This window comes from Mustela nigripes, chromosome 6, assembly GCF_022355385.1.
Source record: "Mustela nigripes isolate SB6536 chromosome 6, MUSNIG.SB6536, whole genome shotgun sequence".
Taxonomy (NCBI): domain Eukaryota; kingdom Metazoa; phylum Chordata; class Mammalia; order Carnivora; family Mustelidae; genus Mustela; species Mustela nigripes.
In genome coordinates, this window is record NC_081562.1 from 60529135 (window position 1) to 60601223 (window position 72089).

A 72089-nucleotide genomic window follows, 5' to 3' on the forward strand; every position below is an offset into this window, starting at 1 on the left:
TTTCCTCCATTGAATTGCTTTTGCATCTTTGTCAAAACCCAATTGGACATATTATATGGGCCTCTTCTGAGCTCTCTGTTGGAATGCATTGACCTCTATGTCTTTCTCTGCCAATAGCACATTGTCTTCATCACTCTAGCTATCTAGGGAGCCTCAACTCCAGGGAGAGTCACTCTTCCCACTTTATTCCTCTTTCTCAAAATTGTTTTGGCTATTATAGAGCCTCTCTTTCAATATAAATTTACAAAAAACCTTCCTGTGACTACCAAAAAAAAAAAAAACAAAAACCAAAAAACTTGCTTAAGTTTTGATAGAAGCTTTTAGGCTATCAACCAATAAAAGAGCATGGACATCTTACCTATGTTCAGTCTTCCATGCACAATCACTTCTCAGCCTTTTGGCTAAGATCAAGTGTAGTCTTTCAATGCATAAACATATCATTTACTACCTTTAATACTTTTTTCCACAGACATAAATTTAATCTATCAAATAAACATCATCATTGAAATGCATTGTAGTTCAGTCATATAGATCTTCAATCCATTTGTTACCTTGCCAAAGAAAATCTTCAGAAATACCAACCTACCATTTTAGCATCTTGTTTAAAACCTATAAATGCATCTCTACTTTTGTCTCCATGAAAGAGTTCAAAAATCCTTAAAAATCTATGAATCCCTACCTGTATCAATAAATACATTAATTGCTTTATCTTGGTACATTATAATTTTTATGAGCATTTTCTTGCCATACACAAATAGTGCTGAATACTGGAATTTTCCCTGAAGGTAATTTCTACTTTTTTTTTAATCAAAAACATTTCTTACAAGCAAGATGCTATGGGAAAAATATACAGGATTACCTCTCATAATATTTCATCGTATTATTTTATTTCTATCTCGAATGCTCTACTGATATTCAGAAATCATATATCTTTGGTATAATTTAATAACATATTTATATATATATATATATATATAAAAAACCATATAATGGAAGTGCTAATTGTAATTTGTTACAGAGGACATAACAAAATTTTACACTATTCTAACACATTTTTTAAAAGTTATTACAAAAAGATAAAAGTACTTTAGAAAAAAATCTTACATATCCTTGAATATAATTTTTAATTTGTTTATGTGAAAATGTATTAATAGCTATTGTATGTATTCATTAGTGATATACATAGAGAAACTTAATGAAATGTGAGAAAAAGGCAAAAAATAACATAAGATTTGTAAAATAGATTTACATGGTTAGCTCTAGTGGTTCTTAAGGAGAGGATGTAGATGAAAAACATTTCATTGTTATTAAACTTTTTTACACATGCTTAGAATATTTTATTAGGTTCAAGTTTAGTATGGTAGGTTAACAACAGTTGAAGTATATGTTTTGATTAAAGCAAAGAACATTATTCATCATAGTTTTAAAAGTCCAGTATTTTTCACATTATTCCAAAAAGATAAAGAACTACATTAAAGGCTGCTTTTACATATAGATTATTTACAATTAGATTTCAGATGAAAAAATGCTTTCTACTGCTGAATACACACACACACACACACACACACACGTGTGTATACTTTAAGTCTTCTAGTATATACTGTGTTAAGACATTCCATTGAAAAGGAATAAGGAACAGGATGGTTCAGGATGAAAATTCTTTAAAAGTTTTTTATTAAATTTTGTATAAAGTCTGTTGTGAACACTGGCAGAAGAAAACATTGCCTCATGTTTCAAGACCAACTACTGAGAAATGCAATGAGGCTAATATTAAATAGTTTGAAATTCACAAGCATCATCATCCATCATGCTGGAGTAAATAGGTTTCAGATCTAAACTTGAATTATGATTTGATTAAGGTAATTGGGTTGCCCTCCTCTTAAAATGGCGGGTTTTTTCCACAGAAATGAGGAATGATCTGTGCATCAGAAAGAGATGTTCATATCCATATCCATACATGTACATGTACACGTACACATACACATATACATGTACCAAGAGTTAGGATCAAAAGAAACAATTTCTTTTTATGGAGAATAATTACACAAAATAAGTGTGCGATCATCTTTCCTTTTATGCCTTTACAATACGAAATTAGCCTCTAAATCTGATGTATTTGGATTTTACCACTCTATTCCCTCAGAATTTTTATTTTATGTTATTTTAAATAAACTTAATTTAAAAGAAATGGAAAGGGTATACAGTGTAAAAAGCATACAGCTTGATGAATTTGCAGAAATGAAACCATAATGTTACCAGCATCAAGATAAAAAAAAGAACTGATGATCTACACCCCCAAAGCTCCTTCTATTGTCTTCCAGCTACATCACCCAAGTGCACACACTCTCTGCACCCACAACAGCATATAATGTGTGTAATGTATGTGCACACTCTTGTGCTATGTTTTGTCCATTCAAGTTCTGTTTGTGAGATTCTTCCATGACACCACTTCATGTCATTGTGGGTAAATGTGGTTTATTTGTCATTATTATGTTACACTATTCCATTGAGTGAACAGACCAGAAGTTATACATTCTAGTTCATTTGAACATTGCAAATGTTTCCAGGTTTGTGGCTTTGGAGAATACTGCTGCTCTGAGCATTCGTCTTCATGACTATTTGGGCATGGACATGATTCAAATCAATATTCAGTAATGGCAAGAGGAGGGGCCATTCCGGGACGCCTGGGTGGCTCAGTTGGTTAAGCAGCTGCCTTCGGCTCAGGTCATGATCCCAGCGTCCTGGGATCGAGTCCCACATCGGGCTCCTTGCTCCACAGGGAGCCTGCTTCTCCCTCTGACTCTTCCTTCCACTCTGTCTACCTGTGCTCGCTCTCACTCACTCTCTCTCTGACAAATAAATAAATAAAATCTTAAAAAAAAAAAAAAAAAAAAAAAGGAGGGGCCATTCCTTTCATGAAGTCTTCATCAAATATATGTTTCTGTTTTGCAGGAGCTGTTGGTAGGAATTTCCTTTCAGGTTAAGGGAGTACCTTGCTACACCTGATTTGTTAAAAGGTTTTTTTGTGGGTGATTTTTGGGGACAGTACACTGTGGAAAGTACACTGAATTTTGTCAACTATCTCTTCTGTAACTATCAAGTTGATTGAATGAGTTTTGTCCCTTTTAAAATGTGGTGAGTTGTATGGATTATTTTTTTCTAATTTTAAACCAACCTTTCAACCCTAAAATAAACTTTAGTTTGTTAGATTTTCATATGTGTATGTGTATGTATGTACATATACATACTAAATTTTAAGTAAGTATTTATATAGTGTTCATAAATACACACTTATAGACTTCGAATATATGCATATATATTTTTAAATTCTATTGGTATTCTTTGTTGAGATTTTTTTTTTTTCCATTTACGTTGCTCAGTAACTTTTGTCAGTAATTTTCTCCCTTTAAATTCCTTTGTCAGGCTTAATTAAACCCAGAAACTTAGAAAGTGTTCCTGTTTGTGTGACTAAGTTACTTCAAGAGTCATATCATTATTCCATTTGATTCGACTTTTTTCCAATTTCTACCACATTTCTTTCATTGATCTCTCAGTTATTTATTGGCACTTTGTTTCATTTCTGAGAAATAGAGAATTTTCTGATTATCATTTAGATGAATTTCACTATAATCAGAAACCATGCCCTCAGTAATTAAATCATTTAATTTTAATAACAGTGCATGGTTAACTTGAGGAAGTACTATATATGCTATGGAAAAGAATCCATATACTATCTATATGCCTAACAGGTTAAATTTCTTAATTATAATAAAATCTGTACATTTTCTCTCTCTCTCTCTCTTTTTTTTTTTTTTTGCTTAATGTGGTCTTCCATTAGGATTATGCATTTGTCTGTCTCTTTGTTTTCTGTCAACTTTTGACAGATTCTTCATATTTTGAAACATATCTTGAAATACAACAATTTAAGTCCTTCTTGCCTTGAGTCCATTTTTTGGGCTGTTTGGCTTTCTTCTGATTAGTGTTTGCATGCTTTGTTGCTTTCCATCTTCTAAGAATGTCTTACATTTAAAAATATTTCTTGTAACCAAGCTATAGTTTTCTTTTGTTTAGGAAGTCTGGCAATCTATGTCTTCTATCTTTGGTTCAGTTACATAAAAACATACATATTGATGTATTTGGGTTTTTAAATATATCAAAATTTTTGTGGCATTTAATTCATTTGTCTTGTGATTTTATCTCCCTTTTCTTCCCTTCTATGTATAAATCAAAAATTGTTATTATTTAGGGGTTCCCAGGGACTCAGTCAGTTAAACATCTGCCTTTGGTTCAGGTCATGATCTCAGGGTCCTGGGATGGAGCCCACATTGGGTTCCCTGCTCAGCAAGGAGCCTGCTTCTCCCTCTCCCTCTGCCTGCCACTCCCCCTGTTTGCGCTCTCTCTTTCACTGTCAAATAAATAAATAAAATCTTTTAAAATTTTTTATTATTTAGATTTACCTTGCTAGTTTTCTAAATTATCTTGTACTCCCTATTTAGTAGTCATTACATATTTTTAAAATATTTTGTATTTGACACTTCATAGTCTAATATAATTATTTTATTTCATTTTTTTCTTTTTTTAAGATTTTGATTATGTATTTGAGAGAGAGTTAGGGAGCGAGTGAGAAAACATGAGCGAGGGAGCAGCAGGCAGAGGGAGAACCAGGCTCCCCTCTGAGCGGGGAGCCTGGTGTAGCGTTCAATCCCAGGACCCTGGGATCATGACTTGAGCCCAAGGCAGCTGCTTAACCGACTGAGCCATCCAGGCACCATTTTTTCCACTATCTCAGTAATACTAGACCCTAGGAAACTTCAACTTTATTTACCATTTTTTATCATATTTCATGGAGATTTAAAATTTGTAAGACCTTACATTGTTTTGTAAATCGGTATTCAATCAATATTCATTTGTATTTGCCCTTATATGTGCCCTTTCTGGGGGTTCTCATTCCTTCTTGCATAGCTGTGTTTTCTGCTAGAAAGTCCTTTTGCCTGAACAACTTCACTTCCTATTTCTTTTGTTACAGATTATCTAGTGACAATTTGTCTCAATTTTTGTTTTTCTAAACTTGTGAACTATTCCTCAGTTTTTAATTGTTCAAAAACGATTTCATCTTTGCTTTTGAAAAATATTTTCACTGGATATATGTGATTGCTAAGGTGAGAGTTAATTGCTTCCAGCACTTTGGAGATTTAATTCAATTTCTTCCAGCTCCCATCACACCCATGGAAAGGTCAGCCATCAGCTTCCTTGTTGCTTTGAAGGAAATGTGATTTTGTTTCTCTGCCTGCTTTTATTTTTTGTTATTTTTGATTTTCAGTACTCAAACTGGGATGTACCTAGGTAGAGTTACCATTATATTCATACTGAAAGAGTATTTTGGTACTTCTTGAATATGTTTTAACTAATTTTTCCAATAATGTATTGTTCTAATTTTGTTTGAATTCTAACGGTTCCGGTTGATTTTTTCCTTGTATTCTATGCCCTCTACTTCTGGACTTCATCAACAGTAATGCTTTTAAGTCTATTTCTACAACACTTTTTTTTTTCAATGTTCATGATTTTTCTGTAATACAAATGTTCAAATATTTTCTATTGTCATATCATTTAGTTCTCTAATCTTATACTGTATCTAATTTAGTATTAGATGTTTCTAGCCACTTTGGTTAAATCTGTCTAGCTATTATCTATCTATATATGTCTATCAGCATTTACATAGATGTCCATTTATATTTTCTGTTTCCTTTGGCTTTTGTTCTTATGATCCTGGTTTTTGACGTTTTTTAACCTCTGACCAAATTCCAGACACTTTGTTTCTAAAATAGTCTAGAGGCTTGTATGCTATTTTCATGCCTTATTTTCTGTATCTTGGAAAGTTCTCTCCTTCATTTCACAGATCAGATAGAGAAGAGGCTGATCATCTTACTCTTACCAGAGATTATGTCAAATCAAGGCTGGGCTGAAGTTTAGTAAGGCTGAGTCCACCTCTGATTTATACCGCTTCCCAGGTTTCTGTTTTGTTTTTGCTTTCACTTTTAAATAAAAATAGTATGTATTCTGTGGGGTTTTCCTGTATCAGTGAAAACCTCTAATCTCTATCCTCATGAGAACAGTAACAGTCTCGTACATTCTTCAAAATTCTTCTGCAAAACTTTAGACCTGTGCTCCATGCAACCTCAGCATTTGGTAAATGTACTGAAGAAAATTAACTATGGCTATGTATATGAGCCTGTAAATTTCCATTCGTAATTCTTCTGTTTTCCCCATCCTTTCTCAGTAACCCTCCTCTGAGCTTTGCGGTAGACTTCCAGCTGCCCCAAATGCCTTGCCTAGTAGATGCCCTGGGGGTTTCGGGTGTTCAGGAAGCCATCCTTTATCTTTGAGTTTTTCTCCATTCAGAATTCTCTCTGGTTCCTTTTGTCCAGAAACTGTCTACTGTTTAGTTGTGTTTTGAACTTTAATCTGTTCAATTAATAGAATATCGTTATTGTCTTACCTAGTCACTATTTGTCTAGACTCAACCACATTTACAAAATATCTGAGGCATGACTGTACCTCTTGGACTTCCATTCTGGGAAGATTTTTCTTTTTTCTTTTTTTTTTTAAGATTTTATTTATTTATTTGACAGACAGAGATCACAAGCAGGGAGAAAGGCAGGCAGAGAGGGGGAAGCAGGTTCCCTGCTGAGCAGAGAGCCCGATGTGGGGCTCCATCCCAGGACCTGAGTCAAAGACAGAGGCTTAACCAGCTGAGCCACGCAGGCGCCCCTAGGGGGGACGATTTTTCTTTGGATGATAAATATTAATTATAACTTAGTAGGTTTTCTGCTGTGTAACTGCAGAGTTTCTAGGTGTTACTCTGTTCAAATTTGAAATCTAAATAAGAAGTAGACAATTGTAAAGATGATTAATGAATACAAATTCCCAAAGTTAGTTTGGAACAAAAATAAGTTGTGTTCAAAATGAAGTACAACATGAATTGTGTCTTTGGTCCGAGAGATCTGGTGTTAGTTTGTAACTCTGAGACCCCGTGAATTTAAAAGTCTACTTTCTTCTCATCTCTTTGTGAAACCAAAGCTAATGATGCTGCTCTTTAAAGTACAGCCAAATCCATGTTAATAGAGTGCAGATTATTATGGAAGCTATAATAATCACAGAAAAATTGATAATGACTTGAACCAGTGTCTGGCTTGTTAATTGTAAAAGCTTTTACTATAAAAAGAAATTACTTAACAACTACACTTAACTAGTTATGAAGTTTTATTAGAAATAGAGATTAATGGTTCCTATGGTATCTAGCGCAAGATATAAAACATCATTGTGTTTAAAGTAAAACTGTGATATTCAGATGTTGATAATCTACAACCAGGTAAAGATTTGGAAACCATAATGTTTCACTTTTCTTTCGTGTTTCATATATTTAAATGATTTTATTAACAAGAATATAGTGAAAGAAGCTTTCTGACTAATAAAACTGAATATTCAAACATTATCCTCTCCAGCAGATAAGATTTACTGAAAGAAATTCTATCTCAATTCTACCAGCTCAAACATTTTAGAATCCCCTTCAATATAGAATAAATTTGATACTTTTTTATTACATATAAAGCTTAAAATTGAAGTCTTTCAGGACAACCAATTCAGTGACAAAACTTCTCCTTTTAGTTTAGCTTTCTGATAGTAGACCCTTTCAGGAAAATATATTCCAGTAAAGAAAGGTAAGTGAGGACATAAGAAACATGTGTGGACTGGTTTTTGTTTGCTTTATATTACATGAAGTCCTTCAGATATACTCTCTGATTTAATGCCTCCAATTCGATGAAATAGACATTGTTATTTTTATTTTCAAGGTGTGACAACCGACAAAGAAAGGTATTGAGCAGCCGGTAAGGGTGAAGGTCTAATTTGAAAAGAGGTGTGTCTAAATTTTTCCACCCGCAAAGCATTAAATGTAAACGTAACAGAGACAAATAGAAGGGGAGCAGTTTCAAAGAACACAACGAGAATGAGGGCCTCAAAACTGCTTCATTACCTTCACAACTCTCTGGTGAGGCACATCCCTAGATTCCAGAAATCCAATGATCCAATGATCGTTTGTTTGTTTTTCACCTTTTTTCTTTCACCATATATGTATATGTATATAATTTTACTTAGCAGTAACCATCAGGAATGAACTAAGAGATCTGGAATGGAGACAGAAAGAGAAAAACAGACAGAAAGAGAAAGAAGAGGGAGTGTGTGTGCTTTGGGTATATTTGGTGAAGTTTACATGACTGTGACTGTCACCCCAGTTAATACCAAGACTTAACTTTAATCCTTCTCGGGGACTTTGCATCCTGTAATTAGATAAGCTCCAGCAGGTTGACACAGGAAGGCAATACAGAAAGCATTTCAGGCTGTGGTAAGGATTATTGACTTTAAGTGATGGCTAATTTACATTTTGCTTTTGAGAAAACTTTTGTGATCTACACAAGGAAAAAACAATAAAGAGAAGAAAAGAGGACATAAAGAAAACGGATAAAGGAGAAGGGGGGAAAGAATAAGAAATTACAGGAAAAAAGAAAGAAAACCAAAAGAAGAGAAAATTTACAATCCCAAGGCATTTTTATACCGCTGGTATGTCAGGGACAAAGAGCAAACTTCTCCACCTCACTGTTTTATATGGAAGTTTCTAGCTGAAACTATGGAGTCATTCATAATAATGGATGATGAAGAGTTTGCTTCATCAGAGCAGGATTAAATCAGTCTCCAATGTAATATAAAAGAAACAGGAGATAATATTATAAAGCTGGAATTCATGTTTTGAGAGAGAAAAACGTTTTGGATGAAATCAGAAAGGTTATTCAGGAATGGGGACTTCTGCAATATTTAGAACTTCATGGAGATGAGCAAAGGTAGGTGGATTTTTAACATATTTGACTCTGTGACATGCTATATACATTCTTTTATTTCAGAATGTATTCACCAACTCATTTGAGAAATTTTAGTAAATTCAGTGTTTACTAAATTTAGAAATTTAGTGTTTCGTAGACTCCAAATCAATGACTCTTTTGAATGTTACTTGATGCTGAAATGAATCCCAAGACCACGTATCTCTACCCCAGCAGCAGAAATATTACATCAGCTTCCGTTGTATGTGCCCCGCTGACCGCGAATTCTTTGGTAACGGGTATCAGATGTTGTGGTACTCATTTTCTCAGTCCTTCCTCCTCTCTGCTATAGGTGACATGATTCCTTCTTGCATGGATATACCCAGGTATATCCATGGGTAGCCCCAACTGTGACCTCAGTCAATAGGAATTTAAGAGACAGCCAAGGTTTCTTATTACCATGTGAGAGAACCACACATGCATGCAATCTGTTCTTTATCTAAAATGTGCAGTTGCTTATGTAACTCACTATGTCTTCCTCCTTGTGCAGCTAAGGACTTTTATGTCAAGATACTCTTCTAAGGAACTAGGGAAACTGTTAGGTCCTAGTATGTGTGAAACCATAAACTAGAAAACATCCATACAATGGCTACCACAGAAGTACTTTTTGCAAATAGTATGTATAAAAGATTTTAATTATAACCTAGTGGATGTATAGATTAAATTACTTCTAGGGCATCTGTTCTATTTTTAATTCCAAGCTCTCAATTCGTCAAGAAATATATATTCCACTAATAATAAAAACACTCTTATTTCAAGACTACAGTTAAATTATCGGTTGATAAAGTTTATTTTGTGGGAACCACACTAGGTGTTCATCTCTTTTATGGTTGTGTTCAGTGAGTACTTCTATAAAAGTATTTCAATTGATCTAAGAGTCTTACATCTTTAATTGTACTATATAAGTATGTGGTCCCTGTTTCAGTTTGAAAGAGTGAAAGAACATTTTGGTGTTCTTTGGTGCCTAGGAAAGGAAAAGTTTTACTCTAAATACCAGAGAATTATTCTTCCGAGTGGAGACAGCCACCCATGTGCCCATAGCTTGTCATCCTCACTTGTCATACTGGTGAGGCCTTTCTCCTATGTGCTTCCTAATCTCCATATAAGATTATGGAGGATTCTTGTATATATATATATATGCATATATTTTCTCAGTCCATGTATATATATATGCATATATATATATATACACACACATATATATAATATTTATATATTTATATATATAAATATATATAATCCTCCCAGGATAGATATAGATAGATATAGATAATCTGGGAAGATTCTAATAGCAGCAGCTAACACATTCTATGTATTTCCTGTTAATTCAACAGTAGCAAAGAAGAAACCTGGAATTGTTCATTCGTCCTTGATATATCTGTATGGATATATCAAAATGAAACTATCTTTACAAGGAGCTTTCTTGCAAACACCATCACCTTTAACTACATATAATACAATTGTATGTTCACCATTATGGCATTATACTACTACAGAGTGAGGTAAAAAAGTATTTTATCAACATTTAAAACTGCTGAAAAACAGCTGACTCTGGTGCACCAACAGAAAGCCAAGAATAAAGAGTATGACAACCCAAATACTAAAATTCCTTACTCTCGTACAGCTGGTTCTGCCATGCAAAACATACTCTCGTTATTGTCCTCCTTAATCCCCAGAACTCCTGTGAGATATAGGGGGAAATAATGTCATTAAAAAAAGGTGAATTTCCCAACATGAAAAATTGTAAAGGCCAGCTATCCAGTATTGTGCTTTCAGTTAATAATACTGTACCATACACTTAAATACTTGTTAAAAGATTGGGCTCCTGGGCGGCTCAGTTCATTAAGCATCCCACTCTTGATTTCAGCTCAGGTCGTGATCTCAGGGGTGTGAGATCCAGCCCAGCATGGGGCTCCACACTGGGCATGGAGCTTAAGATTCTCTCCCTCCCCCTCTGCCTCTCTTTACCCCACCCCCACCTGTCACTCACACACTCTCTCAAAACAAAGCAAAAACAAAAACGGAAAAAACCCAACCCCCTACAAATGTTTAAAATGTATGAAAAGTACTTAAATGTACAGTTGCAAAGGTAAGAAAGTGTCATGCAGAAAATTATCTTCACACAAAAGTAACCTCCAAGTACAAGTACGCTACCAGACAAACTACCCTAGAGATGAGGGACCAGAAAGGCTCACAGAACAAAATGAATGACTTGAGCTAATTTAGAGCACACAGCACAAAGCAAAGCAAAAGAGATGGGTGCTTAACTGGCCAAGGATATAATGCAATTAAATTGAAAGGACAATACCTGATTCTTGGGGTTTGCAGTGTTCGTGGTGTGAGGATGGTATGAACAGGAGGACAAAAACAGGTCTGAATGTGCCTTGCAAGGGCAGAGGGCTCACGGGGCCATGATGGCAGTCATCAAATGTTGGCTGAATTTAGATTGCAAGAATATTGAATGTCTCATGTATATTCAGTATGTCATGAATATTTAGTGTCCCTTGTGCCTCATGTATATTTAGTGCCTTGTGAATATTAGTTAGGTATTTCTGCTTTCTCCCATCCCTTTCCATAGTCAGATATATGATCCACTTTATCTTTCTAACATGCACCACAGTTTAACATGTAGGTTACTCTATTCATTCTCCTTTCCTCTGTAGCAGAATGAATTTTCTGAAATATAGAAAATGAATTTCACCATAAGAAAAAAAATCTCCTAAGGACCAAATGTAGAAGATGCTGAAAAGCAAAGAAATAATGGATAAGCAAAGGTACTATCATACCTTTGATAGTCCTGGAGATGGTATAAGTTGGAAAGTAATTTGGCAAGAGGTATCAAACATCTTAAACCATTGCGATTATTTGACATTTTCTCCTATTCTCGAATGTTATCTTATTTACATAATAATTCTATGAAAAAATACATGTGTAATAACACATATAATGTGTGTAATAACACATATAACACATAGTATAACAAAATTGAAAAAGCATAAATATGTAACTGTAGAACATTCATTAAATAAGTGTCATACCTATAAAATAAAATGACCAAATCAGGTGATTATATGGAAAATGTATAGTCACATACATGGTTAGAAACATGAAGTAAAGTTTTATAAATAACTTTGTGGAATTCATTAAATGTATAAAACTAAAATAGATAATATTTATACTAAGTATGCACACCTGTAAAATTAACATATATATTAATTGAATAACTAGTTGAATACCTTAAAATTTCCTACAGGTCCCATTAAATAAAAATAATTTGTAAAACAAATCCTGAAATATTAAGTATTTCATGGCAAAAAGATATAAATATTATTTCAAACGACAGTTTTATGTGTGTGCCTCTTTGTGTCTTAAAGGAGTTAAAGAGGCATAATTTCCCTGTGTATTATTTCTTCTTCTTTCCAATTTCAGTAGAAATTTAAAACATGAAAAAAGAACTTTAAAACCTCCAAGGAGTGTATTTAGTCCTTAAGACCAGTGAAATAAAGAGTACCCCAGAGGGAGTAAAAACTCTTACCAAAAAGTCAGCTTGGACGAGGCATTGAAGTAAATGTGATCCTTATTTTTTTTAACCTTTATATTTTTTAAAATTAGAGTACAACGAATAAAATGCTGCCTATAATTCAGACCCAGGTCAAAATAATAGGTCTTATGGAAAAAAAAAGAAATTACTTTTTTCATAGTTTTAAGTATATGTCCATGTGAAAACATAACATTTAAATTTCAAAAATAATTTTTGACATAAATTTACCTTTGTAATCAAGTGGAAAAAAATATATATATATGTATATGTATGTATATAACATAATGGTACAAGAAAATTAGAATTCATTTCTCCTTTTCACATAAAAACATAACTGAAATAATTTAAACATTTAAAGAAAACATTATAGAAATGTAAACTATCCTACATTTTGATATAGTTTTGACTATTCTAAATTTGAAAATTTAGACAAAATCATAGGATGTATAACTTAGACAGAACTGAACAATATGTGGAAAAAGGGAACATACATATATTTTCTTGTTCTCTCCTCAAAATTTAGTAATAATTAAAGAATTATGTCAGAAGAAATGAATAATGCAGAGTTATCTAAAGCATTCTGCTGTGTTTATAATTTGATTTGATTTTTTAATAAAATATATTAAGTCTACACAGTGCCATGCACATAGATAGAAAAAAAAACAGATTTTTCATGCATAGGATCTTGATACATATTGACAAATTAATTTTCCCTAAAGTTTAATAAATGTGTATGCTACCAGTAGGGTGCAGGAAATGCCAGACTCACTATCCTGGTTTTGGCACTGAATATTATTCTCATCTTAACATTTACCAATATGATAGACAAGCCCAAATGTTTCAGTATTTTTATTTTAATTTTTTTGGTTACTAGAAACTTGAATAATTTTTGATCTGTTAATTGGTTATTTATATTTTCTTCCTTGTGGTCTTTACTCATTTTATGTGGAGTAACTAATGTTTTTAATTTCCTTTGATTTATGAGATTACATTAAGTATTGAAGACATCTCACTTATTACCTCCAAAGAAATATGTTCTGGAGGGTCACAAATTTTATTTCATACCACAAATCCAATATTTCAATTTTTGTACATTCCTATATATCTTTAAATGTTAAATGTATTTCTTTTGCAGCTCTAGACTTTTATTATTTTTTTTTTTTAAGGAGCACTGGGACCCAGGATTACCAGCTGCCCAGGTACCAAAAAATTATGCTTCCGAAATCTCTTGATGTCAATTCCTCACGAAGAGCAATGGAGCTGTCCTACATAATATTTTGCTTTCAATACAGACTTGAAAAAGAATACTTTTCTGTAAAGAGGAAGAGGGTGGGGCAGGCAGGGCAGAGGAAGAGAGAGAGGGAGAGAACCTTAAGCAGCTGCATGCCAAACACGGGGCTTGATTTCACAACCTTGAGATCAGGACCTGAGCCCAAATCAAGAGTTGGAAGCTTAACTGACTGAGCCACCCATGCGCTGCAGAAGGAATAGTATCTTCTTCTCTCTCTCTCTTTTTAAGATAGATTTGTTTGAGAGAGAGACAGTGCATGCATATGAGTGGGGAGGGGGCAGAGGGAGAGGAGAAAAGGCACATTGAGCAGACCCCCCACTGAGTGCAGAGCTAGACCCAGGGGTTGATCTCATGATCCTGAGACCATGACCTGGGCAGAAACCAAGAGCTGGTTGCTCAGCTGACTGAGCCACCCATGCACCCTGAAAGAACTTTCTCATTAGCTTCTGTGCAAAGGTAGACCTATTATAATGACCTTTGTTATATTTTTTAATCTTTCTAAGGCTATAATAAACTTTAAATTAGTTGTACATGCTTTGCTAGTTAAAGTATATTTACACACTACTTCTGTACCGTGTCTGTACATAGTGTCAATTTATTTATCTCTTTACTAAGGCTTACCCAATTACACAAGGTGGTACAGTCTATTTTGCAAATCCTGAAATGACAATAACAAATGCAGAAAAAAGAGTGGGGCATTTTAATATCAAGCACTCTCCTACCACAGTAGGTTATCAGGGCAAACTGAAAATTTCTGTATCTGCTTTATACAAGATATTATTCTGTACTTGAATAATCCTAGAATTTAATCCCTTCAATAAATGTTTTTTGAGTATTTATTACATTCTTCAATGGTGCATGTTAATGTCCTCCTCTACTATGGGTGTCACAAGATTATTATTATACATATATCAAAGATTGGTTTTTCTGGATTTGTATTTATAAAAACCTGAGTATACCCACAATGGAGGACAAGGGATATGATGAACAAGGGATATTCCATGTGTTAAGAGACAGTTACAAAATACCCCAAGTGCTATGTAGGGAAAAATAACCACCAATACTACACAGAATGAAAAAGGAAAAACAGGAGACTATTTGGCCAGAGTATGCTGGAGATGTTTATGGAAGAAGAAAAAATTAAGCTGAGTTATTAGATGATGTTCCTCTTCTAATAAAGGACATAATTGATTCTGAGAATATTGTCTCCATTAATTGTAAGAAAATCATACCACCAAGTTCCTATCAGGATATCAAAATGAAATAAGGCTTAACCCACAATTTGAAATAGGATTGTGAAAATATCACACTCTGAAATAAATGCAAAAACAGGTAACAATAGGTTGGATAAGTGATCTGCACAAATCTTCCTAGAAGTGTCAATGTGAGATCATTTCTGGATAGCAGATGATAAAGTAGGCAAATTATTCTTTATCACGATTCCTTAGTGCATCCCCAAAATGAAGATATTGTAACATATTGTGAAAAATAAGATGTGTGTGGGTGGTTCAGTTGGATAAGTGTGACTCTTGGTTTTGGCTCAGGCCATGATCTCAGGGTTGTGAGATCGAGCCCAATGTGGGGCTCTGTGCTAAGTGTGGAGCCTGCTTAAAGATTCTTTCCCCCTTTTTCTCTGTGCCTTCCTACCTCTCCCTCTAAAAAAAAAAAAAAAAAAAAAAAAAAAAAAAAAAAAAAAGGAAAAAAAGTGTTATTGTAAGTTTTCACAACAAATGAAGAAAATGGCAGAAAAAAAGAGATGAAATTTTCACTGAAATGACCATTTAAAGCCAGTTAGAAATTTTATCTTTATATGGAATGTGACACTTAGGACAGCCAGACAAGGCAGCACTCTGTAAGTGATTTTTCCCACTCACTGTGTGCTCACCGTGAAGATGACTCGTGACTGAAATGTCGGGCTTCCTGAGAGCAAATATGTTTATGCGCACGTAAACCTTACAATGATACTGTAGATGCTTCTGGATTCCATGTTAACACTTTTGGCTGTTTTGTTTTGTTTTGTTTATGTTTTTTTCCTGCCTGTTGAAATGCTCATTTCTTAGTCTCCATAGAGCAGGGTGGCTTTATGTCCTGACCAGCCCGGGTCAGAACCCATTAATGTCCATCACCTCACTATCTTCATTACTAGTGTCACTCTCAGAAGAACCAGTTTGGAGAAGATTTCTGTGGTGACACTCTTAGTTACTTCCTCCTCAGCCGGTGAGTGTTCCTAAGGCTTCCTGTAGTGTGCCTTTTTTTCTTCTCACTACATTCAAGCCTTAACATCCCTTCGTAAGATTTTGAGTTTCTTCGCTGTGCATCGAACTCTTCAAACTACAGTCTTACAGAGATTTGTATCTGGAAACCCAAAGTGTTGTGTTCGTCTGCCTGCATGGATATTCCAGGGACATCATAAACTCAAAACCCCAAACTGCATATATGCTTTTTCTTCCTACTGCACTTACTATGTCCGTGGAAAGTGTCACAATCCACCTCATCTCAGGCCTCCCTATCTTTTTTGTCATATAAGCAACCATCAGTCCTGTCAAGTCTGCCTCCTCTGTAGCTCCCTAATTTGCTGCTTCACTTTTTTTTTTTTAAGATTTTTTATTTATTTGAGTGAGAGAGACAGCAAGCGCTAGCAGGGGGGAGGGGCAGCAGGAGAGGGAGAAGCTTACTCCCTACTGAGCGTGGAGCCCCCTGTGGGGCTCTATCCCAGGACCCTGAGATCATGACCTCAAGCCAAAGGCAGATGCGTCCCTGCTTCACTTTTTAGACAATATCACAGCAGTTGAAAATATAGGCAGGTGAATCAGAGAAATGTGGACTGGAATCCTTGTCTTACCACTTACTAATTATATAAAGTATTTAATTACTGTGTTGAAGTTTTCTCTTTTGTCTGTTTAAGGATAGTAGGAGTTCCTACCTACCTTATAAGGTAGTTTTAAAATTTAAGTGAGAGAATGCTTAGAAAGCACTTTTTATGGCACATAGTGGTTTACTAAATATTAGCTATGGCTTTTAATATTGTTTTAATTATGATGAGTGCGACCCACTACCATCTCAGGACTAGATCCCTACAACCACTTCTGACTATGGTTTCCCATCCCTACAACCACTTCTGACTATGGTTTCCCAGATTTCACGCTTCTCTTCGCATTGCCCTTCTTTATCCTGCAAGTAGAATAATATTTTAAATACACACATGTGTGCCCATCATTCTCCTGCTCAGTGGCTGCCCACCATGTTCAGTGTAAATACCAAACCTTTTATCGTGATGCCGCCACCATTCCTGACCTGTCTCCTGCTTACCATGCTAGCTTTCTTGACTCCCCCTTTAACAAAAAAGGTTTTTCAAGCTTGAGTGTGCCTAAGAAGTGCTAAAAAATATATTAAGACTAATTCCTAGGATATGCCCACAGATTTTAATTTAGTAAATCTGGAGTGAGGCCCAGAACTCTGCATTTTGTTAAGTTTTTATTTAATTTCCAGTTAGTTAACAGAGAGCAATGTCAGCTTCAGATGTACACACAGCAATTCAACCCTTCCAAACACATGATTCTGCATTTTAAATTAACTCCATCCCCTCCCTCACAGCAAACACCCTCTCCCCAGGAGATTCTGCTATAGGGAACACAACTTTGGAAATCTTGTCTTAAACTCCAAATGCCTTCATCAGCATTTTTGCCGACCTGCCTCTTATTTTTTACTTTCACCTTAGCAGCTACTTTCGAGGAAGCAGTAAGTTGAGTTTCTTTTATTATAATTCTGTGCAGAAAAGCAAATTTCTAATATCAGTTTGGTATCCTACACAGGTTTTTGTTTTGAGAAGATAATTCATTAAGTAAAGTTGCTACTTTTCCCAGTCTATATTAATCCATTGTTACCTTAATGTTTCCATTTCTCATGGGTTTGGTTGGTCAGCATGAGGAACACTTTCCTGAAAGCTGAATCCTCCGAGGCAAGCGATATAAGTGACATAATTAATATTTACAAACAAAATATAGCTCCTTACATTGAATATATCTTGTGAAGTATTGCCTAGACACGGAAGAGAAAGGAAACACATCTCTCTTACGTTTGGCTAATTTTCGACAACATCTGGGATGAAACAGGACCATTCCCTTTCCATATCCAATGGCTTTGTAACGTTTATAACAACAATGTCATTTCTGTTCACAGCACTACTCAACCATTTAAGACATAGAACTCATGAGAATAAATTTTAGCAATTGTTATTTTCTCCTTTACAACAAGAGTAATCCTTCCTGTGCACTTGATTTTATTTAAATTTTACTTTTTGATCTGTGCTCATTTTCCCTCAGGTCATAAGTAATTTGACAGCTAGGTGTGTGTGCATGTGTGCTAGAGAGAGAGAACTTGGTGTGATTTTTTTTTTAAACACTTCCCAGTAAAATCTCTAAGATTTTGCTTTTATTCTCCCCACATTTGATGGATACAAACATGAAGATAAGAATCGTGATAGGCTGTTGAATAGTTTATCTGTTTGTAGTTTAGCTTCAAATATATGACTCTAAAATTCAGAATAAATACATCACTTGGTGTAGTTCAGATAATTGATTCATAAGTCAGCTACATCAGGCAGGTTTTGATGGTATCTTTATAAATAGGCCGGAGCTTTCAAATGCTTGATGGTATCTCTCATGCTGACATGAAAGGCATTTAGAGGTTGGAATATGCTACCGGTACAACTTGCATTCTAGATACAGTTCACGAGGCCTATTAACTTCCTATCATACATGGAACAAAATATATCACTGAAACTAATAAATTTAATGGTGATACAAGAAATGCTTTTATAACTGTGTTTTAAAGGAGCAGGGTGAGATAACGACTTTTATATTAGATACTTAGAAGTAAAAACACAAGCAATTTTAATGTTAAAAATAAAAGCAAAAGTAATAACAAAAGAAGAGGGTTTAAAAAGTCCAGAGACATAGCCGCTGATGCACACTGTCAAGATGGTTTCCTACTGGTTTGTGAGTTAGACTGAGCCTGACTTTGCAAAGTTCATACAGTCAGTCTGTCTTCATAATTCCAGATGCATGCACGCATCTTTTATCCTAAAACTGGGTAAAGGATTAGGAGTTTCTGTAATGAGATATTTATGAAACAACTGTAAACATAAAAGTTTCCGGGCTAGAAGAATATATGAAACATTTGTTGGTAATTCTAAGCAGGTCCCCGCATGCTATAAATTTCTTTATATTTTTTACTGTTACTGAGGCCAAGCAGTCTGTTCCCCACACTGGGCCATCATCTTCCCTCTGACTGCTGTCCTATTCTGACTTTCCAGTTGGCTCTCAAATCCATAGAGGATTTTTTTCACTGAGCTTGTAATACTTGCTCTGGGCGCTGCTCCCCCCGCCAACACACATACTCTACTCTAAAAATAGGCACCCAACCCCTATCATCCTAGAAGATATCCATACTCCTTTGAAGGAAATTAGAATGTATCACTTCAAAATATGTCACTTTGGCAAATTAATTATTTTTAATTCAGGGCACTTAAGAAACAGGTGAAAGAACAGTCAGGCCTTCCTTTTTCTGCCAAAGAAGTTCCTTAGCAAATATAGTCTAAAAGTCCACAACAGGAAACACACTGGGGAGAATCCCTTCCAGTGTCTCCAATGTGTAAGGTGTTATTTTCAGAAGGAGAAACTCTCGGAGCATAAACCATGAAATTACATGAAGGGCTGGGAGCAGGTCTTCAGGTACTCGGTGTTCCAGGAGACCTTCCGCTGGAGGACAGAGCTGTAGTGGCACCTGGCGTCCCACATGGAGAAGTGGAGAAGAAAGACGCCCGACAAGTGTTCCTCCTGCCCCCAGCAGTTCACAAAGGGGGCCTTGCAGAGTCCCAAGATCAAGCTTCACCAAGCTGCCAAGCCCCACGTCTGTCCCCCCTCCCACCCCCGCGCCAAGTGCTTCGTGTCCCAAGGGAGTTGCAGCTGCTGGAGGCTTTTGAGCTCCCTGTGGAGAAGCTGTTCATGTGCAAGGAATGGGGGCACCGGCCTGGAACAGAGACAGCCTGCACTGGAAGGAGAGGCCATCTGTGTGTGAGTTCTGCAGCCACAACTTTACCCGGGAGGCTGATCTCAATCTGCATCTACGAATGCACATGGGCAGGAAGGCCTTCCGGGGCCACCTCTGTGGCAAGACCCTCTGTACCCAAGCCAACCTGGACAAGCACAACCATACCCACACGGGTGAGGCCTTTCAGGGGTGAGCTCTGCAAGCAGCCCTTCCCCTAAGAGTTCCAGCTGAAGTCGGTGGCCAGCAGCCACCAAGAGTGTCGGCCCCACTTCTGCCAGCAGCTGGGTGTGCACATCGGAGGGGCCAAGGCGGTGCAGAAGTCCAAGTGCACTGAGTGGGGCTCTTGACAGGTGCACCTGAAGAGTCGCATGGATATTCGTGACCAGATGGAGAACTGCAGCCCACGGGGCAGCATAAGCCCTGGAACCAGCTCACTGAGGACCATATGAAGATGATGGTGGCTATACTCCAGCCGCCGGGAGAGCTAGAGCTGGACTCCGCCAAGGTCATCCTTAAGTCCCTGCCCAGGACGGCCTGGCCTCACAGTTCTCGGGTCAGAGATAGTGCGGTGGTGGAAAGCTTTGCAAACTCGGGCGGCAGGCGGCCTTTGTTCATCACCTCTATCCTCCTAGAGTACTATGACGCAGAGCTCCTCCACCCCACCACAGCCTGCCTGGCCCTAGACCCCAATAAACCACACCGCTTTGGACTGGGTGTGTGTTTGGGGGGGTGGTGGCGACAAAGTGGTTTTGTTCCATGAATGCTTCTCTGGTGATCTTCGCATCTTTGCTCAAAAGATCTGCTCAAAAATTCCATAACACTCATTTAAAATAGCTCAGAATCTTTCTCCCCAGCCATTCCTGCCACATGCCTGTCCTTTTTGGCAGACTAACTTTTCTCTGTAGTCCTTATGGATTCATCTTTATCCAACATCCTGTCTAATTACATATTTGGTTTATCACTGTGTCTTCCCACTGAAATATAAGCTTTATGAAGGTATGGAGTTTTATGCGTTGTTTGCTGCTCTTGCTCTAAAGCTTAGAACAAAGCCTGGCCCATAACAGATTATTGATCAACATTATTTTATTTGTTTTTAAAGTGAATATACGTGTAGGTTTCACACATACTAGGACCTAGTGGTTCACCAGTTCCTAGACGAGTACCTTGACATAAAGGTCATTAGCTGCACAAGGAGAAAGACATAGTGAGTTTACATAAGCAACTGCACATTTTTTTTTTTTAAGATTTTATTTTTTGAGAGAGAGAGTTCACAATCGAGGGTAGGGAGAGGGAGCCCCAAATGGGGCTCTATCCCAGGACCCAGGGATCAGGACCTGAGCTGAAGGCAGATTCTTAACCAACTGAGCCACCCAGGGGCCCCAGCAACTGCAAATTTTAGATAAAGAACAGATTCCATGCATGAGCGGTTCTCTCACATAGTAATACAAAACTCTTGTAGTCTCTTAAATTCCTATTTGATTGAGGTCATAGCTGGGGTTACTATGGATATACCTGCAAGAAGGAATCGTGTCATCTGTAGTACAGAAGAGGGAGGATTGAGAAAATAGGAACCATGACATCTGACATCTGGTATCAAAGACGTCGCTGTCGTCGGAAGCACTTACAACTGATGGAGTCGCTGCTGCTGGTGATGAGCCTTCTCGAGGTCCATTTCAACACTGAATTACTTAGAAAGAGTCACCAGTTTGGAGTCCACAAAACACTGAAAAGTGATTTATACTAAAATCTCTCACATAAGTGCCTGCAGATAAAATGCATTCAAATTTCATTCCGTGAGTATGTTACGGGCTCCAACTGTGTGCCAGGCACTGTGGTTAAATCCTGTGGAAGTGGTAATGAACAGGACACACAAATAATCCACATCTTGGAGCTTGAAGTTATGTGACATGGGAGTAATCATCTCCTAAAGACTGAATATTCCTTCTGTTGTTTATAATAATTGCATATTCTTATTATTGTTTATAAAGTTACACTTACGTTTATGAAAAATGGTAAATTGGTTTCCAGATTGCTTGGAAAGGACCACAAGGGATGTTTCCAAAATGATGGAAATGCTCTTTTTTTTTTTTTTTTTTTTTTTCAATCTCCTTACTGGTTATGGGTCTGTTCAGGCTTTCTATTTCTTCCTGGTTCAGTTGTGGTAGTTTATATGTTTCTAGGAATGCATCCATTTCTTCCAGATTGTCAAATTTATTGCTGTAGAATTGCTCATAGTATGTTCTTATAATAGTTTGTATTTCTTTGGTGTTAGTTGTGATCTCTCCTCTTTCATTCATGATTTTATTTATTTGGGTCCTTTCTCTTTTCTTTTTGATAAGTCGGGCCAGGGGTTTATCAATTTTATTAATTCTTTCAAAGAACCAGCTTCTAGTTTCGTTGATTTGTTCTATTGTTTTTTTTGGTTTCTGATGGAAATGCTCTTAATCAGGATTTGATGGCAGTTACACTGATGAATACCTTTGTTAAAATTCACAGAACCAGGGCTCCTGGGTGGCTCAATGGCTTAATGTCCTCATGTCCCCTCTCATCCATTACTTGTGCAATGGAGAAGGCTACATCAGGCAGCCCAGCGTTGGCTTTCTAGCTCAGTATTGCACTTGGTAGGGTTGCTGGGGCTACTGCTAGGCTGCGGCCCTAGGCAGGGGGAGAGGCAGATGACGAGATGACCTGCTGCACTTCCAGCTGGCTGGAGAGGACCACTCCCACTTGGGATGACATTGGGCCTCCCCTGCAAAGAGTGTACTGTCCTCCAAGCAAAGCAGTCACACACAGATGGCCATGGGTGGAATTGTTTGCCCAAGAAATTTCTGGCCTTTCCCTTTCCCTTAACTGCATCAGGGAAGAATCCTTATCTCTGGCTTGGTTTCCACATGAGGTTTTTTTTTTGAGGAAGGGGACTGGGACAAGAAATTTGTCATGTAGTTAAATAGGCAAGAGATCTTATTAATCCAGTTTTGTTTGAAAGTTGCTTGTCCAACTGAGCCTTCGGCTCAGGTCATGGTCCTAGGGTCCTGGGATCGAGCCCCACATCAGGCTCTCTGCTCGACAGGGAGCCTGCTTCCTCCTCTCTCTCTGCCTATCTCCTCTGCCTACTTGTAATCTCTATCTGTCAAATAAATAAAAATCTTTAAAAAATATTTTAAAATTCACAGAACTGTGCACTTAAAATATGGGCATTTTATTTTATGTATATTAACTTGATCAAAGATACAAAAAGTACATATTCTTTATTTTTTTCCAAATTATAAACATAGCACGTTCTTGTGGAAAATTGGAAAAAGAAAATCCACCTGTAAAATAGTAAATCTATGTGATTAATAAGCTTTGGGATTTGACTTAGATTAAAAAATAAAGATCTATAAGATCTTAATAATAAGGGTAAACTGCTGAGGTTTTTATAATTCACAGATAATCCATATAATCCCTAATTTTTTACTGTAAATCAGCTCAATAAACTCTTTCAACATTTGTAAATTAAAAATAATCTTTAGGGGCACCTGGGTGGCTAAATTGGTTAAGCATCTGCCTTCAGCTGAGGTCACAATCCCAGGGTCCTGGGATAGAACCCTGCATCAGGCTCCCTGCTCAGTGGGGAGCCTGCTTCTCCCTCTCCCTCTGCCTCCTTCTCCCCCTGCTTGTCCTCTCTCACATGCTCTCTCTCTGTTAAATAATTAAATAAAATCTAAAAAAGAAATAAAAATAATAATCTTTGTCTTTTAATTACAAAAGTGATTAATGTTCATTTATAGGAAATTTGGAAAACACAAAGAGATAGTCATCGAAGAGCTAATGATCATTTGGTATATTCTTTTGTAACCCTTTTTCTGTGATACATTTGTACATAAAATCATACCTACCTGTACTTTTGTATCTTGCTTTTATTTTTATTACCAAAACACAGGCATCTCCCTGTATAATTCAAAACCATTTGGAGAAATGATTTAACATGTGTATAGAATTTTCAGTAGTATTGAGGGAGGAGGTGGAGAGAGATGTTTAGAACCAGCTACATTTATTCGTGAATTCCAGCTCAGGCAATAACTGGCCTTTGATCTAGATTAATCTTTTTAATTCTGTTCAGGTGTGTAAAAGATATAAGCCATGTAAAATAAGATAACAATATCTTCTTTGCAGTGCACTTCCTATCTTTTTATAAAATATGTTTACGCCGTCTAGCACTGTGCTACATACCTAGCATATACTCCAAAAAAATGATTATATAGTCCACATAACTATTTTTTCTACTGTAACTAGCTTGACCATATTCTTAGACAATAGTGTTACCGAAATTTTTTCTCTGCTTTAACAAAGTCTACTTGAAATAATTTGTTTTTCTGATTATTCACAGCCTAGATTTCTACAAGTATCATTTTAGCCATTGATAAATAATATCACATATATCACTCTATGCATATAATTAGACCTACCACAATTGCTTTTATATTATAGCCTTCTAGTTCTTAAACTCTTAATTTTAATTATTCTGTATTTATTAGAACTGAAACTTTGATAATTTTTAAATAACACTAATTGTGAATATTTTTTCAGAACACTTGCATATCTGAAAATATTTCTTTTGCCTTCACATTTTAACTAGAATTCAGCTGTCTTTTTAACTAGAATTTTGCCAGTTACCCTCAAAACTCCTTAGAAGTTTTACTTTTCTTTAAGTAACTTCTGTTTATATAATTACAAAGAAATTTAAGTCAGCTGAGTTTTTTCAATTACTTTTTACATGCTTTTACTTTCTGAGAGACTAGTATGTGTATCTTTTTCTTTTTCTTTTTTTTTAAGATTTTATTTATTTATTTGACAGACAGACAGAGATCACAAGTAGGCAGAGAGAGAGAGGGAAGCAGGCTCCCCATCAAGCAGAAAACCCGATGCAGGGCTCAATCCCAGGACCCTGAGATCAAGACCTGAGCCAAAGGCAGAGGCTTAACCCACTGAGCCACCCAGGTACCCCTGTATCTTTTTCTTAAAACACACCAAATCATATTTGAGATGTAGAATTTTATCTGTTTATACTACCAGGATAGGGATTATTGCTTCTGTGGATTTCTAAGTTTATAGTCCAGGAATAAGTATTATCTACTATAATGACTATTATTTTAATTATATTCTTCACATCTATAATATTTACATTATATGTTTTTTAATACATTCATTTATTTGTCCTTCTTCATGGTCTTAAAAATCTTCTCTTGTTTTACATCAATGCCATTTAAATGATGTTCTGAAATGCCGATTCGACGCTTCCTTACCAAAAATGCAGATTTTAAAGTCTGCTCTAGACTTTCTATTCTAGTTCTATTCTAATTTTTATTTTTAAAATTATTTCTAGATATATACTTTCCCCCTTCCAATTAATATTACTATGTTTTTGTCTTAAGGAACATTTTCAAAAGTCCATTATTTTTAATGTATATGTGTGGTGGGGGGATTTATCTGTTTGTTTGATGTCTCTTGATCCCTATAAAAAGAAAGATGCTCTGTGGCCAGAGCATATTGCCAACATATGGTGCACCTGTCTTCTCCTTATCTTATAACCCTCTTAATTATTATTTTGGGAAGGGAATGGTGTAGCTCTCTCTCTCGAGTCTCAGCTCCAGGAGTCTGGCTATTGTGCCCAACTCAGCATAATTTCTATACATAATCAGGGTTGATTTAGTTGGCCTTGAGAAGTGGTACCCAAACTTGCCATCATCATATGTAGTGAGTAACAGGACACAAATTATTTTGTTTTGTTTTCCTTTTAAAAAAATACAACATGCGAATCATAGTAAATCAAATCTCTGAGCCTCTGCCCTAACATTTCCAGCAACCAAATCTCTACTTCTCTCTGTGTTTGCCTTTACCCATAAACACTGTCCTGGCTAAGAAGCAGTTTGCCACTCCCACTCTTCTTACTCTTCTGCCTGTGAATGTTTAAAGGAAAAGAAGGTATTGGTAGTGGGCCCTGAGTGAGAGAAATTAAAGGATGTGGCTATTTCAGAAAACCATGTTCATGGAAGGAAGAGAAGATGGCCAGTTTTCCAATTATGCAAAGCTGTGTATACACTTTCTTAAGGAAAGGGCAGCATATTGTAGCTATCTGTACCAGGCAAATTATGCATTTTCAGTAAAGAAGGTAGCACAAACATAAACCATAATTTTTCCCTCATTTCAGTTCTCAGTTCACTTAGTGAAACACTGAACTTCTGCTGATTTCTGTTATATGAAATTTCAATGCTATTATAAACTGTCATTATTCAAATTAAAATTAGAATTTCAATAGAAAATTGGAAAGTGGCAGATTCAGTCATCCTAACTAGTCAATGTCTCAGTGAAATCCTCATGATTAAAAAATATATGCCAGTGTGTACAAATTAAAGTTTTTTCATAGATATTCCTTACTAGTGGTTCTCTAAAGGTAAAATAAAATCACTAAAGCTATGTTGTTTTATATTTTCCTTATAGGGGAAATTCAATTTGCTTAAAGATATTCAGTAAAAGAGCATAATCAAAGTTCTGCACTTATCTTCCATCATTTTCCCTCAACAACCTCTGGTGTCCTCTACTAGATAATTAACACAGCCACTGGTGTTAAAGAAAAAAAAGTAATATAAGCATTTGCTGTTCTAGTCCCGATTCTTAGAAGACTGTCACAAACCAACATATTTATTTCAACAAGACAAAATGTGGTAGGAGAAAATAGATTTTTTCAAAATATCTTTTTTTAATTTTATATATAGTTTCTAAGTTGGCATGTTAGTCACGTTATAAAATAAGATACCCAAAGAACATATATTTTGTTTTGGGTAAAAAATTCTCCTTCTGTGAACTTTCCTCCTAGTTCAATTTTCTAATACTTTATAGATGTCCACTAATTCTTCTTCAAATTCTAATGTTTGCTGAGACAAATGGGAACATTATCTCATAGTATCTGTTGTATTTCCATTTCTTCTGAACTGTTCAATTTCATTTTTGTCTCATGCCCACTTATTTTAACTATAATGCTAAGCTGATAAGCAGCTATTCATTTTATATAGCTACAAACCAATTCTTTTAACACTTATATGCACCCAGTCATTCCCCATTTTATAATTGCACTATTTTTTTTTCCTCCTCTAAAGGGATCCATCCTGGAATCTGTCACCAATTTTGTAATTTTGAATGCAACTTTTCTCACATATGTTAATCCTCCTTTTTAAAATTATTTTGCTATTTTCTTTATTTCTTTGCCATTATTTCACTTGATATTTTGTGTTCCTTTGACTGAATGGGTTATTGGATTAAATAGTAACATACTTACATATACATACAATATACATGTATAGTAGTCTATCTATATATAGAAACACACACATGCGTTAGTCTTACTCTATAAATATATTAAACTTTAAAAAAATAGTTTATTAAAAAAATAAATTGTAATTTAGAATGATCAAATTCCATAATTTTTAAACTACTTCTTAGCAGGTTTTGCTCAAAATCGCTCTTATTGTGGAGAATATTGCATAAGTAAAACATAGACTTCTTTTTGTCTAGGCCTTAAAATATTCTGATAAAATCAACCAACTGGTTATTTTTTAAATAATTGTTGTTTGAATGAATTAAACATTCTACCTCCAATTCAACCCAAGAATTTTAACCCCCAAATGTGTTTATGTGTAGAACCATACTCAAATTATGCAAAACTGAATAATTTATTACCTTGAAAGTAAATTTATATCTGGAAAAAATACCAGTCTAATTTTATATGTGTTTGAATGTTTCCAAGTGTCTAGTTATTAAGTAGTCATCTTTGGTCCTATAAAATGGTCTGAATACTACAGCGGTAACTCAGTCATGCTTTCATATCATGGCAAGTAATTTGATCTCTACTCATCTTCAGTGTTCTTTTTTTTTTTTCTTAAATTTTTATGCTTAGTGGTTCCAGGATTACTAAATGTTGTGAAATTCCACATAGCAACAGCACTTTACAGTCTGCTAATTTCCTCCTTAGAAGAACTTGGGTTTCCATTAGTAAAAGTAAACTTAAATTGTATCTTTATCCAAAAGAAAGAAAAACAATCTGTTTGGTATACATTTGAAAATTATGATGACCTTCTTCTTTGATTTGAAATAATATATTGCCATTATAAAGTATATTTCCAATTTATGGTGTGTCTTTTTTTTTTTCTTTGGGAATTTAAAAAACTTTCAATAATTTCGGCTTTGCGTGATTCCCCCAGAATTGTAGAGTATGACTGATAACTGCCTTTAGAATCCCTAATAGCTAAATTACAATTATTATGCAAAGTCCTACAATAGACAGTTATATGGATTATTAAATGACTTTGCCTTTTTTGCAAACTATAATCATTTTCCTTTATTAGCTGAAGGATTTCATAATTTAAGGAAGATGAGAAAACTATAAGTCACGCTTTCAAATAAGGAACATGGATATTGCAAACATTAAATTCCCCCATAAAAATGTTAAGGCATCATTAAACTAGGTTCAGATTAATACAATTCAGTCAACTCTAGATAGATATCTCCCATAATAAGCTGAAACAATACCTAGTGATCTAAGATGTAAAATATTTTACTACAGCCAATTTATAAACCTATAAAACATACAGGTATCATTCAACCCCTTTATTAATAGTGCATGCCTTGTATTAAATCAAAACCATTTTAAAGGCCCCTCCCTTTTGGCATTCCCTTCCTCTGCTGTTGCCCCTCATTATGTGTTATCTCACTGAAGCTCATCCAAAGTGAATGACAGCATCCTTTTACTAGAAGCAGCATAGGCAATTCCCAGCCTAGTGATACAGCTTAACTATCTCCAAGATTTATAGACACACTTGCTATCCTCAACCTACAATATTCTATGGTCTAATGTTGATGTATTTGTTTCTCTGTAAGCAGATGTGGTTTTTTTTCACTTTGGAAAACTGTAATTTATTATTTTTTTAAGTTTTTGCAAGTTGCCTTACATGTGAATTACATTCCCAAGAAAAAAACTAACAGTGGGAAAACTTCGGATTCTGGACTGTTTTGAAGCTGTTTGGAAGAATCCATTTTCACCATTTTTCCCCAAGAAAAAAGCCAAATCTTTTGTATGATCTGAATTACCAAAAGTTTTAATAAGTTGTCTGTTCTGATGATCCATTATTGTGTAACAACCTGAAAGCAATGGTTTAGCAAAACCCAAACAATGACGATATTAATTATTCTCACAAATCTGCAGTTGGGCCTGAATTCTGTGGGCTAACTCATCTCTGCTCTATTCGGCATCAGCTAACCCAAGGTTAGAGGCTAGAATCACCTGAAGATTTGCTCATATGCTGGGTGGCTGTGTGGTTACTAATCCCAGGGGTATCTCCAGTCAGATGCCTGTAGGGCAGCCTGATTCAGAGTTGTTGACTCGTGGCTCCCAAAGCTGAGTCCCAGGGAGGCACAGATGGGACAGCTGAGAACAGTTGACAAAGGAACAGATGGGAGCTCTAGCACCTTTCCCAACCTGGTCTCCTAAGTCCTACCCATTACTTCCACCTTATTATGTTTGTTAAAAGAGAGTCAACAAGGGTGATCCATAATCATGGAGAGGGGAATTGGACTTAACCTGTTGATAGAAGTGTCAAAAAATGCGTGAACATGTTTTAAAACTGTCACAGCATAAATGGGGGAATTAATCCAGTACTTTTAAGTATCACTCTGGAAAATAATCAAGTGTGCATTTCTTTTCTTTTTTTTTTAAGATTTTTTATTTATTTACTTGACAGACAGAGATCACAAGTAGACAGAGAGGCAGGCAGAGAGAGAGAGGAGGAAGCAGGCTCCCTGCTGAGCAGAGAGCCGGATGTGGGGATCGATTCCAGTATCCTGGGATCACGACCTGAGCTGAAGGCAGAGGCTTTAGTCCACTGAGCCACGCAGGTGCTCCCAAGTGTGCATTTCTGAAGTTGCTTCACAGAAACCGCACTTAAAATGTAAATTTTTTCAATGTAAAACTGTTTTATTCCAGGTTGAGGAAAGTTGAGAAGTAAAGTTGTAATATGATAGTTTAATATGCATATATATAGTAAAATGGATACCAAAATCAAACTGCAATCAAGTTAATTAGCACATCACCTCACATAGTTATCTTTTGTGTGCCTGTGTGCGAGTGTGAGAATGTCTGTCTGCATTACTCTGTTCCATTGACTCATAACAAGATGTGTCATCCCAAGTCATCCTGACAAAAAAAACAAGGTATAATAAGTGAAATTTTAAAATATATACAAATATTAGTATCCTTAACAGAGGAATTTTGAAATCTGACTCATCACAGACACATATGCATGGATTAAGCTATTAAAGAATTTTCATGCCATTTTGACATTAGAGTTCTTACATATAACATTCATTAATGGGTTGTTTTTCACACAAAATCATCCTAAAAGAACATTTCTTAAACCGGGAAAATAATTTTAAAGAATGAAGTCCAAATCTCTAAAACTGAGATTACCCAAAAGAATAAGGAGAAAAAAAATAAAACAAAAACATTAAGGCCTAATGGTTAAACTGATATGTATATATTGACATAAAGCCATTGAATATTGAGGCTATAAAAGATTAACAAAATCCCTGTAAATAATTGACCAAATATATTGTATCACTGAATTTACTAAATAACATTACACAGTAAAAACTTTATTTCTTGCGGCACCTGGGTGGCTCAGTCATTAAGTGTCTGACTTTGACTTAGGTCATGATTCCAGGATCGTGGGATCGAGCCCTGCATCGGGCTACCTGATCAGTGGGAAGCCTGCTTCTCCCTCTCCCACTCCCCCTGCTAGTGTTCCCGTTCTCGCTGTGTCTCTCTCTGTCAAATAAATAAATAAAATCTTTGAAAAAAAAAAAAAAAAGCTTATTTCTCATTGACATAGCAATCAAATCTGAATGTTCCGAATTGATAGAAAGCTTTCCAAAGCTTGAGATATAAGTGCAAGCAATAAGAGGACTGGGCCTCGTTACAGGGAGGTTACCAAGAAATTCACTGTCCCATTTGCCAGAGTTTTGAGGTGTATACTTGGTTATCTACCCTTTGTATGTTAGAAAAGGTGGCGCATAGTACAGATTTCTATGCAGCCATCAGCGGTTTTGCCAGTTGGTCTGAGATCAGTGTAAAGTAAAAGTGGAAGACAGTGACAAGAAAAACTAGAGAAAAATTATATGAATGGATCTCCTAGAGAGAGCATAAAATGGACATATATTTGTGTATCGTGCTACTGCCCATCAGAGAGCATCCACCGATGAGAACTCACTTTGCAACCAAGTGGACAGAATGACCTGTCCTGCAGATATCAACCTGCCTCTTTTCTTGGCCATCCCTGTGCTTACAAAATGGATCCAGGATAGTAGTGGTCACAGTGGCATTCCACAGATGGAAGAGATGCCTGGGCTTATAATATGGGCTTTGCCTCTATATAGCTGATTGAGCACATTACTTCTAAATTTCCAACGAGCCAGTGTTAGAAACGGAGCCTCTACCCTGGACATAGCATCACTTCTTTGGGGGCTGATTGGGTGGATAACAGGAACCTAGTTAAATGCTGGCACTCTGATTCTACTCTTCCAGGATTCTATCACCTGCACTGATACGGAGGAGCACAGTTCGATGGCAGCATCCCCACTGCCAATTCTGACCTGTAAGCACAGCCACTGTTAAGCTTCTCAAAGTTGTCTGTGCCTCCTCGCTTCCTTAGTAATAAAAATGCCTCTGAATGGTCCCAAGCAACACAGCAAGATGGCAGGTTCTTGGGTCAACCTGCACCATATCAATTCTAATTCCCCTATCTTTATGAATGTTCTGAACTATTCTGTATTCTACCACACGGTGTCTTATTATTTCCACTACTTTTACTCTAGTGTATCCAGGTCAGGCTCCTGAGGAACAGCAAAGCTGCACCAATGAGCTCTCGGTATCACTCTTCCAACGCGTAATCATGACTCATGGTAACACCACGTCAATGATTCTCCCCTTTGCAGCTGAATCTTCTGTACTACCCTCTACTCAAGATTCTCTTTCACCTTTGCCCCCAGGGTCCTGCCAATACATGTTACCCAACATATGTACCATTGCTTGTGCTCCCAGTTTAACTTCTCGGAGACCTAACCTTAATTTATCAGTGATTTGGCTGAAGTTAGGTCTAGGACCATGACTTGAAATGGAACGAGGCTAACCGCAGTGGTACTAAAGTGCGGGGGGGGTAAAAGGTTGATTTCTGAAGGAAACTGTACTCAAAGAAATCTAAGAAGGCCCAAATGTCTGTCTAATATGGTGTTTCTTTCAGGGCAATAAGGTCTTCAAGCTTATATATTTAGCAAACAGCATTTATTTTTTTCTTTCCCTGTGATGTATGGATCTCTATGTGAACTAAAATCAACTGCTCTTTTTCATATGAAAAGCTGTATAAGTTAATTTCTCTATGATAATTACCCTTCTTAGCAAAGAATACAAGGAGAGGCAGAATTTTTCATCATCAGACCAAATACAGACTACACCTACAGGCAAGGAATTTAAATCTTCAAGGCCTAAGCTATAGGCAAAATAAGTAGTATGGGTAATAAGTAATATCCAGATGTAAGCAATATCAAGGACTCACTGAATTCTTATAAAGGCATTTTCAAACTTAAATTCATGCATTTCTACTAAATTGTGAACTTCTACAAATTTATAAGTTCAGCACTATAACACATTAACTATATGAAATATAATTACATACTTCATTCAAAAGAAATAAATAAAATAAAGGTCAACTGAGGCCTCTGGAATGGTAGTTTAATAACATTATTAAGCAGAGTTTATTTGGCAAGGCAAATCGGATAGCAATGCATCAATAAGTTATAGCGAATGCTATTCTGTGTCATAGAGAAAAAGGTTTCATGTGAAGCAGAGTATATAGACACAAACAACCAAAAAGGCAAACTGTGTATCTGAAAACAAAGCTATGGCTTATGTTCGGCCATTTCACTTCTCTAAGAGAATTATTTAAAAAAAAAAAAAACCCTGCATACAAAGGATAAATTTCATGATCATGTGAATATTTGAAACTCTCTGATATAATAAATCCCCTAGGATAACACATCTGCTAAACAGATTTCCGTCTCTTTCCAAATACATTATTGATCAATTTAGCCATTGATTTAGATCCACTGGGTCTTCTCTTTTCTTTGAGTTTGAAGTTTGTCAGGATGTCCTTGATAATCCTGATAAACATCGTTTCTACCTCCAGAGACTGCTCTGCTGCAGACAATTCACAGAACTGGCATCGGTTATCCAATGCCAGCTTCTGCCCTTCTTCCCAGCCAACCTCTCGTACATGACAGAGATCTTGCTTGTTACCAACCAAAAGCACGGCTGATTCCACAGCTCTGAAATACAGAACACAATTCTGGCAAGATTATTTTGCATCTTTTTTTTCTCATTAAGTGTATATCAAAATGAATTACGGACCAAAAAAAAAAAACACCATATAGATAGATAGAGAGTGTGTGTGTGTGTGCACACGCACACATGAGTTTGTGTTCCATACAGTCTTATATATGTCAATGACACATATCCCCACTTACTTGCAAAAATTATTTTAGATAGAACGTAGTGTGTGACACAGAAGCGGCAAGACTCTTAAAGCATAGTATCTGCACTGATATAAACCTATTCTTGAATTATGGATCTGTTTACTAATAAGGCATGATTGTTACTCTTCCCACTTTCAATTTTCCTATATGTAAAACAATGGTAAAATAACACTCATTACACAGAATTCTCATAGAGATTAAATTAAATGATGGATGTAAAAATACCTAGCACGGTGACAGGCAACAAAAGATGCTTACCAAGTATTATTTTTCATTTCCTTATCAATTGAAAGAGAAGGACTAACTAATGTCTCTTTGCTGAATAATTACTGTAATTTAACAATTTAGATATGATTTCCCCAGAGAAAATACTACTCAATACTCACTGCTGTTTGTTCTTTGTTAATATCCATTATACCATACTCTAGAGAAAAATGTTATGGTCTCAGGACTTTGTAGAATTTTTCTATTTATTTAAGCAATACATTTCTTTGTTAAGATAATGTCTTCAGCAAATATCAATGTATTCTCCTTGGTTATAGTGACACATTTCTAAAACAGAATTTCATTTGAAGGCTATAGTAAGACAACTAGTCCTCAAATGCCATGGAACTCTGCCAAGTTATCCACTTGAGGGGAGGTATGGACAAATGCAGTATTCAGCTCTATCTGAAGAGATACTGTCTTTATATTCTGCTCAAAGCTGGCTTCATTCACATGATGATGTGAGTGGTGAGGGGGAAAAAAAGCACAGTATGTAGACTTTTCAGAGTATTAATATCTTTTTCTGTGTAATTCAGAAAATTATGGTAAAGGATTAATGGGAAAGAGTAAGTGAAATATTTTGAAGACCGAGTCACAAATATCAGATGCAATTAACAAAAAAAAAAACGTAACATATTTTGCTATTCTAGTCTATCTACAGACTGAGAACTGGAAATGCTGAAAAATACTTAGTACATTAATAAAATTGCCTGGAAAGTATCAAGTATAGGTGTTTTCACTTTTATGTTTTTGATTATTCTTAAGTGATTCTTTTGATTTGGAGGAATAGCAAAAGAAGTTTATTACTATAACTTATCTAAATCATGCTACTTAAATGAGGTATTTAATGTTTAAAACAATGGAGTTCAAAAAAATCTGTATTATTAAAGGAAATCAGAGCTGTGAAGTATGTTAGTAAAATCACATCCTTTTCTTTACCATGTTTCTACCAGTTTTATAATCAGAAAAATTATGTCTAGAGATTAAAGTGGTTTTCCTAAGGTCAATCAGATATAAACAAGAATATATGCTGATTGACTCCAGGAAATACCCTTGATCAATTATTATCCATGTTTTCTTGACAGGGGGCATTAAAATAGATATAAAACACATATACACATTTTCAGAACTAATACTGTGTTTCTTGATTCTCAGATTAGAATGTCATTTCAGACTCTCAGGGCAAATCTGATCCAGAGCACAAAGAATCTATTGTAGCAGCATCTTGAACAAACATCAATATTTTAAATGCAAAAGGCTAAAACAAAAAATAAGGAAAGCTAAGTGGGAAATTCATATGGTTAAACTTACACCTACTAATACAAGAAGGGTTTAAGAGACAGTTCTGTCTTCTTCAAGCTACTTGTGTCAAAACAATTACAATGGGAAATCATTGATCAGCTCTTTATTTTAGGAGGTGAAAGAAAAATGTATTCTCACACTTAGAAATTATAATGGTTTGACTCTTCAGTCTATTTTGCTTTGATAGATTGAACAACCCAATGACTAGGAATTGGATGCCAAATGTAATAAATTTGGATTTATTTAGTATCCTTAACATTTCTGTGGGAATGAAAAGAAAAGGTTGCAAAGTGAACTGTCTTGTATACAGAGGCCCAGGGTTTTGCAAGTGAGTGTCATGTTAACAATAGAATCTGTCTTGTAAAATAGCCATTTACTCAGAGCAAGTAACTGTTTATGTCAGCCAGGATATAAAGTATTCTCATCTTATTCCTTTTACTACATGTGTAACTCCTGTGGAATGGAAGGTGAATTGTTCAGGGCTGTTAAATTTTGTAATTGGAAGGCTGTATTAAACTCTTCCTAATGATGCTTATAGCTATACGATGATTTACTCAAAAGAAAGGAGAGAGGAATGAAGAATATCTTACCTTTTACAATGACTAGTTTGTGGCTCCCGAATTCTGTAGATCAGTGCTTTTGCAAAAGCAAATGAGGACCTGTCACTGATGTCATACACAATAACAAACCCATCTGCCCAGTGCAGCTCACTTGTGAGGGAAAATTTTGCTTTCTGTGGCTGAAAACAAATCAAGCACATTGAAACTGGTAGTACAGTCCACCTGCATTTTACACCTTAGACAATTAATTAATGGAAAGCCCATTTCACCTAAAAGAGACATTAATAAGCCAAAGACTGATGATATTTTCTAAACTGTAGTTTCCTTCGTTCTCTCTTCCTTATCACCCTTTCTTTAATTAAAAGTGACTAAATGCTTAAAATAAAGAGAAAGTACAATAAGGTTTTATTATCTATCTCATGTGCCACTTTTCTTTAAGAAAATATCTTAAATTTTTTGAAAGTTGGATAAGCTGTAATAAGTGCCCTTTGAATTAATATTGTTAATATCGTTAATATTGATATTGTTAGAATATCATTTTGAAACGAGAAAATATTTTCTATCAGTATTAGCAAAGGGGTTATCTACTGATTTTTGATACTAGATTTAAATCAGAGGAAAAAAAAAAAACCGGTAAGGTCTAGCTAAGAACATTAAAGGGATGTTTTACATAACTAAATGAATCTGTGTCCTGGAGTTGTTTTATTTATTTTTTTATATATTTTTTAAAGATTTTATTTATTTGACAGAGAGACACAGCGAGAGAAGGTACACAAGCAGGGGGTGGGAGAGGGAGAAGCAGGCCTCCTGCTGAGCAGGGAACCTGATGTAGGGTTAGATTCCAGGACCCTGGGACCAGGACCTGAGCCTAAGGCAGATGCTCCCGCTGAGCAGGCAGCCGAAGCCCAGGACCATGGGATTATGACCTGAGCCGAAGGCGGATGCTTGACCAACTGAGCCACCCAAGCGCCCCTAAACTATTAACTTCTAATAGCTATATTGTGAAATCCTAGAAATATAAATGCAGTCTGATATTGCTATTTGAAAGATATTTGTACTATGGTAATTTTTGTCAAAACTTTACAGAGAAGCTAGATAATGGAATTTATAATATTAAAAATAATCTCTTAAAACTTTAATTAAAATTGAGAATAAATTTCAGTTTTAAGATTGGCAACTTTATTTTCACTAACTCTTCTCCAATCTTCTTCAAATCATGATTGAAAAAATAAAATAAAAGCATATTTTGTTTTACTTACTTGAGAACAAGGATCGTATATTTCTAGATTCAGTTGCTTCCCTTCCAAATACAAATGCTTGCTATAGATAGATTCTGCAAAATATGCATATATTTGTTGCAGTATGGAAATACTCCAGAATAAAAAAAAAAAAAAGGAACTCATATTTGAATCACAATCTTGCAAATGCGATTGGTTATCTTCTAATAGAATAGTACAGTGGCTTTTTTTTTAAATGTTAGTGGTCAAATACATGTATTTGTTTTATTTGTTCATATATATGTGTATATACATATGTGTGTGTACATATATATATATTTCTTACAAATAAACTTCACCACCATATCTTTTCAACTACATGCTATTGTGCTTATGAGTTATCTGTGTTTCTATCTAAGGTCAATGCATTCATTATACACTAGTTACCAATTACTCTGATCTACTGAAAGATATGACCCCACCAATTTTACCTCTTTCTTCTGCATCATAAATTTTTCTTTACTACATCATTATTAACAGCTGAATTTCTAACAACAATCCTTTAGAACACCCAATCTCTTCAACAATTGCCCTATTTCTCTGTTGGCCTTTTAGTTACATATTCAGCCCCCCCACCCTGTGTCCAATTTCTCTCCCCCAAGTTCTTTCAGTTATTCCAATCAGGCTTTAGCTCCAATAACTTAACTAAAACTGCTCTTATCAAAGTTATGGTTTCAGATTCAATGGGTAATTCTATATCTTGATCTTACGTGCCCTACTAGCATTAATACAGTCAATCACTCCTGCCTCTTTAAAAGGTTTCCTTCACATGGTTTTCAAAGCAACATATCTCCCTGTTTTTTTTTTCTTTGTTCCTTGTTGATCGGTATTAATCTTTTTTATTTTTCCCCAACATATCTTCTCCCTCTCCAAACATGTGTCCAGTTTATGGATCTCTTTGCTATCTAGACTCCCTTGCTAATCTCATTCAGAGTTCTATAGAACAATTTTTGCTAAGGAACCCAATTTATACGGTACCTAGATCACTTCCTTGAACTTCAGATACAAACAACTCCTGCAATTGCACATCTCCCTTTAAACACCAAACAGACATCTCAACCTGAAACACTCAAAAATGAATCTCAGATCTCCCTAAAAAGACTGTATCTTCTACAGTTTTCCATTCATTAAATGACATATCCATAACTCCAGCTGATCGGGTTAAAAGCTTTAAGTCACCCTTGATCCTGTCTTTATATTACTTTCCATATTTATCCTATTAAAAATTCCTTTTTAAAATGAAATTGGACCATTTCCTTACACCACACACAAAAATAGACTCAAAATGGATGAAGGACCTCAATGTGCGAAAGGAATCCATCAAAATCCTTGAGGAGAACACAGGCAGCAACCTCTTCGACCTCAGCCGCAGCAACATCTTCCTAGGAACAACACCAAAGGCAAGGGAAGCAAGGGCAAAAATGAACTATTGGGATTTCATCAAGATCAAAAGCTTTTGCACAATAAAGGAAACAGTGAACAAAATCAAAAGACAACTGACAGAATGGGAGAAGATATTTGCAAACGACATATCAGATAAAGGACTAGTGTCCAGAATCTATAAAGAACTTAGCAAACTCAACACCCAAAGAACAAATAATCCAATCAAGAAATGGACAGAGGACATGAACAGACATTTCTGCAAAGAAGACATCCAGATGGCCAACAGACACATGAAAAAGTGCTCCATATCACTCGGCATCAGGGAAATACAAATCAAAACCACAATGAGATATCACCTCACACCAGTCAGAATGGCTAAAATCAACAAGTCAGGAAATGACAGATGCTGGCGAGGATGCGGAGAAAGGGGAACCCTCCTACACTGTTGGTGGGAATGCAAGCTGGTGCAGCCACCCTGGACAACAGCATGGAGGTTCCTCAAAATGTTGAAAATAGAACTGCCCTATGACCCAGCAATTGCACTATTGGGTATTTACCCTAAAGATACAAATATAGTGATCCAAAGGGGCACGTGCACCCGAATGTTTATAGCAGCAATGTCCACAATAGCCAAACTATGGAAAGAACCTAGATGTCCATCAACAGATGAATGGATCAAGAAGATGTGGTATATATACACAATGGAATACTATGCAGCCATCAAAAGAAATGAAATCTTGCCATTTGCGACAACATGGATGGAACTAGAGCGTATCATGCTTAGTGAAATAAGTCAAGCAGAGAAAGACAACTATCATATGATCTCCCTGATATGAGGAAGTGGTGATGCAACATGGGGTCTTAAGTGGGTAGGAGTAGAATAAATGAAACAAGATGGGATTGGGAGGGATACAAACCATAAGTGACTCTTAATCTCACAAAACAAACTGAGGGTTGCTGGGGGGAGGGGGGTTTGGGAGAAGGGGGTGGGATTATGGACATTGGGGAGGGTATGTGCTTTGGTGAGTGCTGTGAAGTGTGTAAACCTGGTGATTCACAGACCTGTACCCCTGGGGATAGAAATATATGTTTATAAAAAATAAAAAATTTAAAAAAAATCCTTTTTATCCTATCTTTAAAGTCTATTATGAATTTTTCTGTTCTCATCATCTCTATTGTTAGAATATCATTATATTTTGTTTAGATTATTACAAAACCCCTCCTATTTCATCTCTCTGCTTTACCCCTCTCTCATTCCCTTCTCATGCTTACTCTATTCTCAACATGGGAGCAAAAGGGAACCTTGTACCCAAATCATATCACTTGTCTGATCAACTCTCTCCAAATATCTCTTGGATAAAGCAAAGCCTTTAAAATGGCAAAGAATGGCCCTTATTGTCTAGTCCCCCACGATTTCTCTGGCTATTTCTCTTGAATTTTTCCCACCTAAGCTACACCATCTTCCATACTATACCTCAACTTTTTCAGAAATTTCCTGCCTCAGAATTTTGATAATTGTTCCTCCTGCCTGCACATAACCCCACAGATATCTTCATGGCTCAGTTTTCACCACCTTTATGTCTCTGTCCAAGTGTCCCCTCTCAGAGAAGTCTACCCTAACTACCCAATTTTAAATGGCCACATACCATACTAGTGCCAGTCCCCCATGCTGTTTTCTTTTTCTTCATAGCATTTATCATGTGACATAACTTAATTTTTTAAATTGACCCTCCCTTCTGGAATCTAAATATTATGGAGGCTTAGATAATTGTCTTTTTTTTGTTCTCTGCTATAGCTTCTCTACCTAGAAGAGTAACTGGGACATGGTAGGTGCTCAATAAATATTTGTTAAATGAACAAGGGACTACCTTTCTGTAACTTTTCCTCCAGGGTTTAATTTAAGACTTACTTCTCTTCAAAATGGTACACTGACAAAAATCGTGTCCCACTCTGGCAATGTAACCCATAGTTTAAAAGATGTAGCAAGCATTTGGGAAACTAACTTAAGTGGGTTAGGGATGAATATTAAAATCCTTCTAGGCTACATTTAATAAAATCTGTTATAGTTTAATTAAACCTTAAAGTACATTTTCAGTTCCTTTTAACTTCATAGGTTTACTACTGACTGTGAACCATAAAAGTTCCTTCTAGAAATTTAAAAACATCTACTCTCAATTTAAAAACTGCCAGCAGGGGTCACAAACTCTTAACTTTTTAGAATTTTATTATTTTTCCCTTCTGGTCTTCACTTACAAGATGAGGTTATTTTTTCTGTTTTGTCCTTATGCAAGAATAACCTTTTGCTCATCTGATTACCTTTTCAAAATGTCTCAAAGTCTTATTTTTTTTAATGAAAATGTACCAGCCAAAATTGTATATACTTCATTTGTTTACATACCTTTATCTTATTAAAGATTAATGGGACATTTTGTTGTTGCTGCTGTTATTTTTAGGTGTGGTTTTATTTATGTTATATTTTGTTTTGTTTTGTTTTCTGGAACATTTTTTCATGCCTGACTCCTACTTTGTGAGATATATATATATATTTTTAATATTTTATTTACTTATTTGACAGAGAGAGAGAAATCACAAGTAGGCAGGGAGGCAGGCAGAGAAAGAGGGGGAAGCAGGCTCCCTGCTGACCAGAAAGCCCAATGCAGGGCTCGAAGACAGGACCCTGAAATCATGACCTGAGCTGAAGGCAGAGACTTTAACCCACTGAGCCACTCAATATAACACCCTATTTTGTGTTACATTGACTGAGGTTTTTGACCTGAGAAGTGAAACAATAGGAATTTCTCTTTCTATGTATTTCTTTTTAAATCATTTTCCAAGCACTTTCCCTAACATATTCACAATGTTTTATTACTGAAATAGTATCTTAGATACATGTAGAAAGCAATACAATACTTTAAAGTTATTTTTTAAATTCTCTAGAAATGTTACCTCATGAATGGAGGCACTAAAAAATATTTTTTAGTGGAGGGAATTATTTCTCATGGAAAAATACACTTGCAATGATAACTTCCTATTACTCGAGGAATTATTAAACAAAAAAATCAAAATCATTCTCTTTTTTCCTAACTTTTTTTTTTTAAAAAGATTTTATTTCTTTATTTGACACAGAGAGAGAGATCACAAGTAGGCAGAGAGGCAGGCCGGGGGAGGCTAGGTGGGGAGCAGGCTCCCTGCTGACCAGAGAGCCCCATATGGGGCTCGATCCCAGGACCCTGAGATCATGACCTGAGCTGAAGGCAGAGGTTTAATGCACTTAGCCACCCAGGCGTCCCATCCCTTTTTCCCAATTCTCATGTTTGTTTGTTTTTAATAAATCTGTTGTTCTTGTTTAAAACGCAAAAACACTTTTCCCTCATGCCTTAAGTCGGGTGAGATATTAGTATCATTATATTGATTAATTGCTGAGCCAAAAATATACTCAAACTCTGGCAAAATTCCTCACTTTTATTAATGCCCCACTGTGGTATTTCCCATATGTCATGCTAATTCTGATCAAAATGAATTTAGAGCAGAGTTAGTAAAATGCTTCTAAGATTATATTAAGGTGTTCTGGCACCTGTTTTGAATTTCTCTGAAACTTAGATAAGCCACCCAGATAATTATGATATGATCTTTAATCAAGGCATAATTTTCCTGTTATTTTCACACAGTTTTACAATTAAAATAAGCTTTATTTTGTAGTTCTAGTACTTTTATAATTAATTTGTCCTTATCTTTCAACAGATGTTTATTTAATTTCAGAACTGTTTTATAGTTTACAAAATTATTCATACTCACATGCTTTACAATATTGGGGGAGGGGAATCTCAGTTTCAATGTTCTTCTAGTTCTAGCCTGAAACAAACAGCCTTTCTAATCCATCTCACTTAACATCAAGTTGGGTGAATTTTATCATATAAGAACATTCAATTCAAGTACCTATTTTGGCATTTCCAACCAGAACCTGTATAAATATGTTGCATAAAATTGCAACAATGGAAAATTCTATCAAAATGCTTCAGTGATCTTAATTGCGGTTTAATTAAAATGCTGACATTTTAAAGGTGAAAAAAAGTCTTGAGTGGTAACTTACCAAAATTAGAGGCATATTCTCCAATGAATCGCTTGGTAAGAAACCTTACTGTGAGGGCTGCAAAACAAACATGCTGGACTTAGGGGTTTTTTTCTGTTTTAGGGCACAGACAACTTAGCTATGTACATAAGGTTTTATCTTTCAGCTCAAAAATTACCAAGCATTAATGCATACCTTAAAGCTTTATTAAATTCTAGTCTAAATAATAGTCAGCAAGATTTTCACTGTACAACCATAAAGATTAAAAGACTAGAAAGAAAGTGATCTGCCAATTCAAAACACTATGTAATTAATTTATGAATGCGAACAGGTAAAGCAGCTTACTTTATGTAAGAGAGACAGAGTTCTCATTAAGTTTGAGACTCAAGAACTATAACATCTCTTTATATTCTTGATTGGATTAAATCTGGCTCCAAGGTGCTGCGTGCTAATAGTGACAAAGACAAGACCAAGCATTTATGGCTGGTTGTGAAGATACTGGGACTTCAAACTCCAGGACACCCAGAAAAGGACCTCTAGTGTCAGTTCATCTTGTTCCTGCTCCTGGGTCTGGCCAGGTGTATGGCTCAGGAAGTTCAGGTAGCTCTGTTGGTGGTGTCCTGACCATCATGATGGAACCAAAAACGAAATCCAGTGAAATAAAACAAATCCAGGGCTCCCAAAGACAGGGTACCTGTTGCTCAGTCCCCAGGCATCTATAAAGCCATGCCCATCCTTAGTTTTTTCACTCTAATAATGTTGCATTTAAAAAATAATTCAAGCCACTGGACAACAGGAAATGCCTGGGGGGCTCAGTTTGTTAAGCATCCGACTTCAGCTCAGGTCATTACCCGGGCTCCTGGGATCGAGCCTGGAGCCAGGCTCCACGCACAGCAGAGTCTGCTTAACTCTTTCCTTCTCCCTCTGCCCCTCCCTCTGCTCATGCTCTCTCTTTAATTAATTAATTAATTAAAAATCTTCTCAAAAATCCACAGATCTCCATGAACTTTCCTCCACCCTTAGTCTCAGAGCAGAAGAATCAGTTCAAGACCATTGTCTGGCTACTAGTGGATGTGAGGGCCATGTATGGTGGAGTGACAAGTAGGGGGACAGTGATGGAGGGATTTACTATTATACCTGTGAATTTTAAAAAGGTATAAATTAACACATATCTTTCTCAAACTGTCTATAAATTCTATAAATACACAGTTAATTGTATTATTTACTCATAAAAATGAAAATTCCTAATGAAAAGTAATATGCATAATTATATAGCTGTATCTATCTATTAGGTCCATATATTTCTTTCTCTTTCTCCTCTCTGAACCATGATGCCATAGGAAACAACACCACTCACCAGATTTGCCTGTTCCTTCACCACCCAAGACAGCAAGTTTCACATCATTCATCTTGTCTTCCTGCTCCTGTCTTCTGGAGCTATACTGACTTGAGTCCAGCATGCGCTTTTTAAAGTACTTTTTATTAATGCTGCTATCATTTCTCTAAGGCCAACTCCGCCCCATAGTACTATCATCCAATAATAACTTTAAAAAATGTTTTCCTGGAGTCTTTTTAAACATTTTTAGCTAAGGAAAAAAAAAAACAACACTGAAGTTACTGTTTAGACTTAAAGTCTTCTTAAGTCAATAGTTAAGAATTTCTAGACTAAGCTAAGAAAGCTTAGCTCCCAATCCTCTATTTTTATGTACACAGAATCTTCCTTTCCTTAGAAAAATGATTTCATTAAGAAATCTTTTAGATGATGAGTATACATTCCTGTAAATCTACTTAGATTGGATCAGTTTTGATTTTTCTATTAATACGTGAGCCTACAGCTTCTTGAGCTTCTTCTGTGAAAGACAAGGGGAGTAAGTTCACTCAGTCATGAAAATAAATGAGAGAAGGAAGAGGATGGCTACCTCAAATGTATTAGTTTAGGGTTAACAGCAGGGCACACAAACATCCAGCCCGTGTTTTGGGGCTCATGGGAGTCCTGTGAGGCTCTGAATGAGATATGTGGACACAAAGGGTTTTACATTGTCTTTCCTGATAAACAATTCCTCTCTCTTTTTTAAATTCTATACCAATAGACAACAGTGAGTTTTTGGAGAAAAAAAAATAAACCAAGCAGCTTCATTTTGCTTAAAAAGCAATACACAGAAACCTACATTTCCTTCTAGAGTACTTAATAATTAGGAAGAACAGAAATTCAAAAAAAGGAATAAGATTTGGAAGGGGTATTGTGATATACTTTACTCGTGCTATGACCTAACGAGATAAATTTAATACGCAAAATGATGGGTCTTTCATACTTTTAACCACTTTTCCCTACCACAAATCCCTGTATTATTTTCTTCCCTTTCTCTTTCCCCATTTGTATATGTATGAATTGGATGGTTGAGAAATAAGTACAGCAACAAATACAAGAATTCAATCTTATCTACTCAAGTTTGAGGCCCCAGTAAAGGAGTTCCATTTCTAAGCTGGGTTGATCACAGGTATATAACATGATTTTTTAAAATGCATTTATTTAACAAATGTTGAGTAACTGCCACTTTTTATTGAAGTTATGTTGGGTTTACAAGGTCAACAATTATAAAGAACTTTTGGCCTTAATGAAGCTACAGTATACTATGATGAAAAATGAAACAATTATAATTATAATAAACATGATCATGGCTAAAATAGGGCTCTAACCAAAGGCTGGGGTAAACTGTGCAGTGGATGGAAAGGACTTCAAAAAGTAGATAAAGCTTGAAACATAAGCAGAAGCTTGAAATCCAGCAGAAGAAAGAAAGAGTGATTGGGGATTAGGGAGATGTATCTATTCCAAAAGAAGAAATATATTCTGTAAAGGAAAAAAAAAGGTAAAAGAATGTATGGCAAATGGCAAATTGTGAGATCAACAAAGTAACAGCTGAAACAAAATTTTCATTTCATTACAAAGTATAAAAAAAATTTTAAATGAGCTATGTTCTCTTTAACCCACGCACCTATATTAAAAGAAACAAGTAATTATTTTTTATTAAAAAATTAAAAGTTTACCAGGGCATCTGGATGGCTCAATAGGTTAAGCGTTTGCCTTTGGCTCAGGTCATGATCCCAGGATCCTGGGATCAAATCCCCCATCCAGCTCCCTGCTCAGAGGGAAGCCTGCTTCTCCCTCTCCTTCCACACCTCCCCTTGCCCCTGGCTCATGCTCGCTCTCTCTCAAAAAAAAATAAATAAAATCTTTTTTTAAAAAGGAAGTTTACCAGATGATTTATTATACTATGGAACTGGGTGTTTCCCCCTCTATTTGGAGAAATTCTATTCTTATCTTCTTAAGAAAGTTCTGATCACTGCCTTTAGGAAGTTTAGTGTATCTACGGATAGGAAGGAAAAACTTACTAACTTCATGGTACGCATGATATTGAAAACACTATATAGATGGTTATCAAAATACCTCCATTCTTACACCATATCCTCCTCCTTTCCACTTTTACTGAATTCCAAAAATAATCTGACCCAAAAAGCAGCCTATTGTTGGAGGAGAGTGAAGTTATAAACCAGAGTAGAGAGAATATAACTATGTACATACTTTTCTAAGAAACAGAATGTCTATATATGTTTGTGGCCTCAGGTAAAGTGTGCTAAAATATTAATATTTTGATAGACATATTACTTATACTACCGAGAATCCTCTCCCTTTTCCCTAAATATATATTTATTCACAACCAAAACAATATTAGTTTATTACTTTATTCATTTATTGAATGAAAATAACATTGAGTGTCTAATATGGACTTGACTTATTTTTAGTGCTAAAAACATTTTCGTGAACAAAATACTTGTAGATTCTGGTCATAGGTGATGGACATTAAAATAAAAAAATAAGGAGCTAATTACACATCAGGTGTTAATTAATTCTATAATATTAATGTTTAATTTTTGTTTTTCCGAGGTCAGGTTAACCAGCCCTTCTCAGCTAATCTCATTTCCCTGTAATTTCTGTTAGAATAGATGCAGAGTTTCTCCACCAATTGTTTCAGATTCAGAAGGGTGGATTAAATAAAAGCTCTAAGGAAAGAGAATATCTTTGTTCCTTTCTTCTACTCTAGAACCTTAAAAGATGGGCTACTTCCCATCTCATTTTCTGTGTCTATCATAATCTAAACAAGACACGAATGGTACACATGTACAAATAGTAAACAAATACATATAAATACAACGTTATTTATTAATATAGATTCCCAGGGCCTAAGTATATTAGCAAATCAAATCCAGAAATGTTATTTAAAGAGCCAATTGTCATGAACTAGTAGAATGACAAGCTGATTGAACAATAGGAAATTTGGTAGAATTTTCCAATACACTGCACCAAGATAAAAGAGAAAAACTATATGAATAATATGCAACCTAAAGCATTTTATGGAATTTAACAGCCACTTAAACAAACAAAGAGAGAGGCCTGGGTGGCCCAGTCAGTTAGGCATCCAACTCTTTTTTTTTTTTTTTAACTTACTTATTTATTTTGAGAGATAGAGAGCTGCCATGTGGGGCAGGGAGCAGCAGAGGGAGAGGGACAGACTCTCAAGCAAACTAAGATTCTCCCACATAGGGCTCAACATGGGGCTTGATCTCACAACCGTGGGATCATGAACCTGGGATCATAACCTGAACTGAAAACAAGAGCTGGTTGTTTAACAGACTGCGCCACCCAGGAACCCCAAAAGTCGACCTTTTGATTTTGTCTCGGTCATGATCTCAGGGTTGAGGGATACAGCCCTGTGGCAGGCTCCCACTCAGCATAGAATCTGCTTGTCCTTCTCCCTCTATTCCTCCTCCACTCCCCAACAAATCACTGATGCTTTCTCTCTCTTTCTCTCAAATAAATAAATAATAAATAAAATATTTAAAAAGTAAATAAAAAAACCAAAATATTTTATAATCCAGATATGAGGGATTTCTTAACTTTATTAAGGTTATATATTTTTTTAAATCAAATATTAGAAAAATAACAAATACCTATAGAATTATTACTCTTAATATTCCTCTGAAGAAAGTATTTTGTCTGTTAATTTTAGCATAGAACTGGTAGTCCTACTCAACACAATGAGGGGACAAATCGCACATATGAAAAAGGGAAGACAAATGGTTATGATTTACAAATGACATTTTTTCCTTAACTATATTATCTACATTGTTAGCACACATAAAACCATTCAGTAAGATGACCAGGTAAAAGATAAACATAAAAACAGTAGTTCCAAATGATAAAAATAATAACTAACACATGTTTAACACAGTGTATAACAGGTAGTTTTTAAAATGCTTTCCAAAGGGGCACCTGAGTGGCTCAGTCGTTAAGCATCTGCCTTTGCTCAGGTCAAGATCCCATAGTCCTGGGTTCGAGCCCTGCATTGGGCTCTCTGCTTGGCAGGAAGCCTGCTTCTCCCTCTCCCACTCTCCCTGTTGTGTTCCCTCTCTTGCTGTGTCTCTCTCTGTTAAATAAATAAATAAAATCTTAAAAAATTTAAAAAAATGTTTTCCAGGTATACTACATTTAATCCTCTGAGAAACTTCAAGTAGATACGTTATTAACTTCTAATATAATAGAAACCTAGTCCTTTTCACAAAGAAAGGAAAAAAAGAAATAAAAAGAACAAAATCAAAAAAGAATGTATAATATTTCTATGACAAATTCTCTGTTCATTGAAGTTTATGAAATAAGATTTGAATACATGGACAAGCAAATACGAAGATCCAGTGTTGTAATAGTTACCAAATTAATCTAAAAGTAAAATGCAATGAAAATTAAATCCCAACAAAGATGTTTCAATTTAATGTAGAAAGCTTATTTGGGAAACGAAAATATGCAAGAGTAATTGAGAGATTTTTAGGCAAGAGAGTGACAAAATACCTTTCCTGAACCAAATAATAATAAAAAAATACTATTTTATTAGAATGGGATTGATATGCTCATTAATAGAATAGATTTTTGAGTATAGAAACAGAGTTGATTATGAATATAACATTTTTGATAAGTTATTTTTTTAAATTGTATAGATGCTATTAGAAAAAATCATAGAATAAGTTATGTGTGTACCTCATACCATGCAGAAAAATAAGTTATGAATATTAAAAATCTTAGTCTGAAAGTTAAACTAAGAAAAGTTACATAGTCTTTGACATATATATGAGATAATCTTTCAAATACTGTAGGGAGGGAACAGTCTTCTTAAGAAAAATATACAAATACATAACAAAAAATATATACCAAAAAACCTATCTAATAACTTCATAATTGATCTTTAAGTATTGGTTATGTTCACCCCATGGGATGATTGACCAAGTTGTGTGAATTTGTAGATTTATTAATAGCAAAGTAAGTATCTAGATACAAATGGATTCTTTTAATCAGAATTGAGGGTTTGTTTGTTTTTGTTTTTGTTTTTTTTACCTGAAACTATACACCATGTTACTGAAGGAAATAAAATTCTAGCAGGAAACAAACAAATGTTTTTAAAATGGAATTACTTCTGGATACTTTTATGTGATAATATGGAAATTTTCAGGAAAGAGTAGCTTTTTTTTTTTAAAGAAGAAAATGGTATTCTTCTAATCTCACAAAGCACATGTTTTCAAACAGCTAAGAGATTTAAACTGCATCGAGAGTGTTCAGGTGTTTCCACATTATGTTGGGGTTAGGTAAGCAATCTAGGGGGAAAATTTACAGAAAAAAAGAACATTTGATTGCTAAGCTCTATCTCTCTTCTGTTCCAAAAGCACTCTATGCCATGTATCATGACATAAATAGCACAGATAGCATTCTCAGCCAGAGATTAGAGGCAATTTCTCTGCAATCACAAATCCTCCAAATCTCTTGCAAAGAAATTATTCAGACCCAGACATTTACCTAACCAAATGCTGAAGCTATTGCAATTGCTACAAAACCTCGGTTAGTATTAATAGAGGCTAGAATACACAAATTTCTATTCAATACTTTTTTTGGCTATAATATATGTATCGTAGAACTAATAATTGCTTAGTTCATCAATTTATATTCTAGCAGTTTGCTCATTACATTTGCCCACATAGATTTCTTTTTGGTATGTGTGATTCCTTTTTGATGGATTGGCTATTTATCTGAACTTGTATGTGAAACAGATTGCATGCAACAAAATCACTCCCACATTATTTGGTCTGGGAAGACTATTTTTAGAGTCTATACCTATTTATGGTTATAGTTCTTGGCTTATAGCCTCTCAAGTGTCTTTGTTTAAAATTTAACAAATCAATCTGAATACTGAACACCAACCTAGTCTACAAACTGCAACAACTTGGGTTTACCCCTTCTTTTCCCTTTCCTCCCCTCATGCCTCAGCTCCCTTACCTTTGGTGTGAATGTGTCTGTCTCTCTTCCTTTATTGTTGACTGGTTTTAGGAGTTTTCAGATGCTCTTCTCTATCAGCAGTGTTCTAAAACTTCACACCCTTATTTTCTGGAGCATGTCATTGTTTTCATTCATCGTACTGTCATTCCATTGGCCCTCTCGATCTAGAGATTCCTGCTTCTCAGTTCGAGGAATTGTTCTTGTGTCATTCCTTTAACAATTCATTCAGTTCTATCTTATGTGTTCTTCCTGGTTGAAGCTGACATTAATCAGATTTTTAAATTACAAGATTGATTTGTGATGAATGGCATCTTCTCTCCTACAGACCTGTTCTATATTTTTACCTTCTCCTTTACAGCTTATTACAAAGATTATACCTTGAGTATACATATAAAAATACACACACACACACACATAATTTTTAAGAGTTCTTTCTTATTTGCAGCTATTGTATTGAAATATTGTACACATCAATTTCAACTTAAAGAAAAATATAAAGTTTGATACATTCTTCAGTAGAACTTGAATATATAATCCCTATCATAATTAACTTCACGTTTATGAACCAGTATTTTTCTAAGTTACACTGCAATACATAACAAATACATGATTTTTACTATAGATGTACTGTATTTGTGAATTTCAGTTAAACAAGGTAAAGAGGCTTATATCATTCCCAAACAATTAAAAAACTCAGTTGACATCATTAATAGAATTGACCTATGACAGTTATGCCTTTATAATTCTAATCACTTTTAAAACAAGTTTTGAAAGATAATCTTTCATTTCAGTATCGTAGTCTAAAGAAGAATTTTATTCAATATGTGATGTTTGTAATTGACTAAATTACATGGGCCTGCTTTTTTTTTTTAAAGAAAAATAATAAATACCTCACCAATTTGCAAAGGTTTTCAAAGCATGTGTGGGACTAAATAATTGAATGCCTCTGCTAATTTTTCTCAGCATGTATACTTACAATTGCAATTATCTTTTCAAGGTAAATGATTCGGTATTTATTTTACTCTTTTAAATTATTCTTGAAGTGTTTATTGTTTCATAAGGTTTTAGTTTCCTGCTATGTTTATAATAGTTGAAACATGATAGCTAATAGTAATTACAACTCAGCCATCCGCCCTCTTTCTCTTTTCTAAAAATATCTGTCAGTTTTTCTGCAGACACTGGTAATTTTCGTCGAAGCTACTTTAGTTTTTGTCAGAAGTTTGCAAGTGAACTAAAATTTTAGTTAGCTCTTAGCTCTCTCCCTAATCACTTGAAGTTGGTCAGTAGAACATAGTGACTATGGTCTTCAAAAACAGTCGGTCTCTGTAATGCAGCTGCTCTAACAGGAAGCTTGAGTGAGCAACGCGTGGTTTACTTCACTGAGTGCACATTCTGCAGAAATAGGACTTTGAAAGGCTGAGCAATGCAGATGTGAGAAGGATACGTTACTCATATTTTCTCAACTCCTTTCATTACCCTTTAGAAATAAATATTCCAAAATTAAATTTCCAGAATTCAAGCTGAATCCTACAATTAAATGGAATTGAATGAATAAAAAGTATGATTCCTCTGAAAGACTGTTATAAATAGACCTCAAAATATGTAATGGTTCAAACAGAAGAAAAGCATATTTCCTGCTCACATAAAATACTAAATATGTGTTCCTGATCAGTGAAACAGCTCTCATCCAACATCTTCAATGCCTGGCTTCCAAACATCCTGCCCCCAGGGGCAGTGGAAAGGGAAAGGGCATGACAAATCATGTGTCGGAGGTTTGGGGGGACTAGCCTGGAATAGGTGCGCCTCGCTTCTGTTCACATAAACTTGAATCATAAATGAAGCATCAGCTGTTGCCTCCTCTTGGGTCTCACATGTGCTCGCCTTTGGACTCGAAATTATGCCACCCTTTCTGGTTCTTGGGCCTTTGGGCTTGGACTGGAACTACACCATTGATTCTCCTGGATCTCCAGCTCACTGACTATAGATCCTAGTACTTTTCAGCCTCCATAGTCATATAAGTCAATTTCTTATAATGTCTATATATTTTGTATATTATTTGTATATCTATATAGATTTCTTTATACAATATATTATATATTATTTTTATGTAACTATTATATATTATCTTTACATAATATACATTACATTATACATTACTTATATAAATTATGATTATATATTATGTATTTGTATACATATACATAATGTATACATTATTTGTATATATATGTATTTCTTGAAAGATAGGTAGATAGATAGATAGATGGATGGATATCAGGTCCTATTGGTTCTATTTCTGTGGAGAACCCTAATGTGATTTCCAAGAATTAATTTTATTTTCTCTAGTAGCATATTTCAAAATGTAATTTGCTCAGGGTTACACAAAGGGTAAACAGTGAAGCAGGTGGGCTTAAAGTCTGCAGTCTTTCCACTATAACACACCACCACCCACCACAGATCTCTCCTTTTCCTGTTCATCTGATCTTATGTGAAACAGCGTTTATCTTTTTCAACTTTTTTTGGTAAGATTTTGATACTGTGCTTTAGCCTCAATGATGTTATTCCAACAGATTTATGATATGTGTTTACGTGTGACTTTTTTTTTTCTTACCTCATCTCACTGGTAATTTTTTTAAAAAGTTGTGTCATTAAAGCACTATCTCTTTATATTCATAAGCATAAAGCCATGGTTAATTTTTAAGATATCCTTCTATTTCCTTTCTCATTTTAAGTAAATGTAATTTTTTTTTTTTTTTCAATTTGGCCTTATACCAAGTATTTTCTTCTATGGCTTTTACTACTGTGAGACCATGACTTCCTTACCTTTTTGCTGATTATGTATTACCAAAAAAAAAAAAGCTATGTCCTATGTTAGTTTGCTATGACTGCATAACAAATTACCACAAACCGATAACTTAAAACAACACATATTTTTCTCAGAACTTCAACAGATTGGATCCAGGTAGCACTGTTCAATTGAATTTTCTGATTTAGGATCTCACCAGACTGCCATCCAGGTGCATCTGGGGTTGTGATCTCCTCAGTAGCCCTGCTGGTAAAAGAGCTACTTCCAGTCTCCCCGCAGATAGAGAACTCTGATTCCTCTGTTCGGTGGTGGTGCTGGTAGTGGTGGTGGTTGTCAGCCAGGGCCTCTCGGTTCTTGGATGCCCCCCTTGATTCTTTGTCACTTGGCTTTGTCCATACGCCCTTGCAGATAGATAGATAGATGATAGATACTGATCTAGTGTTTGTGTGTACCTTATATATATTTATCTTGTAACATAATTCTAGGACTGATAATTCATCATCTTTGCCATAGTCTAGTAATTAGAAGCAAATCATAGGCCTAGCTTGCACTTACATAAGATGGGACTCTCTGGGGATCACCACAGCATGTATCAGTCATGTGTCCTAAATCTCTATTTGATGCTTGTTCTGAACAAAGTATATCCTTATTTTCTTTACTGATAGATGCAAATCAAAAATTGATGGTGGTGATTAGATCGCATTTCACATTACTAGATAGATAAGCAGGTGTGGATATAACTGTTATTTAATGTGTGCCATATAATTCTGAGTCAGTACTCTCTGTATAATCCCATTAGCCAGTTTTGTCTTGGCATTTTTATCCTAAGAAAATGAATTAATAAGTGTTTGAAATAAAAGTATTATTTCAAATAAGCATTTGAAAAGTCAAGTATTTTTATTTGCATTATTTCACTGGGGTCAGAAAGTAAGCCACACTGGCTGTGAGTGCTTCGGACAGTGAGATAAGCATATACTATCTTTCTTCTTTATTCCCACTGGGTAAATCATCTACTTTGAAAATAAAAGAGCAGAATTGCCTTCATTTCAAAAGATCAAGAAATACACATTGAGTTCTTATTATGGGCAAGTAAGAAAGGAAAATGAATGAAATCATCCATCTTTTGGCCTTGAAAAGTTTTCATTTTAGTGAGGAAGATTTAATATCTATATATCAAGTACAAATTGAGGTAAGCACAGGGTGCCATGGGTGCCCAGATAAGAGAAACCTAGCTACATTCTACAGGGCAGGTGTAATAGGCAGAATAATGGCCCCTTAAGATATCAGGTTCTAGTTAATCTGGAACCTTGGTAAATGTTAAATTATATAGAAAAAAAAATCATTTGCAAATGTAATTAAGTTAAGACTCTTGAGATGAGGAGATTATCCTAGATTATTGGAGTGGGTCTTAAGTGGGACCACAAGCCCCCTTGTAAGAAGGAGGCAAAGAAGTATTTGACACAAAGGAGAAGACAATGTAACCACAGAGATGAAAACCAGAGTGATGTTGCCACAAGCCAAGGAATGCTGGCAGCCACCAGAAGCTGGAAGAAGCAAGGAATGGCTTCTCCCCTAGAGATTCTGAGGGAGTAAGACCCTGTTGACACATTGATTTCAACCCACTGAAATGGATTTGGGGCTTTCAATCTCAGGAACTATAGAAAATATTTGTATGTGGTTTTACACTACAACCTTTGTGGTAATTTTTTACAGAAGCCATTGGAAACTAGTAGAGAAGTTTACAGACAGAGAGATCAGCTTTTTAACAGCCATGAAGGTAGAAAGTGGGTGATACTACTGGGCACTGAAATACCTCTACATTTCTTGAGAGCAAAAAATGAGTAGAAATGGTGGGAAGTGGGGCTCATTCACAAACCAAGTGAAATTATGGTGGCCTTATATGGCATGCTAAGCACTGCATCTTATAGGACATCAATAGTTATCAAGAATTTTTAAGTAAGAGAGATGTCTGGCTGGCTCAGTCAGTAGAGCATGGGACTTTCGATATCGAGATTATAAATTCGAACCCCAGAATTGGGACATCTGGGTGACTCAGTCAGTTGGGCGTCTGCCTTTGGCTCAGGTCACCATCACAGGGTTCTGGGATCAAGTCCCATATTGGGCTCCTTGCTCAGCAGAGAGCCTGATTCTCACTCTGCCTGCTATTCTCTCTGCTTGTACTCACTCTCTCTCTCTGACAAATAAATAAAACCTTTAAAAAAAATTAAAAATCTTTAAAAAAAAGAATTTTAAAGTAGGAGAGTAATGCATTATTAATAAATGTTCCATTCTGGAAAGTAATATAAAATATGGTGTAGACGTAGAAAACAAAGGAGGTAGCAACAGCTGTTCCAAGACTACTTTGAACTCACAAAGGGTCTGAGTTAGAGTGGCAATGAGATCAAGGAAATATTGTTCGAGAAATACTTAGTCAATGAAAGTTTTAAAATCAGCAGGATTTAGTAATTGTTTGTCTGGGGAGGTGGTATGAGAAAGAGAGAATAAATCTAAAGATGGGTACCAAGTTCGGACTTCATATGATTAAATCAACAGTGGTGTCACTACCAGAGTATTTACTGTTGTTTAATTTCACTATGATAATCAGGTGGAAGGAGCAAATACTTACAGTTTTGGACATGTTAGGTTTGAAACATCATGGGGGTGTCTAGTAGTGAGCTGACTCTACCAGTCTAGTGTGAGAAAAACCTCAGAAACGATGGGAAAGACAGTTTATCTTATCTGTACACTTTCAGTACAGACTGAAGCTTGTTTTTATAACAGGGATTGCAAATTGTTATGTGATCTTCTGGAAAACACACACACACACACACACACACTTTGATCTCTAGAGAAGAGGGAAAGTTGTTTACATAGACTTCTCCACATTTGGTTTTCTAGAGGGTTTCTTAAGCCAAAATGCCTTAGATATTTTGGAAATTCTAAAAAAAAAAAAAACCAACCACTAAATAAAATATTTCTGCTTATTTTAACAACCCATAAATAAGCCTTATAGATTGTATTTGTCCCAGTTTGTAGGCATGCTATGCTATCTGAGGCTCAGAGGGGATTTTAAGTATGTAACCCAGAGAAATACTCTTAGTAAGTAGAACCTAGAATTTAAGCTACAGTTTCTTTGATACATAATTACAATGTTTTTTTTCCTCTGTAACTTGCTGTCTCTCAGTTTTAATATACCTCTTTGCAAAGCTAAAGGATTCATGTTCCTAGCATTTTTTGAAGGTGATTTCTTAAATCAGCTTGTAGTATCATGTAAAAAAATGAAAATGTTACAGAAATTAATTTTCAACAAATTACAGTCCTATAAATATATAGCATGCATGAAATATACAGTAGGTATCCCTCATGTCATGTATTAATTGTTGACTGACAATTTTGATTGCAATCAAACCAAGACAAATTACTAAATTTGTTTTAATACATGATGAGATGTATAAAGTCCAAGTATTATTATAACCTGTAGTACAAAGAAATCGTCTGTCTCTGATAGCCTTCTTTTGTTTGCTTGTTTGTTTGTTTTTAGTCTAAGCAAAGACTTGGTCTCTGTCACTCTAATAATTAAATTCTTCCTGAGGTGCCTGGGTGGCTCAGTGGGTTAAAGCCTCTGCCTTCTGCTCAGTCATGATCTAAGGGTCCTGGGATCGAGCCCTGCATGGGGCTCTCTGCTCAGCTTGGAGTCGCTTCCTTCTCTCTCTCTCTCTGCCCGCTTCTATGCCTAGTTGTGATCTCTGTCAAATAAATAAATAAAATCTTCAAAAAAATAAATAAATTCATCTCAAAGGAACTCCAGCTGAGAACAGAAACCTCCCCATTAGAATATGAAGTAGAATTTCCTTTTGTAGGGGCGCCTAGGTGGCTCAGTGGGTTAAGCCTCTGCCTTCGGCTCAGGTCATGATCTCAAAGTCCTGGGATCGAGCCCCGCATCAGGCTCTCTGCCCAGTGGGGAGCTTGCTTCCCCCTCCCTCTCTGCCCGCCTCTGTCCCTACTTGTGATCTCTCTCTGTCAACTAAATAAATAAAATCTTTAAAAAAAAAAAAAAAAAAGAATTTCCTTTTGTAAATCTCTTTAATTTAGTGGTCTTTATTCTTATACTTATTTTTCTTATTCAGTGGTGACAATATTTAGCTATGTTCTTTCCTAGTTGCAAAGGGAACTGTATTTTGTCAAGAATCTTTGAAAATATAATCACAAAAAGTATACTTGATTAAGGAACCATGTTGACAATTTTCTTCCTCAAGACTGATTTTTGGGGGAGGAGTCAAGATGGCGGAGAGGTAGCAGGCTGAGACTACATCAGGTAGCAGGAGATCAGCTAGATAACTATTTAAACATTGCAAACACCTATAAATCCAATGGGAGATCGAAGAGAAGAAGAACAGCAATTCTAGAAACAGAAAATCAACCACTTTCTGAAAGGTAGGACTGGCAGAGAAGTGAATCCAAAGCAACAAGAAGATAGACCACGGAGGGAGGGGCTGGCTCCCGGCAAGTGGCAGAGCAATGGAGCACAAAATCAGGACTTTTAAAAGTCTGTTCCATGGAGGGACATCGCTCCAGAGACTAAACTGTGGGTGAAGCCCACACAGGGTCAGCGTGGCCCCAGGTCCCTCAGGGTCACAAAAGGATCGGGGGTGTTTGAGTGTCGCAGAGCTTGCAGGTATTAGAATGGGGAAGCCGGCTACAGAGACAGAGCCGAGGAGTGAGATCTCAGCTTGGGGTTACCTTGAACTGGTCACAGGCTCGGTGAGCTCGGAGCGCGAATGGAGGCTAGGGAGACGGAAGTGATTGGGTGCTATTCTCTGAGGGTGCACTGAAGAGTGGGGCCCCAAGCCCTTGGCTCCTCCGGGCCATAGACTAGGAGGCCACCATTTTCATTCCCGTCCTCCAGAACTCTACAGAAAGTGCTCAGGGAACAAAAGCTCCTGAAAGCAAACCCCAGCGGATTACTCAGCCAGGCTCCATGGTGCAATTCCGCCTGGGGCAAAGAAACTTGAGAATCACTACAACAGGCCCCTCCCTCAGAAGATCAACAAGAAATCCTACCAGGACCAAGTTCACCTACCAAGGAGTGCAGGTTCAATATCAAGGAGAGCGATGGAATTCCAGAGGAAAAGAAAGCAAAGCATGGAACTCATGACTTTCTCCCCATGATTCTTTAGTCTTGCAGTTAATTTAATTTTTTTTCAATTTCTTTAATTGAAAATTGAAAAAAGTCTTCCTCTTTTGCTAATTTTTTTAAACTTTTACCTTTTTCTTTTTTAACATTTTTAACTAGTTTATCTAATATATATATATTTTTTCTTTTTTATATTTTTTCTTTATTTATTTTCTTTTTTTGATTGTTTCTTTTTTTTTTCTGAACCTCTTTTTATCCCCTTTTTCCCCTCCCACGATTTGGGGTCTCTTCTGATTTGGTGAAAGCGTATTTTCCTGGGATCTTTGCCACACTTTTAGTATTTTACTTGCTCCTTCATATACTCTTATTTGGACAAAATGACAAGGCGGAAAAATTCATCACAAAAAAAAAAAAAAAGAACAAGAGGCAGTACCAAAGGCTAGGGATCTAATCAATACAGACATTGGTAATATGTCAGACCTAGAGTTCAGAATGACGATTCTCAAGGTTATAGCCAGGCTCAAAAAAGGCATGGAAGATATTAGATAAACCCTCTTGGGAGATATAAAAGCCCTCTCTGGAGAAATAAAAGAACTAAAATCTAACGAAGTTGAAATGAAAAAAGCTATTAATGAGATTCAATCAAAATTGGAGGCTCTCACTGCTAGGATAAATGAGGCAGAAGAAAGAATTAGCGATATAGAAGACCAAATGACAGAGAATAAAGAAGCTGAGCCAAAGAGGGACAAACAGCTACTGGACCACTAGGGAAGAATTAGAGAGATAAGTGAAACCATAAGACAACACAACATTAGAATAATTGGGATTCCAGAAGAAGAAGAAAGAGAGAGGGAGCAGATGGTATATTGGAGAGAATTATTGGAGAGAATTTCCCTAATATGGCAAAGGGAACAAACATCAAAATCCAGGAGGTGCAGAGAACTCCCCTCAAAATCAACAAGAATAGGTCCACACCCCATCACCTAATAATAAAATTTACAAGTCTTAGTGACAAAGAGAAAATCCTGAAAGCAGCCCGGGAAAAGAAGTATGTAACATACAATGGTAAAAAAATTAGATTGGCAATAGACTTATCCACAGAGCCCTGGCAGGCCAGAAAGAGCTGGCATGATATATTCAGAGCACTAAATGAGTAAAACATGCAGCCAAGAATACTATATCCAGCTAGGCTATTATTGAAAATAGAAGGAGAGATAAAAAGCTTCCAGGACAAACAAAAACTGAAAGAATTTGCAAACACCAAAACAGCTCTACAGGAAATATTGAAAGTGGTTTTCTAAGCAAAAAGAGAGCCTAAAAGTAGTAGAACAGAAAGGAACAGAAACAATATACAGTAACAGTCACCTTACAAGCAATACAATGGCACTAAATTCATATCTCTGAATAGCTACCCTAAATGTTAATGGTCTAAATGCCCCAATCAAAAAACACAGGGTATCAGAATGGATTAAAAAAAAAATGTATATGTTGCCTACAAGAAACTCATTTTAGACCTGAAGACACCTCCAGATTTAAATTAAGGGGGTGGAAAACAATTTACCATTCTAATGGACATCAAAAGAAAGCAGGAGTGGCAATCCTTATATCAGATCAAATAGATTTTAAGCCAAAGACTATAATAGAGGTGAGGAAGGACACTATGTCATACTCAAAGGGTCTGTCCAACAAGAAGATCTAACAATTTTAAATATCTATGCCCCTAACGTGGGAGCAGCCAACTATATAAACCAATTAATAACAAAATCAAAGAAACACATCAACAATAATACAATAATAGTAGGGGACTTTAACACTCCCCTCACTGAAATGGACAGATCATCCAAGCAAAAGATCAACAAGGAAATAAAGGCCTTAAATGACACACTGGACCAGATGGACAGCACAGATACATTCAGAACATTTCATTCCAGAGCAACAGAATACACATTCTTCTCTAGTTCACATGAAACATTCTCCAGAATAGATCACATCCTGGGTCTTAAATCAGGTCTCAACCAGTATCAGAAGATTGGGATCATTCCCTGCATATTTTCAGACCACAATGCTCTGAAGCTAGAACTCAATAACAAGAGGAAGTTTGGAAAGAACCCAAATACATGGAGACTAAACAGCATCCTTCTAAAGAATGAATGGGTCAACCAGAAATTAAAGAAGAATTGAAAAAATTCATGGAAACAAATGATAATGAAACACAACGGTTCAAAATCTGTGGGACACAACAAAGGCAGTCCTGAGAGGAAAATATATAGTGGTACAAGCCTTTCTCAAGAAACAAGAAAGGTCTCAGGTACACAACCTAACCCTACACCTAAAGGAGCTGGAAAAGAACAAGAAAGAAACCTTAAACCCAGCAGGAAAAGAGAAATCATAAAGATCAGAGCAGATATCAATGAAATAGAAACCAAAAAAACAATAGAGCAAATCAACGAAACTAGGAACTGGTTCTTTGAAGAATTAATAAAACTGATAAACCCCTGGCCAGACTTATCAAAAAAAAAAAAAAAAAAAAAGAGAGAGAGAAAGGACCCAAGTAAATAAAATCATGAATGAAAAAGGAGATATCACCGCTAACAGACAATTATAAGAAGATAATTGAAGAAGATAATTATAAGAAGATAATTATAAGAAGATACTTATAAGAAGATAATTATAAGAAGACAATTATAAGAAGATACTATGAGCAACTCTATGGCAACAAATTTGACAATCTGGAAGAAATGAATGCATTCCTAGAGACATATAAACTACCACAACTGAACCAGGAAGAAATAGAAAACCTGAACAGACCCATATCCAGTAAGGAGATTGAAACAGTCATCAAAAATCTCAAACAAACAAAATCCCAGGGCCAGATGGCTTCCCGAGGAAATTCTACCAAACATTTAAAGAAGAACTAATACCTATTCTCCTAAAACTGTTCCAAAAAATAGAAATGGAAGGAAAACTTCCAAACTCATTTTGAGGCCAGCATCACCTTGATCCCAAAACCGACAAAGATCCCATCAAAAAAGAGAACTACAGACCAATATTCTTGATGAACACAGATGCGAAAATTCTCACCAAAATAATAGCCAATAGGATTCAACAGTACATTAAAAGGATTATTCACCACAACCAAGTGGGATTGGATGCAAGGGCTGCAAGGATGGTTCAACATCCGCAAATCAATCAACATGATACAACACATTAATAAAAGAAAGAACAAGAACCATATGATACTCTCCATAGATGCTGAAAAAGCACCTGACAAAGTAAAGCATCCCTTCCTGATCAAAACTCTTCAAAGTGTAGGGATAGAGGGCACATACCTCAATATTATCAAAGCCATCTAAGAAAAACCCAAATATCATTCTCAATGGAGAAAAACTGAAAGCTTTTCTGCTAAGGTCAGGAACATGGCAGGGATGTCCATTATCACCACTGCTATTCAACATACTACTAGAAGTCCTAGCCTCGGCAATCAGACAACAAAAGGAAATTAAAGGCATCCAAATTGGCAAAGAAGAAGTCAAACTATCACTCTTCGTAGAGGATATGACACTATATGTGGAAAACCCAAAAGACTCCACTCCAAAACTGCTAGAACTTGTACAGGAATTCAGTAAAGTGTCAGGATATAAAATCAATGCACAGAAATTAGTTGCATTTCTCTACACCAACAGCAAGACAGAAGAAAGAGAAATTAAGGAGTCAATCCCTTTTACAATTGCACCCAAAACCATAAGATACCTATAGAAAACTATAAAGAAAACTATAAAGTACTCGTGAAAGAAACTGAGGAAGACACAAAGAAATGGAAAAATATTCCATGCTCCTGGATTGGAAGAACAAATATTGTGAAAATGTCTATGCTACCTAAAGCAATCTACACATTTAATGCAATTCCTATCAAAGTACCATCCATTTTCTTCAAAGAAATGGAACAAATAATTCTAAAATTTATATGGAACCAGAAAAGACCTTGAATAGCCAAAGGAATATTGAAAAAGAAAGTCAAAGTTGGTGGCATCACAATCCCAGACTTCAAGCTCTATTACAAAGCTGTCATCATCAAGACAGCATGGTACTGGCCCAAAAACAGACACATAGATCAATGGAACAGAATAGAGAGCCCAGAAATAGACCCTCAACTCTACAGTCAACTAATCTTCGAGAAAGCAGGAAAAAATGTCCAATGGAAAAAAGACAGCCTCTTCAATAAATGGTGTTGGGAAAATTGGACAGCCACATGCAGAAAAATAAAATTGGTCCATTTCCTTACACCACACACAAAAATAGACCCAAAATTGATGAAGGACCTTAATGTGAGAAAGGAATCCATCAAAAGCCTTGAGGAGAACACAAGCAGCAACCTCTTCAACCTCAGCCGCAGCAACGTCTTCCTAGGAACATCACCAAAGGCAAGGGAAGCAAGGGCAAAATGAACTATTGGGATTTCATCAAGATCAAAAGCTTTTGCACAGCAAAGGAAACAGTGAACAAAATCAAAAGACAACTGACAGAATGGGAGAAGATATTTGCAAACGACATATCAGATAAAGGACTAGTGTCCAGAATCTATAAAGAACTTAGCAAACTCAACACCCAAAGAACAAATAATCCAATCAAGAAATGGGCAGAAGACATGAACAGACATTTCTGCAAAAAAGACATCCAGATGGCCAGCAGACACATGAAAAAGTGCTCCACATCACTCGGCATCAGGGAAATACAAATCAAAAGCACAATGAGGTATCACCTCATACCAGTCAGAATGGCTAAAATTAACAAGTCAGGAAATGTCAGATGCTGGCGAGGATGCAGAGAAAGGGGAACCCTCCTACACTGATGGTGGGAATGCAAGCTGGTGCAACCACTCCAAGCTGGTGCATGGAGGTTCCTCAAAATGTTAAAAATAGAACTACTCTATGACCCAGCAATTGCACTACTGGGTATTTACCCTAAAGATACAAACATATTGATCCAAAGGGGCACATGCACCTGAATGTTTATAGCAGCAATGTCCACAATAGCCAAACTATGTTAAGAATTTAGATGTCCACCAACAGATGAATGGATCAAGAAGATGTGGTATATATACACAATGGAATACTATGCAGCCATCAAAAGAAATGAAATCTTGCCATTTGTGATGACGTGTATGGAACTAGAGGGTATCATGCTTAGTGAAATAAGTCAATCAGAGAAAGACCACTATCATATGATTTCCCTGATATAAGGAAGTGGAGATGCAACATGGGGGTTTGAGGGGTAGGAAAAGAATAAATGAAACAAATTGGGATCGGGAGGGAAACAAACCATAAGTGACTCTCAATCTCACAAAACAAACTGAGGATTGCTGGGGATAGGGGTGTAGGGAGAGGGTGGTGGGGTTATAGACATTGGGGAGGGTATGTGCTATGGTGAGTGCTGTGACGTGTGTAAAACTGGCAATTCACAGACCTGTGCCCCTGGGGATAGAAATACATTATATGTTTATTAAAAATAAATAAATAAATTTTTAAAAAAATAAAAAGACTGATTTTTTTTTTTCCATAGCACCAATGCCTTGGTTGGTTTTTTGCCCTATTTAGACACATATTTAAAAACCATTTCCACCACTAACTTAGTTCCTAGGAACTTGGATTTGTTCCCACTATTCCCTGTGCACCAGATGTGAAGTTGTAATAGTGACCATTTGGGGAATACAAGTAGAGCATCAAGCTCCTCTGGACTTTAGGACTGAATAGGCCAGCTTCTCCTCATGGACTCATCTTTGGAGTTGGGTTCCACATGTCCACCTCCATTCCAACCCAGCATACCCTTCAGTCTGAGATGATCTATTCTTTAGTGATCATTGATATCAAGTAAGTTTTAATACATCAATCAAGACATGCAAAAACTGAACAGAATTAATATATACAAGCATACCTCAGAGATATTGTAGGCTGGGCTGGTTCCAGACCACCACAATGAAGCAAATATCATAACAAAGTAAATCAAAGTCATTTTTCTTTGGTAAAGATTTTATTTATTTATTTATTTGAGAGAGAGCATGAGTGTGGGGAGGGACAGAGGCAGAGGAAGAAGCAGACTCCCTGCTGAGCAAGCGCCCAAGGTGGGGCTCTGTCCCAGGATGTCTGATTGTGACCTAGGCTGAAGGCAGACACTTAACCAACTAAAGTCCCCAGACGTCCTAAATCAAAGTCATTTTTGGTTTCTCAGTATATTTTAAAGTTATGTTTACACTACACTGTAGTCTATCAATTGTGCAATAGCAATCTTTAAAAATGTGCATACTTTAATTAAAAAATACTTATTGCTGAAAATGCCAGCCATCACTGGAGCTTTCAATGAGTCATAATCACTGACCACAGATCACCATAATAAATATCATAATAACAATAAGATTTGAAGGGGCACTTGGGTGGCTCAGTGGGTTAAGCCTCTGCTTTTGGCTTAGGTTGTGATCTCAGGGTCCTGGGATCAAGCCCCACATCCGGCTCTCTGCTAAGTGGGGAGCCTGCTTCCCCCTCTTTCTCTGCCTGCCTCTCTGCCTGCCTCTCTGCCTACCTGTGATCTCTGTCAAATAAATAAATAAAATCTTCCTAAAAAAAAAATAAGATTTGAAATACTGTGAGAATCACCAAAATTTAATACAGATACAAAGTGAGCAAAGGGTGTCACAAAGCTTCAGTTTTTAAAAATGCAGTATCTGTGAAGTACAATAAAATGAGGCATGTCTGAAGAGACAAAAAATGGTGAAAAATGTCTGAGACAACTATACATGGTAATAACTTTGGGAATTATCAGTGGTAATGAAAATGAATGTGAAAATTTGTTTGCAAAAACAGAATAGGTTAAGGATGATGAAAAGTTTTCAGGTCTATCATATTGGGGTACTAACTGCCTTTTTAACATCAGTATGGAAACTGGTTAGAAAAGATAATTTTAGTTTCAGGACCTATTGCATTGGAGATTAAGCTGATTATTAAAATAACTATTAAATTTTTAAGAAGAAATATATTACCTAGAATCTCAATGATATTACTCAGTTTTAGAATGTGGAAAATAAGAGTATTTGGATATGAATATGAGCGAGTATCTTAGATAGTCCATATGGAGAGATGACCTGTGTTTCAATCTTTTAAATATATGTCTATTTTAAAACTTTCTGATATAGGGGTGCCTGGGTGGCTCAGTGGGTTAAGCCTCTGCCTTCAGCTCAGGTCATGATCTCAGGGTCCTGGGATGGAGTCCCACATCAGGCTCTCTGCTCAGCAGGGAGCCTGCTTCCTCCTCTCTCTCTGCCTGCCTCTCTGCCTACTTGTGATCTCTCTCTGTCAAATAAACAAATAAAATCTTTAAAAAAAAAAAACTTTCTGATATAAAAATCCCCCTTATAGTGCCCATATAACCCTTAGTTATTATCCCATAATGTCCTATCCCAGCAGGTCAGGTGCTATAATGTCATTTTCTCCTACAGGCAGGCTTTGTTGAGAAGAACAGAGTGATCTGGGGCATTTAAAAATGGTTCCTTTTCCTCTCCTCTTACCAGGAGAATGAGGGCATTGTTCTCTGATGTACACTCTGAGTATCTGGTAAATCTCCTAGAGGTAAAACTCATAGAAGTGTAGGTTCTCCTTAGAACTGGGTCCCCTGGAGACCTTAACTCTCACAGCTGTCTCCAGCAATTCATCAATTCCAGTTCAGGTTTTCCTATCCTGGCACTGGTTCCCACAGAGCTTCCTGCTCTGGTAATTATGATTGTCCACACTTGCCCGTCTATCTCTCTAATTGTGGCCCAATAGTTTGCCCTGTGACCTCCCTCTTCTGAGGAATTTAGGAAGAGTTGTTGATTTTTCAGTTTGTACAGCTTGTTTCCTGTTGTTAGCGGTGAGAACTTCTAAGCTCCCCACATAATAGACAGTTATGTTTGATCTGGGGGTGGGGAGGAATGTGGTAGTTAGAAATCTACATAGCACACTGGTTGAAATGAACCAGATAATTATTATTATACTTAATTTACAGATGGTAAGCAGACTCAGAGGTCTTAAATTTTACATTAAATATTGGCAAATATACGCTTTAAATAAATCTTGGCATCAATTTTACGTGCTTATACTTTCTTAGAAAAGTAAAAGTAAGTTTATGGAATTTCTAGTATTTTTTTAAACTGGAATACACTTATTTCCAGATGCTTGTCATCTTGTAAGACACTAATCAAGAACTAAAATTCATTAAGTATTAGGCAGGTAACACAAATGCATGAAATGCCATGAAATAATTTTATGTCTAAAACCCATTTAAAGGTGTTCAAATATAAAGTTAGAACAAAAAAACAAGCTAATATTCTCTGGCAGGACTTGTCCCCCAAATTACCAGTTTTTAAAACCCTCTTACAAGTGACTAAATTTTGGATTATCTTGTGAATTTTTCAATTTTTAACATGATGTAAAACATAATTTGATTATGATTTTCAATAATTTTGAATGCACCTAAACATAAGAAATCAAGATTTATGTCCTTAAACTATTGGTTCAAATCCAGGACTAAAATATCTCACAGGGCAAACCAAAAAAGGAAAAGAATACATTACCAAAAATAAAGTTGAAAATAAATTATAAGACAAGCTAAAAATAAAACATATGGGAACAAAACAAATATACTTACCCTGAAAGGAATCTGATTGTAGAACTGTAACCCTTATTAAATATTGTTAGGTAAAAATATAAGCTTTTGCAAACCCTGTATCATTCAAACTTCACAATACTGGTATCAATAATAGTTCTTTTCCCTAATCCTTAAAATTACATGTTATTATTATTATTAGTTTCTATAGTCCAAGTGACTTTTTAAAAGATTCATCCTCATAATACAAATGTTCAGGGGCACATGGGTGGCTCAGTCCATTAAACATTTGACTCTTGATTTCAGCTCAGGTCATGATCTCAGGATTGTGAGATAGAGCTGTGTCGGGCTCCAGGCTCAGCGTGAAGTCTGCTTGAGATTCTCTCTCTCCCTCTGCCCCTACCCCCTGCCAAATGAACAAATAAATAAATTAAACTATTTTTTTAAAGAAATACAAATGTCTACCATTGTCTCTTGTATTTCAAATCTTCCCTATAGAATAATTTCCTTCTACTGAAATTACATCCTTATAAGTTCCCATGCTCATCTGAATGTGACAACCAGGTACCCCCATATACAATTATTTTTTAATTTTTTTTCAAAAACACAACAACAACAACAAAGAAATAAGAAGCAACTGCAGTCATTGTATTGGGTGCTAGAGTAAAGTTCTTTAGAAATATGTGAGTCATTCAACACATAAACCTGATATTGTCCTCTGTTTTCACTCACTACTGAAGTCAAAAAGTTTACTGAAGTACTGAGAATAAGGGCACCTGGGTGGCTCAGTTGGTTAAGCATCTGACCTCAGCTCAGGTCATGGTCTCCGAGTCCTGGTATCAAGCCCTGCATTGGCCTGTCCCTCTCCCTCTGCTCCTCCCCCTTACTCATTCTCTCTTTCACACAAATAAAAAAAGTCTTTTTTTTTTTTTTTTAGGTACTGAGAATAAAGTAGATACTAGATTTATTCATTAAGGTGTTCAATTTTGGAGTGAATGTGGTAAAATTTTCTTTTGCAAAAATACAGAAGTCTGACACTTGTTTCATCTTCATTTTTATTCATTCCCCCAGTTATTGTTATCATTGTTATCATCATCAAAATTATGACTGTTGGATACCTTGATGGTTCAGTTGGTTAAGTGTCTGACTTTGGCTCAGGTCAAGATATCAGGATCCTGGAATTGATCCCCAAGTGGGACTCTCCACTTAGCTTGGAGTCCGCTTGCCCTCCTCTCTCTGCCCCTTCCCACCCCACTTGGAGGCCCATGCTCTCTCTCTCTCCCAAATAAATAAATAAATAAGATCATCAAAAAAAGAGAACTATTACTCTCAAAATCTCTGTGGCTGAATTTAAATTTTAAAAAAGCATTTCAATGCTCTTTCATGTATAATAATTTAGACTAATGTCAGATAAAAATTTAGGATAATTAATTTTAGTCTCTGACAAATTCTAGTTTGTGGTAATTTATCAGTTTAGAAGTATAATCCTTAAATAGCCTCCATGCAATTTCAAAAAGGTTAAAATCTGGACTCATGAAATTAATTGCTCTTCCCTTTTTCCCTTGATAATTTTTAACCAGATCCAAATAAACAATTTAAATCTATTTGTGAAGAGATAATTATGCCAATTAAATTCATTTGACAGTGCTCTCAAAAACTTAGAGCTCAGAAAAATTAGTCTTTCCAAATCTTTGTAATTTCCAACTATGTAGATTTTTCATGGAAAGTAACTTAGGAATAACAGTTATTTTGAAGGACTTGTAGGTATTAAAGAACACTATGGGTTTAACATTAGACATAGATCCTATATATGTTCTTTATTTTTACCATCTAATTTATATTAAACAATCTTGAGTAATGTAACTTCATTTTTGAAGGAATAGTAGACTAAAGGTCCATGGTTTTTAATAGTAGGCTATGTCTTTAATTCCCCACCCAAGCTTGGTGGGAGAGCCAAAGAACATGAGTAAATTCCAGAATCCATTGTTCCAAATAGTAACTTTTTTTTTTAGCATATCTATATTTCTTCACACCTTACCTTTCTGCTGCTTATTCCATATCAGGCTTTCCACTTCCTCTTTCCAGCATCCTGCTTACCTTTTTTTAAACACTTCTGTCTCTGGTGTTGGCTCTGGTATATGTAATTTCTGACCTAATTTTCACCTTCTTGCCCACAGTTCGTCTCTCTTCAAAATTTTCTCATATTTAACTAAATTCCTAATTAATCCACCTATCAGCTCTCACCTTTAGGAAGTCTCCTAGTTCTCCTTAATGTGGTTTCATGACTGCAGACCACCATATTAAAACCAAAAACCTCCCTCAGCTTTAAGTCTAATAGAGTCAGATTTTTGACATTTTTTAAGTCCTCTGTTTCACAGATCAATGAGACTTGGAAAACAAATTAAAAACATTAATGTCATTTCAAATCTATAATTCACCTCTTCTAGAGAAAGAGACCTTAACTCTCACAGCTGTCTCCAGCAATTCATCAATTCCATCATTTTCTTCTAGAGAAAGCATCTGATCTGTGGGTGGAAAAATATCCTGTTAAGGTGTTTACAGAGTACATGCTATAAAGTTATCTTTTTTTTTTTTTAACAGCAGGGCAGTCTCAACAGTCCTGCATATGATAAATTGACCCCCAAGACAATAGAAGATCCAACAAAAAATTGTAGTGGTTAGAAGTTTGATCTCCTAATTCTCAACGTCTGCCACCATCACCATACAAATTTGGATAATTTTCTTAATCTTTCTGGGTGGCAATGTTTTTATCCATTAAGTAGGTATAATTATAGTGACTCTGTCAAGCAGATGATGGAGAAATAAGTAAGTTAATGCATAAACACACAATAAATGCCCCCTCATAATGATTTCACTGTTCCTTTCAGATTAGGAACTTTATGATTCTCCAAATCTCCAGTTTCTATGGAAGGCTGAGAGATTATTCTTGTTCTTCTTTCTTTTAGAAAAGGGGGAAAATGTGTTGTATCAAAACCCACAATTACAAGCAAACAAATATTCACTCTGGGTTTTCTGGATTCTGAACATTTCTGTAGAATTTACTCATACATTAAAACTAGCAGATGACACATCTGTATTATCTGTCCCAGGTGACACAAAGTATAGTAAGTACAACTTTGACTGCTTTATGGTAATGAAGGCTCTGTCAACTTCTATACAACAGAGTTACAATCTCGAGCCAAGATTATACTTGGAAAGATGATTTCCTCTTAATTAGTAGTCTTAACACACTAGTGCCCCAGACTGAGCTCCTTGAAAACGTGTTAAAACACAGCTTCCAGAGCCACAACAAAACCTACTAAATAAGAATTTCTGTGGGGATCTGCCTCAAGAAATGGCATTTTAACATGTACCTTAAGTAATCTTGAAGCAGATTGTAGTTGGTTACAATATGATTGGAAACACTTTTCAACTTCAGCCATAACTAAAAGTCCAAGTGAAGGAGACGCATAGAGAGGCCTAATGAATTTTTCATCCAGTCAATCCAATGTAATCAGAGACTACTTCACCCCCCATACATTCTTACCAATTTCCAAAGTAGTTCCTGTCCAAGTATATTCTATGGCCACTGCCGTAGAAGATGATACATTTGGCTGGAGGAACATGATGTACCTCAGTTGTATTTTATAGAGTGAGCATTAAGTTTAAGCCATGCACTATGGAATGGTGAGCCATTTTGCATATCTGGCATGTCTGAGGAACTGAAAACTAATACTTCTTGATGTAGTAAATTGAGGAGAAGGATTTATACTAGATAATGTAAAGATATGCATGGAGTAGGCCATGGAGTAACTTGTAGGTTAAAGCAAAGATTTCGATTGCATTTTGAGAGCTAGCAGAAGCCTTTATCGGTGACCACTTTTGCCACTGTGTAGAGAATGTGTTACAAAAGGCACAAGTGGAAGCGGAGAGATAAGACAGGTTAACAGAGCAATCTGTGCACGGAAGAACAATGGTGATTTAAACGAAGCAACAGAAATGGAAAGAAGAGTTTGGATTCAGAATGTATGATGAGAGAATAAGCAAGAATTTAGAAATAAGTTGAAAGTAATAAAAAAAGGTAAAGGAAGAAATCAACATTTTGAATTGGGAGAAACAGGATGTATGGTTTATGGTACCGGTACTAAGATTAAAAAAAAAAAAAAAAGTTGGTGGGATCTGGGAACAACTTAGAAGATATGAAGAATCAAGAACTTCATCTCTTAAAGTTCAGGACGTTAGATATGAGTCAGCTTCTCAGAGGACATGTCTGGATAAATATGTATATTTTGAATCAGCAGCATAAAAATGGAGGATGTATATAAAAGGAAACATTTCTGCCAATCATAGAGATTTGAACTGCCTGAGAAACAACATCACCACTTTTCTAGTTTATGTACTGTTTCTTGTGAAATTTCATTTGAAAGGAGAGTTTTCTTTCTAAGAATGCTTTTGCTATTACACCAGCAGCATCAGCATAATCTGGAATCATGTTAGAAATATAGAATTGCAGGCCCCATGCCTGACTTACTAAATTAGTATCTGTATTTTAACAAAATACCTATGACATTCATATGCACACAGAAGCACAAGATAACACCACTTTAGTTTATGAAATGGTGGAAAAGGAAAAAGAATGGTGGAAGAGGAAAAAGAGGAAAAAGAATTAAGGGGAGACAGTACTTCCACTATACTGGGGGAGCTGGGGCCTCTGACCTGGCCTCCAGGGTTTTAAAACAATGCTAATCAAACTTTAATATACATTTGTGTGTTGCTTCTCCTGCTGTTACACACAGTTATGCAAAAGGACTCCCCAACCATTACCATGAGAAAGATGCATAGTCTTCATTGGGGTCTAGAATAATATTTTCTTCATCTACATATTGTCAATACCTATCTATGATTTTTATGTAAATGTCAGTATATAGCATCTCAAGGGGAAACTGAAGGCAAGTGACCAAATTCAGAGCAATTTTTCATTTAGAACTGTAAACTGTGTAACTAAGGATATCCTAGAGATTAATTCAGTCCTTTAAGCTAGTAGGTATTTTAAAGGCGACTTTTGGGAAGCAAACCAAAAAACAGACTTAACTACAGAGAACAAAACATTGCTGGAGGGGAGATGGGCAGAGATATGGGTTAAATGGGTGATGGCGATTAATGATGATCATTATAAAGTCAATACCCCAAACTGATATTAAACTGCATGTTAACTAATTGGAATTTAAATAAAAACTTGAAAAAAAAAATAAATAAAGTAAAATAAAGGAAGAGCTCTTGGAGGAATTTACTCAGTTCATTGTTTCATGTTAGGAATTTATATCACTTTAATTCCAGACCACTTTTTTTCTCTCAGCTGCTCTTTTAAACTTCCACGTTTCATGAAGTCAATACAAGGTCCATATGCTTTGTAGCTGTGTAACATCATCCTCCCTAAAGTACTCTTTTTATTATTCTTTCATATTATAATGTAATTTGACTTTTACAACTACGTCTTTTTAGTTAAAAATTCTTTTTTTTTAACCAAAAGCTACTCTTTATTTTCAAACTAAATGACCATTTTGTGTGTATGAATAGTTAATAGAAATACATCAAAATAAGTCACAGATTAATTAATATGGATAGATTTTTTTAAAGTTTTTATTCATAAATACGTGTTGCAGCTACACCCACAGGCACACCAACCAAAAATGTGGTTTGGGTGCTGAGACCAATAGCACACATCCAGGGGTTCTAAGAAGGTTCATTGCTCACATACTGAGGCTTTCTGGGAAGAGCAGTGAGGCTTCCAGGAGGATCTAAAATGGCTTAGGTGATTTAAAAAAAAAAAAAAAAAGACATTCTCTGGACTTTGTTTAAGA

At 35.8% G+C, this 72089-nt stretch overlaps 1 protein-coding gene, 1 long non-coding RNA gene and 1 other non-coding gene across 4 annotated transcripts in view; all 3 read right to left on the reverse strand.

Annotated features, from left to right (window-relative positions):
- Positions 1-13635: 13635 nt before the first annotated feature.
- LOC132021037 (U11 spliceosomal RNA) lies at positions 13636-13784 on the reverse strand. Its single transcript, XR_009405216.1, has one exon. It is a non-coding gene; the product is annotated as a U11 spliceosomal RNA (small nuclear RNA).
- Positions 13785-32618: 18834 nt separating this feature from the next.
- On the reverse strand, positions 32619-43734 carry RERGL (RERG like). Of its 2 annotated transcripts, XM_059404772.1 has the most exons (5): positions 43640-43734; positions 42304-42360; positions 36813-36886; positions 35584-35732; positions 32619-33220 (listed from the first exon to the last, which is right to left on the reverse strand). In XM_059404772.1, the coding sequence occupies exons 1-5, from the start codon at positions 43689-43691 to the stop codon at positions 32938-32940; spliced, it is 615 nt and encodes a 204-aa protein (XP_059260755.1). In that variant the 5' UTR covers positions 43692-43734; the 3' UTR covers positions 32619-32937. The 2 variants fall into 2 exon arrangements, with proteins under 2 accessions (XP_059260755.1, XP_059260756.1); XM_059404773.1 differs by lacking the exon at positions 42304-42360.
- Positions 43735-66481: 22747 nt separating this feature from the next.
- The window catches only part of LOC132020624 (uncharacterized), a 21374-nt gene continuing 15766 nt past the window's right edge, over positions 66482-72089 (reverse strand). The window contains exons 2-3 of the long non-coding RNA XR_009405041.1: positions 68667-68753; positions 66482-66634 (exon numbers count right to left, since the gene is read on the reverse strand). This is a non-coding gene — a long non-coding RNA (uncharacterized LOC132020624). The remainder of the gene's footprint in view (positions 66635-68666; positions 68754-72089) is intronic.

Excerpts from the sequence above, each read along its gene's own strand:
- RERGL (XM_059404772.1), bottom strand. The coding sequence starts at position 43,691 with ATGAATGATGTGAAACTTGCTGTCTTGGGTGGTGAAGGAACAGGCAAA. Across the intron at positions 42,361-43,639 it reads TGAAGGAACAGGCAAATCTG|CCCTCACAGTAAGGTTTCTT; the intron begins GTGAGTGGTGTT and ends TTTGTTTTGCAG. Across the intron at positions 36,887-42,303 it reads AGAATATGCCTCTAATTTTG|AATCTATCTATAGCAAGCAT; the intron begins GTAAGTTACCAC and ends CATATTTTGCAG.